The sequence below is a fragment of the Camellia sinensis genome, chromosome 15, assembly GCF_055761805.1.
Source record: "Camellia sinensis isolate YWXY chromosome 15, ASM5576180v1, whole genome shotgun sequence".
Taxonomy (NCBI): Eukaryota; Viridiplantae; Streptophyta; class Magnoliopsida; order Ericales; family Theaceae; genus Camellia; species Camellia sinensis.
In genome coordinates this window covers 131,247,293-131,319,381 of record NC_138975.1, presented here as the reverse complement: position 1 = coordinate 131,319,381, position 72,089 = coordinate 131,247,293, and the positions used below count along the sequence as shown (strand labels likewise).

General features: G+C 31.4%; 1 protein-coding gene and 1 pseudogene across 1 annotated transcript; both read left to right on the top strand.

The window, feature by feature from the left end:
- Positions 1-14,364: 14,364 nt before the first annotated feature.
- On the top strand, positions 14,365-23,279 carry LOC114309212 (uncharacterized). The gene is made up of 7 exons (XM_082909093.1): positions 14,365-14,500; positions 14,600-14,762; positions 15,697-15,790; positions 17,015-17,214; positions 17,464-17,576; positions 19,124-19,265; positions 22,926-23,279. Exons 1-5 carry the CDS (start codon positions 14,441-14,443, stop codon positions 17,562-17,564), a joined length of 618 nt encoding a protein of 205 aa, XP_082765219.1. The 5' UTR covers positions 14,365-14,440; the 3' UTR covers positions 17,565-17,576; positions 19,124-19,265; positions 22,926-23,279.
- Positions 23,280-27,479: 4,200 nt separating this feature from the next.
- On the top strand, positions 27,480-42,472 carry LOC145813292 (CASP-like protein 4D1; annotated as a pseudogene).
- The last annotated feature ends 29,617 nt before the right edge of the window (positions 42,473-72,089 follow it).

The window sequence follows — 72,089 nt, the reverse complement described above, 5'->3', positions numbered from 1 at the left end:
TTGCCACTCATGTATACACTCAATTAATAAAAGAGGAATCAATTATTTCCCATTATGGGTATTCCTTTGCTTTTTTGTTATAAAAAGAAAAATAAAAAATAAAAAAAATAAAGGAAAATGATTGAGACCCCCTCCAATCACCACCCCCACCACTCCACGCACACGTGGAGGGTGGTGATTGGAGGAGAAGGAAAAAAAGAAAAAGAAAAAAAGAAAAACTGACCAATCAGAGAGAGAGGGGGTCAAAGGGGTGCCTCCTTGAGGGGGTCCAACTCATTTTTTAAAAATAAAAAATAAACACATATAAAATGAGACCCACCTCATATGAGAGGGGTTGTATTCAGTTCTAAGTTTAGATTATGACTATGTAAGAAAACTCATTTGTTTCTTCCCATTATGAAATTCTTTCTTATGTTATATATTACTAATTTTTTTTTAAACTGTTTTATGTTACCAAATTATATGATATGATATTATTTGCTTATATTAATTGCTTAATAATTATCTCCAAATAAAATAACTGTATCTATATAGAAAATTATATAAAATTGTAATACAAAAAAACCGATGAGATATAGTATTTCTCATTATGCAATGGTTGTTGGCGTTAGATTTGCGATTTGTGTTATTGGACTTTTGTAATAGTGGATTATTCAATTTGATATAATTATAAATATAAATGTTCTCTTATTAGTTGTTAAATATATATATTTAAATAAATTAAAATAAAAAAATAAAAACCGTCGAGGAAGACATATGTATATATACAAAATCTATGCATGTGTGCAATTTGGAATGTTTTACATTCGTGAAGGTGCAAAACACCCACATGTGTTTACTTTTTTATAATATGTATACACATTTAATCTCCAAATATGAGTGTCATTACTTCTGCAAGATACAGAAGTGAATTTGTCATTAATCCCCGTTGACTATTTTCATCATCATCATCAACAACTCACTTTTTATTTTATAATATTGCTGTAAAAAATTAACTGGTGGTCTAAATTCCTCTTAAGTTTATTTGCTATGAACTCCAACCACATAAAAAGATTAATCAGAAATGATTATTCATGTAATCTTACTGTTTTTATTAGTACAATTAAAGCCCAAGCACAATTCAGCATGTATTGTATTATACTTATAGGACAGCTAAATGAATTAAGTTATTTAAGTTCAACTCATATTTGAATTGTTAAAAATTTATTCGAGATTGGTTCGTTATATAAATATGTCAAACTTGAACATAATTATGAGCTCGTTAAGTTTTTAAGTCGAGTTAAAACAATTTACAATTCAATTTGATAAACTTAAATATATATTATAAAAAAATCAAGCTAGTGGAGCTCGACTTTTGTTCGGCTTGTTAAAAACTTATTTTGAGATTGGGTAGTTGTGTAAACAAATTAAAATTAAACATATTTTAAAACTTGTTAGTCCAACTTAAACAATCCATTATTTCAGCTCGTTTACACCCTAATTACACTATTCCATACATTAAGATAGTCCCAGTAAATAATGAAACGGATACAATTGGTGACAATTTTACCAACACACGTCATTCATGTTTCATTTGTTTCTTCTTGTACACTTTAATTGGTAGGGGTAGGTCAAGTGGTCAATATTTGTCAAAGACAAAAATTATTATTATTTTTTTGAAAAACTTACGTGTATGTCTTAATAAATAGATTTATTATCCAACAGGTCTTATAATAGTTAATGATGTTTTTCATCAAATACTATTAAAAAAACGTCACTAATTCTTAATTTTCAGCGACAGTTTAAAAATTTTGTCACAAAAAAAGTCACTAATTATAAGTTTTAGCGACAGGTTAAAAAAATCATCACAAAAAAATCACTAATTTTTAACTTTCAACAGTTGTTTGAAAAATTCACCTCAAAAAAAACCACAATTGAGTTTTAGAGACAATTTGTAAAAATTGTGACAAAAAAAGTCATTAATTGTTGATTTTTAGTGACATGCAAAAATTCGTCACAAAAAATTACTTTCGGCGACAATTTTATTAGGACTTATTTTCAATAGAACTTGATGGAAATTAAGTCTAACTATTAGGACCTATTGATAATTTACCATTTTTTTTTATTTTTTATTATGGAGCTTTTGTTATATTGAGCTTTTTTATTTTATCAGCTTAAAATAATGAAAATAAATTATAAATTTATTTGGGGCAACTTTTGATAATATGTTAAAATTTGTTTAGTGAAATAAACTATTTTGTTATGCAAATGTCTAAAAAGCACACAAAAGTTATAACTAAAACAAAAGAGACACTTTTACACATACATATGTACCGGTTTCAAATAAGTCACAAAAAAGTTATAAACGTAACTTAAAAAAATCTCATGACCAAATAAATTATAATTTAAAATTACAATTAAATGTCATTAATAAAAAAAGTTAAACATATAATTCGACTTATAAGTTCTATCAAACAGGTCAATTGTACAATTTGATACAATTATCTTCATATGTGTAAATAATAATCTTCTATCAATCAACAGAAAAAAAAAAAAAAATTTGGTGTCACATAGGGCTGCCCTCATTCTAGTATTTTCCTAATTCCTTACTCCCTTATTGTACCCAAAGGGTGTTTTCTTTGGATAACCACAATTTGTTAGAGACTCATTTAATGTGGACAACTCACAGACAATCTACTTTTGTGTAATCTTTAAAGCTACACTTGACAACTCACTCTTCATTAAATTTAATTATTTTTTTGCTAGAGGCCAATTTAAGATTGAGTACTGATTAGGAGCTCGAATTTGAGCTCCCCCGAATGCCCTGAATTCCTTTTTTTTTTTTTTTTTTTTTTTTTTTTTTTTTTTTCAGCAGAAGAAGGAAGGAGGAGGAACTGGAAGGGGCCATAATCACAGGGGGAAGAGGAGGCGGAGGCTGGGCCAGAGGCGACGACGGAGCTGCTGCGACGAGCTGTTGTTGCGACGATCGGAGCTGGGCGACGGTGGCGACGGGCTGGGCGACGACGACGACGGGTTGGGCTCTCTTCTCTCTCTCTCTCTCTCTTTCTCTCTTCCCCTCTTCTTCTCTCTTTCTCTCCCTCTCCCTCTTCTGCGTTTCAAAGTCAAAAATGGAAGAAGAAGAAGAAAAAAAAAGAAGGCCAAAACGACGTCGTTTTGGCCATTAGGGGGATTCAGGGGAAAAAGTTTCGGGGAAAAAATCATTTCTGTTTAAGATTAGAAGATGCTGACAATAGCTTAAGTGATTTTAATGTCAGTGTAAGGTTTCAAATTTGAATTTATAAAGAGGTATTTGTTTGTGTTGTAATTTAACAACTAATTATTAATTCACTAATATTCTACTTGGTGCGCAAAAAAAAAAAAAAGAAAAAAAAAGGGTTGAGGTTAGAAATAATGTTTTCAACTTTCAAAGTGCTGCACATTGTGAGATGGACTAAGTGGACTTATTGGTGGTTGCGGTTCTGTTTTAGACGATTTGTGGATCGGTTTGAATCCGTTCGTATTTTTGCAGTTTGTAAAAAATTCAACCTACAACTGCTCGCAGTGTGGGCTACAATTTGTGCGGATAGAGTTCACAGATGTGCAGGCGGTTTGCGGATTAGACTTTTTTCTTTAAAAATTTATTTTGGAGCTTCTTTTTTTTTTTTTCATTTTGTAAATATTTATTTTGGATCATTTTCTCCCATTTTGTAAAATGCTCAAACATTAATAATTAATGAATTAGAACTTATAAAATTAAAAACACAAACAAATCATTCAAAATCCTAAACTTTTAAATCAAATCATAAACTAATATAAGCACATCTTTCAAAATTCTAAACTAGATGATCAATCTCATTCACTATCTACTACCTAACAATACAATTAAAGTAAAATAATTCAAAATCCTAAACTTACCTAAAAGTATTTCTTCATTAACTTTTACATCATCTAAAATGCAATAATAAAATAACAACAATTCAGGTTTTAAAAAAAAAAATATATATATATATATATATATCTAAGTGCGGGTGGGTTCTTATCGGTGCGGGTTAAACCCGTAATCATGCTATATTCTAAACTGCATCCACTCGTATTGTATCTACGAAATCACCCATTTATATATAAATCGGTTCGAATTGGATGGATTGGGCAGTTCGAATAACCTTATAGCCGTCCTAAGTAGAATTGATGCACTTGATATATATTGGATTGAGTAGGTTCTATAGATTTAGTGGAGTTAGGGAAAAATAAGGAATTTGGCATATGTTCATGGGATTGATCTGGTGTAATTCATATTACATTATACTTATATTGGGTGAATTATGCTAACAATTTTTATAATTTGATACTTGTATCACTTTGATTCTTAACTTTTAATTGTAACACATTTGACCTTATATTTTGAATCTTGTTTCAAATAAGGACAAATGAAGATATCATTACTTAATTTCAAGGGTAAAATCATTAATTTAATAAAACATAAACTAATTTGACAAAAATAAATGTTAAAAAAATATTTTTAAATTTTTAAAAATTATTTCTACGCCCCAAAGATAAAATTATGTAAAATTAATAAATCTCTAGACATTTTTTTTACCAAATTAATTTTTATTATGTGTTTGGATGATGATCATGTAATGGATGGTTGTTAAAATTTTAATGTATAATCGATATATTTAATATATTAAATGTTTTTAATTTTGGATTTTTTGATTGAATGAATTGGTATAATAATAATATTAAAATTGTCGCCATATTTGACTTTTGAAAAAATAGAAACTAATTTAATGAAAATAAAAACAACCACCCATTACATGATCATCATCCAAATACATAATAAAAATTAATTTAGTAAAAAATAAATAAATAAATGTCTAAAAGATTTATCAATTTTACATAATTTTATTTTTAGTTGGTAGAAATAATTTTTAAAAATTCAAAAATATTTTTTTGACATTTATTTTTGTCAAATTAGTTTATATTTTTATTAAATTGATGATTTTTCACTTGAAATTAAGCAATGGTATTTTCAATTGTCCTTATTTGGAACAAAATTTAAAATTTAGAGTCAAATGTGTCACAATTTAAAAGTCAGAGATCAAAATGACACAAACTCCAAACTGTAGAGACTGTTAGTATAATTCGCTCATTTATATTTATATTATATATTTAAATGTTGAGTATTTTTCTATAAATATTTTTCTTTGTGGTTTGCACCAAGTATATCAATACTAGCTTTACTCTATGCAATTCAATTTAAGAAATTGTTTTAGACATCTAAATTTGTCTTCAATGATGAAAATTGATACATGTTAGTTAATGATTTGTGTAGGAATCAATGAATTAAAAATCCAATCCCTTGCCAAAATAATTTTAAGAGTTTCGAGTATTACTCTTTAATTTAATTTGCTAATTTTTCAAAGTTATTTGTATTGCTTCTCAATGTACACAAGGTATTAGGATGGGCGCGGGTCGGTTGCGGTCACGGAACTTTCAATTCGTTATCCGTCCGCCGGATTGGTGGATTGGAGAAAACCAATCCGTATTCGTCTGCCAATTCAACGGATGTGGATTGAGCGGATCAACGGTTCAAAATTTTATAAATTTTCAATATAATTCAACTTGTGCACTTCCTTAAAAAAAAAAAAAAAGAAGAAGTATTACATTCAATTACTTAAAAAAATATTGCAATCACTGTATGCCTCATCCAAAAAAATAAAGTTTGAAATTTTAGAATATTACAATCACTGCATGCCTCATCCACATATTAGAATCACAGCATGTCTCATCCACATAAAGTATTACAATTTGTGGTTCTTAAAATATAAAAACAATTCAAACCACCATAATCATGAACAGAACAATAGTAGAGATTGTATGCCTCTATATTGTCACATCTATATCTATTTTTAAAAACAAAAACCAATCAACATATATCATATTTTTTATTTATTATTTTTAGAGTTAGATTTAAAAATTAAAAAACATAGATAAATAATACATTTATTTTTTTCAATTCAAAAAATATATTCAAGTTGAAAACTCTTTTTGAACAGAACACATTCAACAAAATATTTAAACTCTCTTTCAATTGAAGACACAAACAGAATATCTAAACAAAGGGGTGTTTGTGGTTTAGCGGTTCGGTTGCGACCAAAAGAAACTCAAATTCGCCATCCGTTCAAAACTAGGCAGATTGGAAAAAATCAATCTGTAACCATTCACTCGTCATCATGCATCAGTCCAAAATGTGGCGGATCGATTCGATTCAGTCGGTTTAGACGGATCGGTATATCCGCTACTCACCCTTATAAGATATACTTCAAAAATAGCTATTTGATGACACATCTCTAGCTGTCTATAATTTTATTGTTACATCAAGCATAAAATAGAATTCAATTTTGGTGTACTTGGTCCATCTTGTAGAATAAGAACACATCTAATGGGCTCATCTATATATGCATTTTTTAAAAATGTTAAAATGTGGTCAATTATAGCATTAATACTCAATAGAATTTGTTAATTCTTCTATTCCAGAGGAGCATCTTAAATTATTGAGTAATCTTATATATTAATAAATATTTTATATAATTTTTTTTATCATTAGACAATTAAGTAGCGGGGTTCACAATAATAAATATATGTGTTTTTGTATTTAGTGGTAAAAAAAAATCAAATAAAAAAGTATGTTTAGAGGGAGGAGGAGAGTTGAAGTTGTGACAATGGGACCAACTCCAATGGTTAGTGATTAGTACATTTTATATCATATAGTTTCTGCAAAAATAATTTCTTTCCTTTCTTCACTTTGGCTGACAATAATTTTTTAGGAATGGAAATGTTATTATTGGCTTTCATGATTCCAACCTTTGAAACGGACAGGAATAAGGAAATGGTTTATGATATCTAATTTATCATGAATTATATTCTCAAACTAAGTAAGAATTTGATTCCTCACTTTCTCATGGGATTCCCTATGAAAATCTCACATTTCTTGAGGTTTAAGAGTAAAAAATAATAACTAAACCTGCAATATTTAAAATTTGAGTAGTGCTACTCTAACTAAAAAATTAGATCCATTTTTTAAATTCAGTGATGTGGTAATCAATTAAAATATTTAAGACAGCTTTTTTTCTCATGTCTTCGTTAATCATTAGTTAATTATCTATTTTACACGCTACTGAATTAAGTTTATAAAATGAATTTATATATCATTTTTCTTAAAATTTTATTATTTTTCTCACGAAACCAAGTGCATAAATAGCTTTGACACATAAATTTTATTACTGGTACTTAGTATATGATTGTTCTAACCGTGAGATTGATTTTTTTTTTTTTTTAAGTGAAGTTGATTAATTACTTTCATTACTATATTATGGTCAATGGAAATTACAAGAATATCCTAGATATATACGACTCTTAGGCCCCGTTTGGGGACTTACCTTTTTAGCTAAAAAGTCAAAAAGTTATCTTTTTAGCCAAAAAGCCAACAACTCATACTAAAAAGTCAAAGATTTTCTTTTCTCTCTACTTTTTGCACATATTTTCGTAATTAGCCAAAAAGTCATCCTAAACATACAAATTTTTTTTACTTACTTTTTTAGCCAAATAATCAAAAAATTATTAAATTAGCCTGTTCTCAAACGAGGCCTTAAAATTTTAACAACTTAGAAGGGTTGGCTTGAAAATACAAGAAATATATCCCAACATTTGACGTTTGTATAAAACGTTAAAAAAAAATTATTGATGTGTCAAAACAAATGTCGCCTTAGTGGCAACTATGCTGACATCATCTATAGTAACAAAAACAAATGACGTCATTTTGATTTTCAATTTAAAATTAAAAATAAAAAAACTTTTTGCATGTGTTTATTAAACTCGTGGACAACATTGGGCCCAAACATTAAGGCATCCCCATATGGCCATGGGCTTGGTTTGGAAACTAGCCCACCTCAGTAGTGGGCTTTGAGCCCAACATGAATTGGGCTTACAAATCTATAACTAACATAACATTTTACACATTTGGAGCAAAATTATTTTCTTTTCAGTAGAGTCCTCTTTCTTAAAAGTGGTGTCAATAATAAAAACATGGGAAAACTTTTCCAAATTTTATCAACAAATAGTTACATCAATATGTGGGCTTTGCCTATTTAAAAAAAAAAAAACAAAGAAATTAAATAATAGGGTAAATTACAAACACACCCCCTAAGATTTACTTAAATTATAAATTATCCCTTGTGGTTCTAGAAATTACATTATGTCCCCTAAGGTTTCTAATTTCATAACAAATAGGTCCTTTTATTAATAAATCATCAAGTTAATTAACAGTATTTAATAATGTTAAAATTTTATTTCAATTAATAATTCAGATAATTCTATTATTGTATAGGTGAATAGTTAGAAATTTCACCTTTTCAATTAATTCTGTTAAATAAAAAATTGTGTCAGGGGGGTATTTGTAATTTTCCAAACCACAGGGAACAATTCGTATTTTAAGCAAACCTGAGGAGGTGAATTTGTAATTTATCCTAAATAATAATGAGCAGGACTAACATATAACACGGCTATTTTCTAATATATATATATAAACATAAAAATTGCATAATTTGTATATTGGATTATCTGGTTCCATTAGAATTTAACATTTTCAAACAAAGCGTCTATTTAAATGATAGTTAATTATAAAAATGTTATTGCCACATCATTCTGATGATAATTTTATATGAATAATATTTTCCTTTTTAATAAAATTTCAAAACAATTTTTCGAGTACTGGAGAGTTATTGTTCTTTATAAATTATACATGTTGGACTTTACTCGAATGCTCTTAAGCCCATAAGGCCACTGATCTAGACGTGCTTTGTTTTGGCCAAGAGTACTACTACAATCATCGAAACACTCAATCACTGAAATCACCAATTTCTCACATTTGTTTGCAACTATACAAACAAACAAGATATTCGCACTTATAGATTCAAACATTTGCAAAAGATTGGTAACTTGAGTGGGCCTTTATTTCAATACATTTCTTTCTCCTCTAGTCAATGTACTGAGATATTGACCCCAAACAACTTGACCGCGTGGCACTTTTCAATAGCTTCAAGTGTTGGCTCTATTGCTTCAACACTTGACTTGGTTTTGAGCTTGAAATCTATGTAGAGTCTCAAGTTTGGTTCTTGAGCGAAGAAAGCTAATCACATCCCCAACACTCAACCTCTTCTCCTTCACAAATTGGCTCCACTCCCTGGTTAGCACATAACCTTGATAGCTCCTCCAAAATGTCTATTTAAATGCCCATACCTTTCCACTGTTGTCCTCCATGCACATGCATCTCTCAAGCCCTTTCTAAACTGTTGAGAATATAAATGACAAATTTTTTTAATTTAACAATTTAAGTTTTTAAATAAGTTGATTGTTAATGATTTAACATGATATCTATGGAGACAATAAATTATATGCTCATAAACTATACTAAGGAAGGGTAAGGGTAAATTTTATATAGATTTTTAGATTTCTTTTTTTTTTTAATTTTAAGGGGGGAAATTACAAGCATACCCCCTGAAGTTCGCATAAGATACAGATTATCCGCTATGGTTTTGAAAATTATATCATGCCCTTTTAAGGTTTTAGTTGTATAACAAATGACCAATTTTATTAATATATTATTAAGTCAATTAACAGTGTTTAATAGAGAAAATTGGTATAAAGTCCATCCGTAAGAGTGTATAAGGCATTAGATTGCAGCTAGCGGCAGTGATCAGCAACCGACAGTAGCAGGTCGTGATAGTGAGGTAGAGAAATGTGTGATATTCAGCAGATAGGGTATTGAATGAAAGACGTGTGTCACATTTCAACATATTTCAATAGATAGAAAAAAAAAGTTTAGTGAATCTCAACAAATAGACAAATTAGGTAATTTCAAAAAATAGATAGAGAGGTTGATTTCAACAAATAGTGTTATTTTAGATAAATTGTGTCCTTTTAGTTCAAAGAGATTAGATCTTGGGCCTAATAGCCCAAAATATTAAAAAATGGATCTATGGCCTGATTACCTTTTTTTAATAATGTTATAAATGTAACCAACTAGGCCTAACCTAATTGGTCACCGTACCTTCCTTAAGGCTTAAGGAAGTCATGGGTTCAATTCTCTTTAGGGGGGTTGAATTAAGGGAGTGCAAGCACTTAGCTCCTTTGCCAAGGATGTGGAAATTTTCTTCCATAGGTGCTAATCTAACAGCTAACAACTAACATTTGCTGATAAAAAACATAATAATAATAATGTTATAAATGTAAACAATTCAAGTTATTTTATTGTTGTATAGGAGAATAGTTAGGAATTTTATTTTTTAAAATTAATTTTGTTAAATAAAAATTCTAACAAGGAGGTATTTGTAATTTCTAAAATTATATGGAGCAATCCGTATTTTTAGTAAACCTCAAGGGGTATATTCGTAATTTATGCTTCTTATATATATATATATTAGATTGGCTAGAATTTTAGATTTCAAAATGCTATTATTATATATATATATATATATATATATATATATATAAATACTCAAAATCTTGTTTGGTTGAGTTTTCAAAACTAATTTTCTAATTTTTTTTTTTTAAAAAAAAATTAGAATTAGTTTGACAAAAATAAAAACTTAAAAAAAACATTATTTTCAAAATTTTCAAAAATTATTTCCTACCTAAACAAGAGAAAATTAAGTGAAAATAATGACTTTTTATTTTTCATTCTTTTACCAAATTAGTTGTTGAAACTTGTTTCAAAAATATATTAAAAAGTCAACCAAACACGTGTCTGCCACTGGCTACTATCTTTTTGGAAGGATCAAAGTAAAATTATATAAATTTTAAAGGGGGTTCAAATGGCTACTATCTCTTGTAAATATTTAAAATTGTATTGAATTAAACAAGATTTTATGAAATTTGGGAGAGGCATGTCCCGTTTGTGCCTCTATGTGTCTGCCACTGCTCTTTACTTACTTCATAATTAAAACATGTTTAACTTGTTTATTAAAAGAGAGTCTGTTTACACCTGAAAGAATGCACCTGAAAGAATGCGTTGAGAAAAGATGTGTTGAGAATAAAAATAATAAAGGAATTGGTCAAATAACTTTCACCAACATCTCAATGTGACATTAGTCAGACTAATCTAATAGAGTAATTGACTTTGTCTGTTAGCACTTTTCTTCACACAAAATATGTTAAGCAACTCGAATGTTCTTATAATTAATTTGGCAATTGTCTCAAAGTTCATATCACTAAGTTCAGATTTAGTGCAACGTCATACGGAGTAAGAGGAAGAAGATGTGGTGGTTGTGACGGAGACACAAAAGAAAATAAAAAGAGATGAAAAAGTGACAAGAAGAACAAAAGAAGAGAAGTAGTCCGACTGCTGTGTGCTTAAAGGTGTGGTGGAGAGGGATAGAAAGACGTGAGTTGAAAGGGAAGATATGGTTTAGCTTTTCTCCGGTCCGTGACCTGACTGAAGGGTGTTGTTGGGCTTGTAGAGATTTATTATAGATCTCGTTTTAATAATTCAAATCGTGAAATATGTAGAACTCATTGAGTACTATATGTCTGTGAAAAATTACGTTGATCAGATATCGATAGTTATGTGATCAAATCAGATTTTTGTCAACCGTTTATTTTTTACCGCCAATTTTTTTTTTATATAAAACTAATTTGATCATGTAGCCATCGATACTCGATCAACATGATTTTTTATAAACATATAATACTCGACGAATTCTACACATTCAACAGTTCAAATTATCAAAATGGGACCCATGATGGGTCTCCACGGATCCAACAACACTTTCTAATCCGATTACAGATCGGAGAGAAAGGCAAACCCTTTTTTTAATTCTATTGGACCAGTCTAATTTTTGTGTAGCAATCTTTAGTTTTAATTAAAAATTTAAAAAGCCACTATAATTTGTCATATTATTTTTTTTTATTTTTTTATATATCTTTTTATAATAAAAAAAAATACTAAAATAATTTATTCTCAAACAAAATCTAAAGATGAAGAGAAGTAGAGAAACACGTGGATTGACAGAGAAAATATTTTTAATTCTATTAGACAAATGACAAATTTAATAATCAAATGACAAAGAGTAAGGATAGACAACCACAAGAGCGTATCTCAACCCTACAACTAATCTAATATCGTTTTTCTTTTTTTAATTTATTTGTTCTTAGGAATAGAAAATTAAAATTAATATGAAGATAAAACTTGACAAACTATTTAAAAATAATAATGAAACACAATTTAAAAAATGCTTCTAAATTAGTTTCTAAATTTTCAGAAGTTGCTTGCACAATAAATGTAAAAACAATAGTTTTATTTACTTTTTATAAATTTAACTTCTTAGATTATCTCCAATGGTTCACCAAATAATTTATCAAATTTAAATTTAATAAAAAAACTTAATTTTTGCTACTCCAATCCATTACCAAATCTTTTTATCAAAGTGAGAATGGATGTCTTTCATTAAATTACTGTTCATATCCGTTTGATTTTTACCACCGAATATCCTCTTGGATGTCTCCTGGATGATCATTTCAAGGTAAAATTTTGTGAAAAATTTACCTTGGCTAGTCGATCGGCTGGACATACGCTCAATCATCTGCCCGGTCAATTGGTGGTCAGATGTAAAGCTTTAAAAACCTCCGTTACAATACTTGATATCAAATAGCATTTAATTCAAATTTGATTAAACAAAAAAGATGAACAGCTTGACATGCCTTAAAAATGAACTTTAAAAAACATAAATAAATAATTGTTTTTGGTTTGTAATTCAAACCATGATTCCACAATTGTTATCAATCCTCTGTTTGCTTATAGTTTTCAAATCATGATTTTAAAACACATTTTGAAAACATGTTTGGTAAACCAAAAAGTTTGTAAATTTTTTGGTCTACCCGGTCGTCCCCCGGACATCTGCCTAGACAGTTTTTTAATTTTTGAGTCTACCCGATCATTCCCCGTACGCCAAGTCCGGGAACATTTTTTTTTAGCAAGTGGGACTTGTTATTTGGGAAAAAAAAAATTTATATTTGTTTGTGATATTTTTTAAATATAGAAAATATTTTTTTAAGACCAAAATGACAAATTATTTAGACATTTATTTAAAATTAACCAAAAAAATTTTGAAATAAAAATTAATTTGCCACAGTAATTTTTAGGAAAATCAAAAAAAAATATTTGGGTAAATTACAAATACACCTTCTGAGGTTTGCTTAAAATACGAATTGCCCTCTGTGGTTTGGAAAATTACAAATATCTCATTGTCAAAAAATTTTATTTAATAGAATTAATTGAAAAAGTGAAATTTCTAACTGTTCACTTATAGAATAATAAAATTATCTGAATTATTAATTGAAATAAAATTTTAACATTATTAAAAACTGTTAATTAACTTGATGATTTATTAATTAAAGGACCTATTTGTTATGAAATTAGAAACCTTAGGAGGTGTAATGTAATTTCTATAACTGCAGGGGTAATTTGTAATTTAAGTAAATCTTAAGGGGTGTGTTTGTAATTTATCCTAATATTTTTTGTTAATAATTATTTTTTTAAATTGAATTTTAAAAAGAGTTTGGTTATGAGCTTTTTAGAATTTTCAATAGAGTTTTAAATTATGTGTTTGGTTATAAGTTATAAGTTTTTAAATTAAGTTTTGAAAATTCTTTTCAAAACTTACAATAAAATAACTTTTTACAAACTCAACACTCATTTCAAAAATTCAACAATCAATTCAAATCATAATTCAAAACTCTTTTTAAAACTAAGATAATCAAACAAATTTTCTCTTTTCAAATCATAATTTTAAAACTTATAAACTCAAAATACAATTTTATACTCAAATCATAATTCTAAACACAGCGTTACGTTTTTGGTTTATGTTTACAAAAAGTTTATAAATTAATTTTTGTTTATTTTTAGAAAAACATAAATTACAAACGCGTTTGATTTGAATAAAACATTTTAAAAATTTTAAAAACATAAACAAAAAAATATGTTTATTCAGGTCTAAAATATTTATATTTATTTTTTATTATTTATGACAATGGGATCATACACATTATAATTGAAAAAAAAATTAATTAAAAACATTAATTGAAAAAAAAATTTGTTAATTAAATTTTTGTTTAAAAACCAACGTATACTTATTTTTTGAGTTTATATTTTTTTTCTCAAATTTATAAATTGAGATAATTATTTATAAACTAAAAAAATTATCAAATAAATTTTTATGATAATTTTTAAAATTTTTGTAAATATAAATAGAAAATGAGGACATAGAAAATGAGGCCTTACAAATTTTTTGGGTGTTTTAACCGTTGGAGGTGAAAGTTTGAAAGAGCGCGGCAAATTTGAAGAGAGAGAGAGAGAGAGTTGAGTGCAGTGAGAGAGAAGGCAGAGAGAGAGAGAGAGAGAGAGAGAATGGAGGATTCGGGAGCGATTCTCTGTCAGATCTCTTCTCTCAAGGATATGCTTGATCAGGTTCACCATATCCCTATCACAATACCTACATTTTGGGAATCTCAGATAAAAAATCTAGGGTTTCTACTAAAATTTTGCTTGAATTCCATTTCTTTTCAGGTGAATGAAGAAATCGACGCGGGAATTCAGATCACCAGAGAGATAGAGTCGGAAATCGTGAAGTGTTCCGAAGTCGAGAGCGCTTTGGCAGTGAGAGAATCGGAGCTGATGAAGATGGCCTATATGTTGGACTTTGAGATCAGTGGATTGATTGCAGTGACTGGTAAACCAAGTGTTTAAATGTTCTTCTTTTATACCATATGCTATAGAGTTCAAAAATTGTAATATATTTGACGGAGCCTATTTGGAAGATCAAGGGTTTGAACAATTAGGTTGATTTGATGATTTAGGCTCCTGTTTGGTAGGAGAGAAAAAGCAAAGGAAAATGAAAATGAAAATGAAAATGAAATTCATGTATAATTATTTTTAGTAGTAGGATGGTAGAATCCGATTAAGGATTGTAAAATTCTGTCCCCAAAAAAAAAAAAAAAAATTATAATAGATTTTAGGGTAAAACGCACTTAAAATATATAAGGGTAAATTAGACTCACCTCCCCTATGTTTAGAGAAAATATAGTTAATTTCATACTTTTGGCATAATTACATTAGCGTCCCTTGAGATTTTAGTTCATATAACAATTAGGTCATTTTTCATAATAATTTGTTAGTTGTATGAAAGAAAAAATAATATTATCATCTATTTTGAACTAAAATATATATATTTATTTTTGTTTATTTTAGCATCTATCTACCATTTGCATTAGTCGTTTTAATCATACTAAAAGGAAAGTTAGTATAATTATGTCAAAAGTGTAGGGCTAACCGTATTTCATTCAAACCTTTGGGGAGGTGAGTGTAATTTACCCAAAATATAATAAGCCCCACACGTTTGGAAAAATTATATCGACATCCTTTTTATTAAGGCTAAAGCAATCGGAGCTGATAGATAGTGTATAGACACATTGATAATCAATGCTAAATTTTATATTTAGTGTAAAAGAGATGAAAAATGAGACAAAATTTTATATGAATTGAAATTTTAAGGGAGCACAGTGAATTTCCTTGTGAATTATGGAAAACTTATGAGTTTCCCTCTCATAGTGCAGCATTATCATTTTCTTCATCCCCTAATTCTCTCTTGTCTTGTTTGTTCATAGCCGATTCAAGAACCTCAGTAAAACTCTTGGAGGAGGAGTTATGTTGTCTAAGGATGAAGCATGATGAGATCCTTCAAAGAATTAACAACATGCGGTACTGGTCAAAATCTATGTGAATGTGCATAAAAAAATAAATATAATACTACAGGTTATCTGAATCTCTTACTTTGCGCAGTTTGGCCAGTCTCAACATTGTTTGCACAGTTTGCACAATTGAAACAGATATATGGAGAGAGAGAGAGAGAGAGAGAGAGAGAGGTGTTTAGAGTGAGGAATTTATATGTACAATGGCTGTTTATGAATCCTTTGCTTAAAAGTTTCTAAACCTCTTTCTCAACTTACAAGTGTCTTTCATGAGCTAAATGGTTTACTGGTCATCATAATCAGCCATTACTGTACAAACTCCCTAATTTAGTACTCCATATCTTATCTACTATCAGGCAGTGATCAACTAAAGCTTATAGATCTAGAGATGCAGTTTCTCCAGCATTTGTGATGAAGTTGTCTCACAAATCATGTTAGTAAACTTGGATTATCCATAATCAAGTTCAAACAGTTATATTTGGATAACATAAAAGAGTAGTTTGTATATTCCCCTGTTTTTCAACTCTCTTGTTGAGATTTCTGGTCTGTTCTTACGTTGTCCGATTTAATCGATTTACATTTCAATGCAGGATTAAATTGTTCTATTGCAAAAGAGGTTGGCACTTTCACTTTCATAGTGTTCCACGCATAATTAGTACACTCATTGTTCTAGATAACAAATGTTGTCTGCATATTCTTTATGTTCTTTCACAAATAAGATTTGTTGCCTTTAATAATTTTGGATGCTACCAGCATGCTTGGTTTGGTTTTGTGAAGTCTTGTGTTAAGAAGTGTAAAAAAGCTAATTCTTTGATTCACTGTACTATTACTGTCTGTAGAGCTATAATTGTCGTTTGGAACATTCCCCCTACTGCTAGCAATTTTTTATAATGCTGTAGATTAGGAGAGAAACATGGGCGTAATGTGCTTGCCACAGATAAGCTGGTGTATATATTTCTGAAACCCATCCACATGTTGAGCAAATTAGTAATTCTTTCATGTCAAGTTTTATGGGTATTTCTCTCTATTTGACATTTGATGAGGTTTTGTGAAATTATTTAACAGCTATTGGAACGTCTAATACTATTCCATTACCTGGAATTTTGCAATCCTTTTTCCAAATAAAAATCTCTCAAAGGTGTGATAGTTCCCATAAAACTGATACCAGCACTATAGTTTTAGAATTTACTTTATCTGATTTCCTCGTATAACTGACTGAATTGTTTTGGCACAGGGAAGGGTTCACTACATCATGCCTAGATTTCCAGAGGAATATTGAAAAGGGACAAAATGACGTGCTGGGAGATTTATTATCAGAAAAACAGCTTCTTGAAAATGAATTTCATCTTTTGAATAAGAAAAACAATGCTTTGCAGAACTCAATGTCGGCATTTGTGGAGGAGATTCTTGAAGATCTTCATGGTTCCAATTATGGTAATGTTGATTTTCTCTTAATAGATCTTGGATGGTCTAATGGGCTTTCTTGTGCCACGATTGGTATTCCTCTTTTGTACCCAAAAGTCTTGTAACTGTTGTTATGTTACCTAATCCTAAAAATTTAGAACTTGAATGAAAATTTGTTATCTTGTTCAAAGCACTTGTTTTGATAAGGGGTACTAAAACCATCATTCATGTGTACCAAGATATTAGATGTAATCTTATGCAAATTGTTGTTGAATGCAGGTTTGCATTATGAGTTAGAGAACGGGAAGATTGAGAATGAGAAATTGCTCAAGGATATCAATGAGTTGAAGACCACACTGCTTTCATGTCTTTCAATTTGACAATGAACAATGGTATAACTTTATTATGCTTTCTGTCATTAATATTTTATCCTTAAGAACAATTTTTAAGTTGTAGTCAGTTTGTTCATGTTGTACCAAAACATGGAATTCTTACGTGATCTCATCTTTTATGGCTTGCTATTGGAATTATCTTTTCCATTTTTGACATGCAACAGAATTTTTTTGTCATATCCAAATGTAAATGCATAAATCTGAGAGTCAAACCAAATATTTTGAATGTTACTTTCACATTACAAGTAATAAAAAGAACACAAAAGTTTATCACGAGGGGGAGATTTTAAGGACACTATCCATAGAATCAAAATATGTAGAATTAATATCAAAATGTATTTTTATAGTATTGTTTGGTCATCCTACAAACTTTGGAAGGAAAAATGCCTCTAGAATGAGGATTGTTCAGACTGTAGGTATTAGGTTCTGCATTACACATGAAGATAAGCTAGTGTGACCACTGACTTCCTGTACTGTTGTTTCTGTTGAGATTTTGAAAGTGTACTTGGAAAGAGATTCTAATCTTGCTTTTATGATTGAGGATGTTAACTGATGTATTCGGACCACAGTCATATATACATTTTTTTTCCAAAATTGTCGAATTTGTTTTGGTAGAAAAGAATTTGATGTGAGCAACTTAATTGTATCATTGGTGTCATTAGGAAACATTTAGTTTATGGAACTATCCTTGTCCTAATGAACATATAATGGGAATTACAAATTATTTTCATTATAATACTAAAAACCAATAATATTAGGCAAGGAGAATGCAATAACTAGAGTCCTTGCATTATGAATGAGAGAATAATAGTGGTTCTAGTTTTTTTTTACAAGTAAATTATATCGTAAGCCTTTGAACTTCGAACCCTTTTTAATTAAGCTCCTAAATTAAATTTTCTTTCAAACAAACCCTCCAACTTTTTAATTTGGTCCAATAACTCTTGATGAACTTACATGATGTCCACTTTCGATAGTCAAGTATATATCTTCAAGGATCAACCTAAAGGATAAAGTGATAAAATCAATCCTAAAATCTTTCCTAATATTGAAAAAAAAGATCAATATCAACCTCATAAATCTATATTGGTGAAAGAAATGATGTTGGCTGGTTTTATGTTTTATTTATTTATATGAGGAAAATGAATTTATGATTAATTTTACTAAGGCAAATGCTAACAAGTGCCCCTTGTGCATTGTTTAATGTTAGGAAGTATGTAAAAAATGTTTTCAAATTATGTAAAACTATTAAAACGTGTGTTGATTTCAGTAAAGTGCATTGAATTTAGTGAAAAGTGTCTTGTGTTCTTCAAATTTTTTGTCTTTTACTTTGTGCCTTAGGAGCACTTGCTAGAAAGACCCTTCTACTAATTTACCCGTTAGTCATGTCCATTTAAATTATATTGTATGTAACGAAAAAAGGTGAATTAAATGTGAACCAATTCAAAATTTTGAAAACATTAATCCAAAAAAAAAAAATGTAAATGTCAAGGATTTTGTCACAACTAACTATTTCTTGCTTGCTTTCAAATTTATGCTTGATTTGATAGGGCAACAACTAGAGGACCTATGCACAACTAGAGGTGATGAATTCAACAAATAAAAAGAGAATGTGGTCTTGACAAGCAAGCAATTGGACTAGGTTGTCTTCCATCTCACAGACAGTGGCCATGAATATCAGGTGGCTATCAGGTGCACTCTTTGACCTTTATTTGTACATGCAGATGGGAATTTTTTTTCTTCTTTTTTTATAATCATACATTGAAATTGCAAACTCAGCATGGCCCCCCTGATTATCCATATTTGGAATCAATCAGTGAGTCCCCACTGCAGATTCACACCACGTGTATTGATTTGATCAGCACATTTAGGACATGACTTTTGTTAGCATAGGCCAAGCATCATTCCTCTTCTCTTTTATACTGTTTTTCCATTTGTAGTGGAAAAATAAGCATCAATTCATGTGCACTGTTTTATTGCGTCACTAAGTTCATTCAACTCTCTTAAAATTTTAAAAAATATATAATAAATTTTATAAATTTAGTGTAATTACATTTGAATTTCGTAAGTTTTTTATTTACCAACACTAAACGCTCTTTTCATTGATAAATTGTTAGTCATATTTATGAAAATATAATGTTGTCCTATTTTTTACATTGAAATATATATATTTTGTCTTGTTTATCTTTGTGTCTTTACACTATCTGTATTAGTTTCGGTTTCTTTAACCTTATTAAAACTGGGGTTGGTATAATTATACGTGGGATTTGTATTTTCTCCAAACCTAATGGAAGGGAATAAATTTATGATTTTTTTATTAATTGATGTGTCATTCAATAATAAAACTTTAGAAATTAAAACCCAAACCACTTTCATGATATAATAAATGTCACATAAATAAAGTTGTACTTAGTGCAAAAAGTTCCGCTCACAAGTTAGTATTAAGAGCGGATAACGCTTATCACTTTAGATCACGGCTTTTTCTTCAAGGCAATCACCAAGTATTAATTTTTTCCATTAATATTTATGTTATCTCGGTTAATAAATCGAAGAACACAATCAATTACAAAACTAACTATAGAAAATAATGGTGACATATCTTCACATATATATTAGATGGTGGGGTTGCCAACAAAAAGACTTTTTTTATCCTTTTTTTTTATTTTATTTTTGATAACTGGGTGTCCAGACTATCTTGCGCGCAATTCAACTAATTACAAGGTAATGATCGAACAAAGCCCTAGTGGGTCTTTAGGGCAGTGACTTGAACTCGAGATTTTGGATATTATTTTATGTGATTGGTCCTATATCTCTAGAGTTATTGCTATCTCACCTTCTTAGGATTGAGTATCCCTCATTTATGAGATTAGTGTCACATTCGGAAATGCTATCCCATCGTCAGATTATGAAACGAAATATGGGATAAATGAGTTCCACAAATAACTAATGCAGTCTTCCCTTATCCGGCAACCAAACGTGTGTTCGATTAGACGGACTGGATAAGGGTGAATTAGAATCCCTCGGACTTGAATCTTAGGACTGTAAATCCCTCGGACTATTTGGTTAGATTGGATGTGTATTCCGTGTTTGTTTTCTCATGGGATTAAATGTCTGGAAATGACTATTTTTAGTGAATCCAATGTTTGGTTGGACAGACTAGATAGGATAAATGAGTAAAAGACTATTTTACCATTTTTCAATTGTTTACTAAGTAATAGCAATATTAAACATATCTTTAATATTTTAATTATTTTTAGCTAGATTAAATAAAAATTTATTTTATTTTATTTTTTACACAATTAAATAAATTTATTTTTCAAAAATTAAATAAATAAATATCAATAAAAATATATTTTATTTTTTAATTAAAATTTTAAATAAATTTATTTTAAAAAATAATAATAATTAAATAATGAAATTAAATAAAACATCTATTAAAATTTAAATAATGAAATTAAATAAAATATAAACAAAATTTTAAAATAAAATATCAATAAATATCTATAAAAAATATTTTAAAAAATTAAATAAATAAAACATCAATAAAAATTTAAATAAAATTATTTTATTTTTAAATTGAGACATTTAAATCTTATTAAATTTTACTAAATATAATACATAATTAAATAGTAGAGGGTCAAAATAGTCATTTCATCATCTAATCCCATGAAAATTGTCCCACATCCCCCGGATAGTATAATCCCATATATGGGGGATAAGGAGTCCAACTGGACTCCATGTCCGATAAACTAAAAATAAATAAACGCCGGATAAAAACCTTCTTCCGAATTACAATCCGAATAGTAAATAATCCCCTCTAATCCCTCAATCAAATGCACCAGAGTATGCAATAATGAAACCAGTGTGACAGAAAATGATGAGCCCAAAGTGAGGTAAGAAAAATTGTGTACCCCCATGATGCCCCCACATCTGTCTCTTCACTTGATCACGCACCCTATTTTTTCTCCTATAAGAATGCCCATTCATTCCATTAAAATCCTTGCTACATTTAGAAGTACTCTTCCAAGGCGCAAAAAAAAATGTTCCACTCTTTTCCTTGCAAATAATCCAAGAAAATTTCATTCAAGGGAGAGAAAAAGGAGCACAAAGGCACATAGAAGGGGAGATGAAGATGACAAGTACTTCTATTGAAAGCTCTAAGAGAAGATTTCCATGTAAAGCCCTAGGAGAGAGCCTCAAAGAGCAAAGGGTTAGACTTTACATAATCAGAAGATGTATTGTTATGCTTCTTTGTTATCATGATTAGAATTGGGGGGCTTTGGGCTTATGACATGCACATGATAGTTAATTACTTGTTCTTCACCCTCTCTTCCTTCTTCATATTTTGTTACTTTTTTTTTCTTTTTTGTACTCTATTGTTAATAACTAATGTCTAACTATTCTTCTTTTCAAATTAACTTCCTAGGTTGGGCTTTTGATTTGTATAACTTTATATGCGGTTCTGCCTATATATGCTTGTTATTGGAATCCATTTGGTGCTGTTGTTCTAGACTTGGATATTAGAGGAAATTAAGGCTGCATTTGAATTTGGGGGTTTGAATGGATTTAGCATTAATAATCTGAGGAGTTCATTTCAATGTTAATGCTTTAGATATGGATTTCAACAATGGATTTGAATTTCCTCAAAAAAAATAAAAAATAAATAAATAAAAAACAAAAAAAGGATTGGATTTGAAAACTTTATATTGATATTTTTACCAAGTTATTAGAAATCATTCTATAAAAGATTAAATTTATATAAGAATGTTAATAAAATACATCTCATATCTCTATTCAATTCTCCACTTTAGAATTATCTATCTACCTTGGAAAGCTAATTTTCTTATAATTTTATAAAATTATACCTCAAATCTCTTCATTTGAAATCCATCCATCCAAAAGAAGCCCAAGTTTTACGAACTTTCAAAATGTAGGAGACCAAGGGTCAAGACCTTCCTTATTAGGTGCATGATGTCATAGTTCGAGTCTTATCGTTGCATAGTTCAACTTGCCTTTCGCTTATACAGTTATCCTCCTCCTACCGATTATTGAAAAAACTAGAAAGTAAAATGTAGTGGAGCTATTTTTCTTTTAAAAAATTACAATGCTAGGAATACAAAAAAAATGAACACAAGAAGAACGTATATGGACAAGGTTTGTTGGGATTGTTTCTCAAAAAATTTATCCACCTATTTATTTTTTTTGTCCGATTATGTGTTTGATTATTGTTTTTTTATAGGCTAATGGTTTAAAAAAAATATCAAAATACATTAATTTGTTTCTTATAGGATTTCCAAGAACAAATGAGAAAAAGCAATAAATTTTATTCCTTCATCTTATCTGTATTTGCAGAGAACATACATGAAGACTCATTAAAACCTGGCATATCTTGAGAGAGTGAGTATTTGAATTCAAAGCATTTTATGTGGAAAAGACCACTACCAATGAGTCTATAATGGAAAGAGATTGATAATACCCAATCCTCTCTTAGATTTTTTTTTGTTGATGGTGCATTTTGAAGATTGCCAGCAAATAATGCTTGTACTTTATGGTGTTTTTTTTTTTTTTTTTCTTTTTTTCGTATTATCTCTTAGGAACTGTTTGATTAATAAGATTAGTAGTGAGTAAATTAATAATTATTCAATTGAATTAGTAAGATAAATAATTCTCTTGTCCATGTTTGTTTTGTAATGAATATGAAAATATATAATTTCAATTAGATATTTATTTTATATGATTAGTTGAAGGTTATCCCAATTTTTTTAACAAAAGTGTGTGGCTCAAAACTAAATGCCACTGTAGATCTTAGAAATCATAATGTCATTTAAATGAAAATGGTTGTGATGTAGTGGCATCAAAGAATCAAATTGATTCAAGTTACAAATATCACATCATTGTTATTTGTTTCCACTAATATTGTTCATTGAGTTGCTATAAATCGTCTCTAAGGCTTCGTTTGGCAAAAGGCTATTTTAGTCAATTAGCCAAAAAGTTACTAAATTAGCCAAAAAGCCAACAATCCATACCAAAAAGTCAAAGATTCTCTTTTCTCTCTACTTTTTGCACATCTTTTCGTAATTAGCCAAAAAGTCATCCCAAACATACAAGTTTTTTTTACCTACCTTTTTAGCCAAATAACCAAAAAGTTACTAAATTAACCTATTCCCAAACGAGGCCTAAAATACGATGAAATCAGCCATGTGCACGTGTGTGGATCATACAAATATTGTTCTGATCAAATAATAATAATAAAAGATCAAGTTAAAACATGGGAGCCAGATGATCAAAACTGAAAGGCCAACATTTGTATGATCAAACTCAAGTAGTAGTCTTGTTAATTTGTTTCAAAGTGTTGTGAATTAAAAAATGAATGGTTCGAATATTGAGACGAGACTTGTGATAGGTTTTATGAGTTCAAACAAATAGACTGAAGATAAGTTGTGTCCCCTTTTATGATAAATGCACACTGAGCAATATGTGTTATATTTTTAAAAGTAAAATTATAAACTTGATTAATTTAATGATTTAACTTCAGCTAACTCAGTAATCATTTTTCGTTAAAAACCTTGAAAGTGATATTAATTAGACTAAATTTGACATAAAATCTAATTAATGATCAAAATTGAATCAATTGAAAACGTACATACCAAAATGATACAAGCGACAAAGTCTAAGGACTACCAAAGTGATTTCCATATATCTACATTTTAAAATGAGTACTTTTAGTGGTATTCTATAGTTTATCTCTTCTTATACGAAGTGTCTATTTCTCTATTAAAAAAAAATAGATAAAGGATGAGCATGAGACTTGAACATCAATTATTTTTATTTTATTTTTTTTAACGCATCAAACTTTTCGTTTATTAAAAAAAATTCTTAGTACTTAAATAACACACAATATATAATACGTATTTTTATTTTATTTAAATTACACATGTATCAACCGCTATATATATATATATATATGTGTGTGTGTGCTTGTTTTCTTTGTAATGATCAAAAGCGAAGATGAGCCCAATGGCTCTCTCTCTCTCTCTCTCTCTCTCTCTCTCTCATTTTCTTCTTAGTTTTGCTTTGCCATTCTCGTCCTCCTGCTTAGAGTGCTTCTTATTAGTTTTCTCCTCCTAACCTCTCGATGCATAATTTATAGCGGGCATAATTTAAATAAGTAAGAATAAAAAATAATAATAACAAAATTAATATTATAATATGTATTTAGTTTAAGTAGTATAAATTCTTCTATCATAAGGTCTCGTTTGGGGACTAGTCGGTTTAGCTAAAAAATCAAAAAATTATTAAAAAAGCCAACAACTTATACTAAAAAGTCAAAGATTCTGGGCTCGTTTGGTTTGATTTTCTGAAAAAAATTTGGGAAATTTTCTCTACAAATAAGTTTTCAAAAATAACCAAACCAAACAAATTTTCCCAAAAAAATTTCCCAAAACTTGTAAACCAAACAAGTTTTCCAAACAAATCTCTCTCTCACACACATCAAATCAATCACTTTTTCCAAAACTCTATCTCAAAATAATTTTCCAAAACATCTTTTAAAAAAAACCAAACCAAACATGTTTTCGTACTTTTTATCTCTAAAACACATCTCTCAAACACAAACCAAACATATTTTCTCTCTACTTTTTGCACATCTTTTCGTAAAAAGTTAAAATGCCATGCCAAACATACTAGTTTTTTTTAGCTCATATTTTAGCAAAATAGTCAAAAAGTTACTAAATTAGCCTGTTCTCATATAGTTATAAATTCAAGTTTTAGTCATCTCTTTACGTAATTTTTTTTAAAAAAAATAAAAAATGCTACCACGTGACATGAGGAGAGTAAAGGTTTTACTACACCAATAGAGATCTTCATTAATAATAGTACTATGGTCATGGGTTGAAATCTTGCCCATCTCGTTGTGTAACATTTTTAAAATAAAAAACAAAAAAACATTGCCACGTGGCATGAAGAGAGTAAGGTTTTACTACACTAATTGAGATTTTCACTTAATAATAATACTAGCAGGTATCACGCGATGCGTGCAATTAAAATAAGTAAAAATAATTTTTTTTTTACTATATATAAGTGGTAAGAGTTTTATTTATTAACTTAAGGTCCAAAGTTTGAGTCTTACTCTTATTTTAGCTATTTGATTTTTTATATTTTTTTTCAAATAAAAAAGTGAGGACATGTGACATAAGGAAAAGACATCAAGTGAGTTGTTCACTTTTATTAATAATATAGATAGGTATTATTTATACATATATCACCAACATATCACCATTTTATATATTATCACTGACGTGGATACTCGCAGTGGATTTTTTTGTGCAAATTCTATTAAAAAAATTGATAATTAAAATTTCAAAAATATTTTTATTGTTTTATTGTAATTTTTTTTATTCAAATTAAATTTTGATAAATATTTTGTCATAAAATTGAAGAATTTTTTAATTTCATATTCATTGTAAAATAAATATGGACAAAAAAATTATTTATTTCACTAATTTAGGTGGATAGCCAATGCTACAATATTCTCATTGTTATTAATGTGCTTTGGTGGCTATTATAAAATGTTAATAGTAAATAATATAGCTTTAAGCAGTGTATTAGCAATGTTGCTTCGATTTTTTTTTTCTTAGTTTTATTTTTATTTTTGTAAGAAATTAAATTTCAACTTCAGTGATTTAATAATTTAAAGATAAATGTGAATTATTATTTTTTATTCTTTTAATATAAAAAGGATTTTTTTTTTTTTTTCACTGGTATAAAATGATTTGTTTGCTGTTTTTTTTTTTGTTTTGTTTGCAACTTGCAAGTATGTGATTGCTAGAGTTATGATTGGGTTTGTTTACACAGAATTCCAATTATGCAACCATTGTCCAGCTAATCATATTTTATTTTTAAATGGTCTAATTTTTAAATTATATTTGTCATTTATGTTTTAAAGATAAATGTGATTCACATATATATATTTATTAGGGTACCTCTAGAGATTTAATTAAAATATGAGTCGTCTCTTATGGTTCTGGAAATTATATTCCACCCTTAAGTTTTTTAATTTCATAACAATTTGTCTCTTTTATTAATAAATCATTAAGTTAATTAACAGTTTTTAATGATATTAAAAATATGTTTTAATTAATAATATAGGTAATTTTATTATTGTATAGGAGAACAATTATGAATTTTATTTTTTTAATTAATTCTCTTAAATAAAAAATTCTAACAACGGGGTATTTATAATTTTTCAAACCACAGGATGCAATCTGTACTTTAAGCAAACCTCGGAAGTTGTATTTATAATTTACCCTAGTTATTAATATTTGATCAATTTAATTTTTATGCATTATATTTAAAATGCACTAAAAATTGAATAATTCAAATAATGGATCAAACTGGATTGGAGAGAAACTGCGTCCATTAAGTAATAGTAAGACCATCCCACACGGTGTGAAGGAATAGAATTAGATGAAATTGTTATCTCTCACTGATTTAATCATATAATTTCCACCACAATATTATTTCAAGTAATGATATAAAAATAGAAATTTTATACATAATTTTTTATGTAGAATGATTTGGCAAAAGACCTTTCATCCATTCACTTTAAAACAAAATATCCTTATACTACATCATTCTTGTAGCATTTTTTGTATGATAGAATTTTCTATAAAATTCCCATTAATTTAATGGTTATAACTTAGTATTTTTTTTTTAACACAACCACCTAAGATGCATGCAGCCAAAAACCTTTTGACATTAACGAGGGAGAGAGAGAGGGAGAGAGAGAAGGTGGTTGTTTGTTTTCCCTATAAATTAATGACCTTTCTTTGATCATCAATAAAGTATAAGCATTGTTACGGAGAGGGTGTGTAAGTAATCCAAACAGAGTTTTAGGGATTTGCAAAGATGGCAACTTCAAAGGAAAGAATAGCAAAATCAACCCTAGTATTGAGGATATTCACCCTCATCATTCTAGCTGCTTCTGTAGTGGTTATGGCTACAGAATTTCAAGCTCAGTAATGGCTCTAAAACTTCTTTTAAAGATATCATTGCTTACAGGTATTTTACTCATAATTTCCACTTCAAACTATATGTATCTATTTTTAAAAGATGGTATTTTGTGTAACAAATGACACTTTCACCAACTTTACAAAAAGACCATCACTGAGGACAGGAAAAAAGAACAAAAGAAAAAGCCAAAAACTTCTGCCCCAAAAAAGGCTTTTAAAATTGATTTTTCATTTTTAATGAGAAATTGTGTAAGCCCACACATCGGCTGATAAGTCAACACATGTGGAATGCGAACATGTCTTAGTCATGTCGATTATAAGGGCATGATTAATGAATTTATTTGATGAGAAAATAACTTATTGTTTTGAATAATAATTTTTTTCATTCTCCCTAGGGCCGAACAAGAATTCGTATAATCTGTAATTCGATCTGGTCCAATCCAATCCGGTAGGATTTGATTGGTTTTTTGAATCTGTGGTTTAGTTCTGGATTAGAAATTTAAAAATTCGTAGGTCATGGACCCGTTCCGGATTGAACCTCAAGGTTCTGGATTGAAACCGATCCGGACTGTATACATTTAGTCTATATTTATACCATATGCCCTCCCACATAATATCATTTCTTGTTTCATATAAAAGCTAAACACTAACCCTAATTCACTTCACACGCCGCTCAACTCACTCACTCAGTGTTGCCTCTCTCTCTCTTTCTCTCTCTCCTCTTTCTCATCCATCTTCGATCATCCATTTCAGATCTTCAACCTCACACGCCGCTTACTCACTCACTCACTGCCTATCACAATCTCATCTCTCTCTCTCTCTCTCTCTCTTCTCTTTCTCAAACACTCTCAGATCCTCCATCTTCGATCATCATCCATCTCAGATCAGTAACTGTAGCTTTCTTTCTCTCTCTCGGTGAGCTCCCTCCCCCCTCTCTCTCTCTCTATATATATATATACATATGTATATATAATATTTTATTTTTGTGGGAATCATGTTCTGTTTGCTGATTTTTCCAGTCCCAGATTTGTCACATTTGATGAATAAATCTGTTTGATGTCTTTGATGATCTGTTTGATGATTTTTCCATCTTGTGCTTTATGTCTTTGATAATGAATAACATTTTTGATCTGTTTGATTACTTTGTTTTTTAAGCCATATTATTATTTGATAACTCTTATATTTTGTTTTTGTGGGAATCATGTTCTATTTGCTGATTTTTCCGACCCCAGATTTGTCACATTTGATGAATGTTCTGTTCTATTTTGTTTTTAAGCCATATTATTATTTTGTCACATTTGATGAATGCTCTATTCTATCATGTTCTGTTCTATTTTGTCACATTTAATACAATCCAACACTCTGCTTTGTGTAATGCATATCCAGTTTTAGGAGAACTCTGCTATATGTTTCTTAGAAATTAAAATGTTATATATTTTTTTGTTATTTAAATATGTAAATCTATGATCCTAAATCGACCCAATTCGTGTTTAAACAGATTGGTTCGAATTGGTTCCACGATTTAAACGGATTGGATTGGTTTCAATTTTTCAGGAACCGTAGATAACGGATTGGTCCTGGTTTTATCCCAATCCGAACTAATCCGGACCACGCTTACCCCTAATTCCCATGGTTATGGATCATCAAAAAAGTCACCGATGTTGAAAGTGGTAGCCAATGGTGGTTGTTGTTGGTGATGGTAGGGATACAAATAGATAGGTGATATGGACAGAGATAAATGATAAGTAAGGATAATATGATCTTTTAAATTATTGTTGTCCTTATAGCTCCAAAAGATTAGAACTTGAGACAGTTGTCTCAACAGTATTAAAATTGAATTTATGGCCCAAATACCAATTATATTTTTTGGATTGAAATAATTTTTAAAAATTCATAAACATATTTTTTAGTGTTTCTTTTTTTCCTTCTCAAACTAGCTTTCTAATTTTTGAAAACAATTCAGAAAACAAAACTCAAGCAAGGAGAAACTTATTAAAATAAAATAAATATATAGTTGCTTTGCTTGTTTGTATATGATGATGATGATCTCTTTTTTTGTGTTACAAAATTGCAGGTCTGTGATAGCAACTAGTATGATTGGGTTTGTTTACACAACATTACAATTACCATTTGCTATATATTATGTCCGCACTGAAAAGAAATTGATACGCAACATTTGTCTACCTGAGTTTGACTTTTATGGAGACAGGGTCTAGTTATAATTTCTTTTTATGTTATCTATTTAAATTAATGATTCAAACACAGTCTTAGAGAATAAATTATTTTCAGTTGAGTTGTCTAGCTGGATCGTGCTATTAGGTTTTAGTGAGTCCATTGTTGGACCCATGTCAATAATTTAAATCGTTAATCGTTAATCGTTAATCTTATAAGGCTCTTTTACAAGATTATGATATGACTATGGAAAAAGAAAGCAATAATTGAAGAAATAGAAGAGAGAAAATGGAAAACTAAATTTGGAGTCAATTTGTCCCCTCTTTCCGAAAACTTGATTACAGTAATATCCTCCCCTTTTTCCCTCTCAACTGTAGGTATATACAGTTGGAATAACCCTATCCAATACTACCTAACTAACTAACCTCCTAACCAACTAACTAACCCTCTCCCTAACAATCAAACAACTCTCAACTAATTTCCTCTCTCAAATTGAATTTCAGCTGTCAAGTCTAAAACTTCCTAAATCATAACATTTTCCATCCCTTAAAAACTGCATTGACCTCAAGGCTGGAAGTGGGGATATTTGGTGATGATGTCCTGGTAGTCCACCTAAGTAGCATCCTCTGGAAATAAGTGAGACCACTGAATGAGGAGTAGAACCACAACCTTGTTGTTTATCTTAACCATACGTCTGTCCAGCACTGCTAAGGGCTCCATTTGGAAAGTACCATCAGGAGCGACTAGTGACAATGTAGGTTGTGCTATTATGTTCTGATCTGACCCAACTTTTTCTTTAACAAAGAAACATGAAACGCTAGATGGATGTGGATAGAAGTGAGTAGCTGTAACTGGTAAGTAACCTTTCCAAATCTTGCCACAACCTGAAATAGATCATAAAATTTAGGAGTAAGCTCCATATTCCTGTGTAATGCCAAAGTCGACTGCCTATAAGGTTGCAACCGCAAGTAAACCGAGTCATGTGATTCAAATTCTTGATCTGATCCATGAGTATTGACATAATGCTTTATTTTGTGTCAAGCTTGATGCAAATTGTCCTTTAACATTCTGAGAATTAAAGCTCTTTCCCTTGTCCAATTATCCACATCGGCCACAGTAGAGGGGTGCAATAAAGGTGTGGTTTGGTGGATCTTGGCCATAAACAGCATAATATGGAGTGGTTTTGATGGCTGAATGGTAGGAAGTGTTATACCACCATTCAGCTAAAGAAAGCCACTTAGCCCAGTTCCTAAGACAGTCACTTGTCACGCATCATAAGTAATTCTCCAAGCACTTGTTTAAGATCTCTGTTTGGCCATCAGTTTATAGATGATAAGAGGAACTTAAACACAATTTGTAACCTTGCAAAGTAAAAAGCTCATGCCAGAAATTGCTAGTGAATACTGCATCTGTATCGGATACGATGGATGAAGGCATTCCATGTAACTTGTAAACCTAATCAAGGAACACTTGAGTAACATCTTTGGTTATGTATGGATCTGAAAGTGCCATGAAATGGCCATACTTAGTCAACTTGTCTACAACTACAAATATAATAGATCTTCCTTGTGATGTAGGAAGTCCCTTAATAAAATCTATAGAGATATCAGATCAAACTCGATTGGGAATAGCAAAAGGTTGTAATAATTCAGGTGCTTTCACATTTTCACTCTTAAACCTTTGGCAAATGTCACATTCGAAAACCAACCTCGAAACATCTTTCTTCAAACCTTTCCAATACAAAGTTCTCTGAATTCTCTTTGTGGTTTTATCAATCCCTGAATGCCCACCTACTGCAGAGCAATGAAATTCCTCCATAATTTGGGTCTTGAATTGAGATATGTCCTTTACCACCAATATGCCTTTATAGGTCAGAATCCTTACTCTTAACGATAACCCGTATAGATATTAGGATCAAGAATCAAATCAGCAATAACCTGCTGCACCACTGGATCAGATATCCAGCTTTGCTTAATTTCAACTAAGCAACTAGTAGACACAAAAGTGATAGCATGCAAAGTAGTAGGGTTATCTACAGTATCCTCCTTAATGGACAAAGCATCTGTAACCCTATTCTCCTTTCCACATTTGTAAATGATCACATAATCATAACGCAACAGTTTAGTAATCCACTTCCGTTGGAATGGGGTGCCCACTCTTTGCTCCAATAGGTACTTTAAGCTTTGGTGATCTGTTCTGATAAGGAATTTCTTACCCAAAAGGTAATGCCTCCATTTGAGTACAGCTAAGACCATAACCATTAATTCCTTTTCATAGGTAGATAAAACTTGATCCTGTGCAGGTAAGCCTTTGCTCCAAAAAGTTATTAGATGTCCCTTTTGCATTAACACAGCCCCTAAGCCTTTTCCTGATGCATCTGATTCCACCATAAATTCCTTAGTATAATTAGGCAAAGCCAGAACTGGTATTGTGGTCATTGCTGCCTTAAGCTGTTCAAACATCGCTACAGCTTCTTTATTCCATTGGAAGGAATCCTTTTTTAGTATTGATTGAGTGGAGAACAAATTTTTCCATAACCCTAAACAAATCATCTATACCATTCTATACGGCCATGAAATCCTCTTAGTTCCTTCAAAGTAGCAGGTGTAGGCCAACCGATCATAGTTGTAATTTGGTTGGTTCAGTAGAAACCCCTTTTCCCGAAACCAAATGCCCTAAGTATTCTACCTCCTTCTTGCCAAACACACACTTTGTGATGTCCTGGGTTTTGGGCTTCAATGGTATTGTCTAGTAGGGTAGTATGCATTTCTTTCGGTGTTTTGTTCATCGTTTTGAGTCGTTGAAATTTCTTTCTACTCTTACTTAACATCTCGCAACTTTTTCAAGTTGTAAACTTTGAGTTTTGGGCATTAGAACTAGCCTTGGTTTGCAAAATCACTTTCTGAATTTTTGGGCAAAACTGTTCATGCGGAATTGAAAACCACCTGAGCGAATCCTCACAGAGTATTTCAAAATTTTCAGAGTTTTTTTGGGTAGAAAATCGCTCGAGCGGATTTTGGATGATTTTCTAGACAGCTCTCTAGAGCAATCCGCCCTTAAGGGAAAAAAATTTCACTAGTGCAGATTGGGAATTATGCTCGTGCGGAATTGAAACCACTCAGGCTCGGCGCGTTTATCTCAAAATTTGTGCTCTTTTCCTCAAAACTGATGCCAAAAGTATTTTTTTGCACAATTTTTTTTTTCTCTCTCTCTCTCTCTCTATATATATATATATATATATATATTCATCCACTTTCTCACTTCTCTCTTAAAACACGTCCAAATCTAACTTCTCTCTAAGATTTAGTTTCAATCTTTAAGAGTTTGAAGAGGCTTCTTACACCAAATCGAAAAGGGCGACGAAAGCTACGTTTATAACCGATTAGATTGTGTTTTTGTCAACGTTGATTTCTAGGATTTTCATCCTTTTTATTTTCCAAGCTTGAGATATGGATAATCTTTGAGTTATATATATATATATATTTTTGCAAGTTTATACATGTTTTGAGTATTTCATCGTGTTGTGAATTATGATTTTGGATTTTTGAACGCTAGATGATGTTAGAGGTGGATTTCATTTATTTTTCCCAAAAACTTTTGATAATATGAGTATGTTCTAAGGTGTGGGTGTTGTTTTTGGAAAAAAAAAAAATCAAAAATGGAATAAAAACCTTATTTTGGTGAAACCCTAGAATTTGAGGATTTTGGAAAAAAGTTGTGATATTGTGAAATTGATACTTGATTATTTGCCATGTGAGAAAATGATGGAAGAAATTCTATAGTTGTATTAAATGAAGAGTTTTCATAAGGAAATAAGAAATTGTAGAATTGAAAAGCTTGAGCAATAGCTTGTTGTTGTTATTGTGGAAAGACCAAACGCTAAAAATGGTGTTTAACATTAGGGATGGCAATGGATAACCTATCCTGTGGGTATCCATGGAGATCCAACCCAAATACATGGGTTTTCTCCTCTTTTTCTTATCCATTGGGTAGGGTAAGTGATATTCTTTAAATATCCACAGGGGATGGGTACCCACTAATTTCCCATATGTTTTTTTTTTTTTTAAGATTCACAACCAAAACTAAATATACATTCAATCTTTTTTCTTTTATTTATTTATTTATTTTTTTAGGTTCACAACCAATTTTTTTTTTTTTTTTTTTTTTTTTTTTTTTTTTTTTTTAAGATCCACAACCAAAGCTAAATACACCTCCAATCTTTTTTTTTTTTATTTTTAAGGTTCACAACCATTTTTTTTTTTAATTTTTAAGATTCATAACCAAAGCTAAATAAACATTTAATCTTTTTTCTTTTGTTTTTTGTTTTTTTTTTTTTGTTTTTAAGATTCACAACTGTACGGGGAGCAAATATTCCGGCAAGCCCGTATTCCTTTCTTCTGAGCTCCGTCGATGTCCGATTTCCTGCGAGCAAGTAATGGTGAGCTACTCGGCGGTGTGTGGCCGGAAAAACCCTCTGACGGTCAAGTTAGCACACACCTTAGGATGGATAGAGAGAAGGGAGAGAGTGTTTGAGTGTAAGAAGTCCTTACAGAGATGTTCGTGTGTCTGCATATGGGGGCGCAGACATGCCTATATACCTTCTGAGCCCCTTACCCACTCCCAGTCATCTCCTGACACGTGGCTCTGCTATCCCATCTGTCAGCATAGACCTTGCTGAACATCACCTAATCTCAACTGCCTGACTTCACAACTGGAGCTCGGCAGCCGAGCTGCTCTACCACGGCCATGCCATGCTTCATACCCATGCGCCTAATCGGACAAACACATAGAGGACCGGGCTAGGCGGCATCCCGGCAAAGCCTAGCCCGGGTACCTCCTTTGGTCGGCCTTCCTGCCGGTCAATCAACTACCTCGGCTGACCACGCCTTTCCGGGCGCCGGTCACTCGGTCTGTCCGGCTTCAACCATCCTCGGACCGAGCATCCTGGTCCGACCGGGCACTTCTTGGCCGAGCAGTTTCTGTACGGTCCGGGGTGGCACAAACTCTGCCCGGCCCAAGTTCTGGCAGCCCATTTCCGGGCGGATAGTTGATCAGCTCGGCCCCATGCACCGTTGGGCCCTCAACCTGCTCGGCCGTTACCTCGGCCCAACTCCAGATCATAAATTACCCTCTCAACAACCAAAGCTAAATATACATTCAATCTTATTTTATTTTATTTGGCTCAACAATAAAATCAAATACACATTAATTAACATTGTCACATTATTCTTGTCAAATTTTATGCATATCTAGAATTTTTTAAATTTATTTAAAAAAATTAAGGACACTGTCTAGTGTAGGTTTCGGTTTACTTTTCTATGTTATTTTATTTTGTTATGTATTGTAATTTTCAGAATGGTTTGCTTGTTCTGAAATTTCAATTAACGAGTATGAATCTATTTGTTTTATGTTATCACACAATTTATACAACATATATATATATATATATATGAATGCATTTGAAAATAAGAAAATTGTAGAGAATCAAAACAAGCATGAGTCGTGATTGGTTAGAAATGATGGGTACAAAGATTTATTTGCTAGAAAAACAAAAAGGGAATACAAAGTCTTACTAAATAATTTTTTTTTAAATTAAAAGAATTTTTCTTAGTTATGAACAGATTTAACTGAAATCAGCTTGTTTCCCAATGTTATGCTTCATTAATTTAGATAGAAAATATTTTTTAATGAAAAATATTTTTTATAAAAAAAATTAAAAATATATTTTTTTATATTTGGTGGTGGTGATGGTGATGGAACGAAAGTGAAAGTAGAGATTGTTACATAGTGGTGGGATGATGGCGGCAGTGATGATGGTAGTGGCTATGGTGATGGTAGTGTGACAATGAAAGTGAGAATAGTGGTGATGGTGTTGTGAAATTAGTAAAAATTTAATTGAAAAAACGTTTTTTGTTTTTTAAAAGTAACAAATAACAAAATTCGTGGGGGACTAAAGGAAGAAGATGGAGGATGGATTGGGTGTGGTAATGTATAGATATCTTAAAATGAGTAGTTCAGATTTGTTAAAGGTATAATTAGATTTTGGATAAATTAAAATGAATGGTTCAAATTTGCTAAGAGAAAGATGGTTTAATGTCTAAAATATCCGTGGCTAAGAGATCAACAAACAATTCCTTATTTATGCCCTGATACAATTTAATATGGGTCTTATAACACTTTCTTAAAACAGGTTCTTTCACATTTTATTTCTTCAAACAGGCTCTTATAACATTGTAATCAGGTTCTTGTAACATGTAGGGGGAGAGAGTGAGAGTGAGAGAGAGAGATGGTTGTAATTTTTTTTTAATCTTCCACGTTCTTCATAATTTTTTTTTCAATTACTAAAACTTATTTGATTGTCTCAAAATTATATATTTGATTATTATAAAACAATTTTTTTAATTAATTAATTAATGTGTATTTGATTTTGTTGTTGAACCAAATAAAATAAAATAAGATTGAATGTATATTTAGCTTTTGTTGTGAACCTTAAAAAAATAAAAAATAAATAAATAAATAAGTTGTTAACATTAAATATATTAAAAAAGAAAGAAAAAAGATTGAAGGTATATTTAGCTAAAACCTTTATAAAAAAAAAGTGTTTGTTAACATTAAATATAAAAAATAAAAATGGGGATTAAAGTGGGTAGGGGAAAATCCATATCCATTAAGAAATGGGGAGGGTGGTACCCATGGGGAATGGGGAATGGGGAATAGGGAAAATTTATTATAGGGGAATGGGATGGGGAATTAATATCCACCCCATTGCCCCCCATTGCCATCCCTATTTAACATGTGGAGAATACATGAATGTTGATATTGTCATATTGTCTCTTAGAAAATCTACTATGATATTATATTGTTAAGAGATGTGGAAATTTGATCACAATGCAGAATTGTGTGGATGAGTTGAGAAGTTTCAAGGCATTGATATAAAATATGTTGTATTGGCACTTGATTTAATTATCATCATCTTTCAAATTGGTATTGTTGAGATGTTTTAAATAGGATTTTATTATTGCATTAGACATTTGCATCACCATTCCATTTTATCATCGATGCAATTGATTTTGAATATTGCATTAGAAAAAAGTATTGCTTTGAGAAAGGAAATTGTTTTGTGAAATAAGATCATATTGATTTGTTTTGGGGTTAATACATTAGTAAGTTCGGATAAGAGATATAGTTAGTATTGGTTAAGTTGGCCTGAATGTCTATGATGAAAGACTGAAAACACGCTTGGAGAAGGTACCACGTGCCTTCCAGTTAGTTACTGATAAAGTGGGGATTGGTAGTGTTTGTCATGCCTACTTGCAGACACCAACCTAGGGATTACTTGTGTCATATTTACCGCCCCTTTGAACTATATTGGAATTATTGAATTGTTAAATTCTCATGATTTCATTTTTCACAAAAGTTTCAAAAGGTAGAGATATATGTTTTTGAACATGGCATGATTTATGCATTCATCCCATGAAATTGTATAAAATGTATATACTTTGTAAAGATTTTTCCTATTGGGCTTTGTGCTCACCCTTATGGGATTTTGTGTAGGAAAGGATATGGTGATCCCGCCGAGTTAGAAGCGTGGAATATGTTTTGAGAGCATAAGGCTCTTTTCTTTTATTGTAATTATTTTGACAAGCCAAGGGTTTTACATGTATGGGTTCGAAGAACCATTTTTGTGTAACCGGGCTTAAACCTTGAAATTTGTAGCCCTTGAGGGCATTTATTTGTACTTGACTTATTATGCCATATGCTATAGATTCATCTACTAGGGATGTTGAATGTATGCTCACATGTGGAATCTCCTTTGTAAATCTCTTGATGGTTAATGAATACATATGTTGGGGATTTGAGAATGATGTCAATATTGAGATTTGGTTTCCGTTTACATTAAACAATGGAAAATTTTTATTGTATAAATTTTCGGGATGTGACACACTTGGATCTTTTGGAAAACAATTAATAAACGCGCAGCAACTGTAAAGTAAATGATGCAAATGATTAGTCCATGAACTATTGTAAACTAAAATGTCATAAAAAAAATACTAAGATGAATTTCCTTAAATGAGGCATGAAAACTTCATTCATCAAGCTTTGAAAAGTAGATGGCACATTTGTTAACCTAAATGGCATTACCATGAACTCATAATGTTTATCATGGGTTCTAAATGCAGTTTTGTAAATGTCTACAGGAGTTACCCTTATCTGGTGATAACCAGATCTCAGATCCAGCTTAGAGAAATACTTAGGACCCCATAATTCATTAAGGAGTTCATCTATAGCAACAATAGGAAATTTATCCGTCACAATAGCTTTATTTAGGACTCGATAATCAACACACATTCTCTAACTCCCATCCTTTTTCTTAACTAAGAGCACAGGTGAAGAATAAAAACTAACACTGGTTCTAATAATTCCTGAAATTAACATCTCGCTAACCTGTTTTTCAATCACTGTCTTTTGGAAATAGAGGTATTTGTAGGGCCTGATATTGGTAGGTTTTGTCCCTGGTTTCAATGGTATGCAAAGGTCATGAGCTCTGGTTAGAGGAAGGGCCTTAGGTTCCTGGAAAATATCTTCATAATCAACCAACAATGCTTCCAAGTCTAGTGGCAATGTATCTTCTAGTTCATTACACTCAGCTTGAAGAGAATACACCTGAGCTACAACTTCCTGTGCTTGTTTCTGAAATATCTTTTTCATCTTATTAGCCCCAATGACTGTCAATTTTTCTTTATTTCCCCCTTTAGCACATGCCTTCTGTCATTCAACTAAAATTCCATGCTAAGAATCTTGAAATCTCATTTCACTAGACCTAATGTTGCTAACCACTAAATCCCAAAACCATGCCATAGCACTTGAGTTGCAAAATCCTCATGTTAGCTTGAAATTCGATACCCTGCATTTCCCACCAAAATCCTTTGCATATTACTGTGCTCATCAGTTTGGTTCCATCAGCAACTGAAACTGGTAATGGGTCTGTCTTTGAGGTCGTTATCCCAACTCTCTTGATTACTTCTGGACTTAAAAAGTTATGAGTACTTCCCGAGTCTATTAGGATCATGATTAACTTTTTCTTGACATTGCCTTTTACCCTCATAGTTCTATAGGAAATAGAGCCATACAAGGCATTAATAGAGATATGTAATTCCTCTTCTGGAATTTGGTCTGCATCCACCTCTTCACCCTCATCTTCCACTTGTTCATGATTTTCTTATTCAATCTCCAGAGCATATAATTGTTTCTTTTTGCATATATGCCCCCTTGTGTACTTCTTATTGCATTTGAAACATAATCCTTTGGCTTTTTTTTCTTCCAAGTCCTTTGGTAGTTCTTTCTTCACAGGATTCATAAATGGATTTGGTTTGGGCTGATGGAAAAAAGTAGATTATCCCACTCTATTCCCTTGCCTTGCTTTTCTTGTTATGGCTTCAATGCTATTCTCTTGCATTTTAGCCAATCCAATGGCCTGAACTATAGTAGTAGGCCTGAACTTTAACACTCATGCCTTAATGTCTTCTCTTAACCCACTGATGAAACAACTAATGAAAAAAGCTTCTAGTAAATCACTGGTTTTATTTGCCAGAATCTCAAATTGTTCATGATATTCCTTCACAGTGGTTGTTTGCCTTAATTTGGTTAGATCACCCATTGCATCTTCATAAGAATTGGGCCCAAATCTAGAAATAATTCCTTATTTGAATAGATCCCAATTAATAAGGCGATGGCATTTCTCAAACCATTGATACCATTGAAGGGCCTTATCCTCTAAATGCAAAGTGGCTAGTTTCACCTTATTTGATCGAACCTGAGAAGTTTCCATGATTTTTGGATGATTTCCAAAAACTCCATTCGCCATTTGATCATACTTGACATTCATGGCAAAAAAATCAATTCCTTGATTTCGTTCATATCCTTCAATGAATTTCTAATCTCTCTAATGTCCTGTGCTTGGTTATCACTGTTGTTTTTAAGAGTTTGTATTGCTTCATCAATCCTTTTTTATTCTTGTGCCCTATTCTCATCTACTATTTACGTGGAATCTCTTTTGCAGTCCAAGAATAGTCTTGCTCTAATACCAATTGATATGACTATGAAAGAAGAAAGTAGTAACTGAAGAAATAGAAGAGAGAAAATGGGAAACTAAATTTGGATTCAATTTTTCCCTTTTTTTAGAAAACTTGATAATAGTAATATCCTCCCCATTTCCCTCCTCAACTGTAGCCATATACAACTGGAATAACCCTATCCAACTAACCTCCTAACCAACTAACTAACCCCCCAACAATCAAACAATTCTCAACTAATTCTCCCTCTCAAACTGAATTTCAGCTGCCAACTGAGCTAATTAAATCTAAAACTTCCTAAATCATGACGGATTATTCATGTAGAAAATCATGTCAATCGAATTACCGTAGTTACATAATTAAATCACATTTGTTTTTAAAAATAACGAACAACTTATTCTCAAAATTTATATTGAGTTAATTACTTAAAAGTCATATTTACAAATGTTACGATAACTCGGGTCCTATCTAATATTTTTTGAACCAATAAGTTATATTTAGTAAAACTGAGAATATTATCATTTTTTCTCAATTTTTAAAAATAAGAATATTATCAATTTGCATAGTAGTGTTCCAAATCATTGTTTCACTAACTGCTGGGGAAAAAGAAAACAAAGCATGAGATTAAACGTTTTTGCCTTTCTACTTATTGGTTTGATTTAACTATCTAATAAATGGAGAATATTATCAGTTTTTTCCAGTTTTAAAACTAAGAACATTATCAATTTTTTCATTTTTCATTTTTTTTTTTAAGTTTTGCACATCAATTTTCCATCATCATGCTCCTTTATAGACACAAAATTTTCAGGGCTCGTTTGGTTTGATTTTCTGAAAAAAATTTGGGAAATTTTCTCTACAAATAAGTTTTCAAAAATAACCAAACCAAACAAATTTTCCCAAAAAAATTTCCCAAAACTTGTAAACCAAACAAGTTTTCCAAACAAATCTCTCTCTCACACACATCAAATCAATCACTTTTTCCAAAACTCTATCTCAAAATAATTTTCCAAAACATCTTTTAAAAAAAACCAAACCAAACATGTTTTCGTACTTTTTATCTCTAAAACACATCTCTCAAACACAAACCAAACATACCCTAATTTTTCGCAAAAAAAATAATTCTATTTTTTCAATTTTTTCAAAAATAAAATTAGTTTTTTTTGCACATAAATTTTTTTTTTTTCAATTTGAAAGTTGATATTTTAAAGTTATGAAAATTAAAATAAATATCAAATTATCATATTCCTTTATAAATAATCATTATTTGAATGGTAACTCTGACTATTAAAATTTAATAAAACTTAAAGATCAAAAAACTCTTAGTTAGGACACAATGGAGTATAAGTTCATAAATTAAGATTTGTGTATAAATGTCTCAATTATATTTATTGTCTATCTTTTTGAAAATAAATAAGAATACGTGGTTACGATTTTCTGATAAACTAAATTTTTTGTAATGAATTATTGACTGTTCGAATTGTCAATATGAACCCTAAAATGAGCTCACTAAGACCCGCCAATACGATCCACTTAAAAATCCCAACGGGAGACCAGCATATTCCTTTCTTTTACACTTTCACATCCAAAATCTTCAAAAACCGCATGATTTCCATCCCCTTCTGAATCGCATTTTTTTTTTTTTTTTAAACATCAGATGCCACAATTTAGATTAATGCTTTCAAAAACAAAAACAAAAAAAATTAAATTTCATAACTTGACTCTGCACATTTGTTTTTCTTAAAAATTATGCTTTGGAACCTATATGACAACACCTATAAAATAATTTTCAATATAAAATTTTGAAAAATAAAACAAAAAAATTTCACAATAGAAGCTATGCAATTTTTTTTTAAAAGAAAGAATGAAATTTTGCAATTTCTCAAACACATATAAAGGATGAAATTTTTGCAATTTTTTTTAAAAAAAATTTAAGATTTATGGAACTATGAAATTTCACAGTTTATCATGCACGAAAATTATGAAATTATAAATTTCATAGTTTCTAAAACTGTAAATTTTGTGCTAGAAAAATTAAAGAATTTTGTTTTTTTCACATATTTTCATATCCAATATTGATCTTGTTTTATAAATCTTGGCTAGTAAAAATAAAAAGGCTGTGTACAGTTGTATAGTGAAAATTATGACATTCTAAATTTATTTTTTATTTTCGTCTTTGTTGAGCTTATTTATTTGTCTTTAAGTTTTGGTTGTCCAAAAAATGAAAATTTGAAATAAGTAAAAAACACTTTTGAGAATGGATATCTTGTGGATTCACAAAAGCCACTACCTAGTAGCATCTTTTTTTGAAGAACTATTCATTCATTCTAATTTCTACTGGCAAAAAAATGTATTCTTGGATATTATCAATCAATTTAATATGAGATTTTGATTTAAAAATTTCGCAGATTATCAGCTTCCTTTTGGCAGTTGGAGTTGGCTTTGCTGTCACACATGAGCTAAAGAGAATTATCAAACCGCTTTTGATGATTTCAGAGGACTTGATGAGCAAGAATCAAAGTCGATTTCATTCCTTAACAGAGGTTACATAGGTACTGGGATTCAATTTGCAGGTTTCATTTGCATGGCTATACTCTCAGTACCTTCATCAATCAGCCGTTATGAAGGAAAAGGCTTTTTCAGATGAAGTTTATGCATTACCCCCCAAAAAAAGTTTATAAGGTTTTTGGGGGACACAAATAAGTGTCTTGTTGATGTTAATTGTGTTCAATTTCTTTCTTATTTTATTTGATTCAACTATGTATTCTCTTCTCTTCATTTTTTTTTTTTTTTGATTTATGGGAGGAAAAAAGAAGAGTTGAATCGTTGACTTGAGGTACACGAGTTCTGACCATTTAAATAATCCCGTGATTCAACTATGTATTCTCGGCAATGAATGGAGTTAAACACAAAAGCATCAATAAGTGGATTACTTTGAATTTCCTTTGTAAGGATTAAAGTTGAAGTGAAGATTTTATTAGTGAAATGTTAAATATGCTATTAACAATTTTAAGCCATAATAAAGTATACTTGTTAAAGCCCGGGGCTACATTTGATTGACACTACTATTATGTCTCTTGTTGAGATCTTGAGTTTGACTTTCTTTAAATTATTAATTGATACGTACTTACCACGTATACTATCCACAATCCATAGTGACAAATGAAATTCCAATGAAAACTCAATTTCCATGTAAAAGATCAAATTCTTGAAGTGAAGTGTAAATTCATAAAATATGCACATGTGAGTTCCAATTTCTCAAAATTCATGAAGTTCCCTCCTCAATTCTCAAGAACCATGCAAGAAGGTAAACATATGAAGAAGATTTCCATGAAAACATGCCATGCATGTGAAGATTATGAGCTCACTACTTGAACTCTTGCCTTAAATGATCATATAGGGTCATTATATCTTCATTCGCTATAAAACTTCTCAATTATACATGATTTCATCCTAATTCAACTCAAATTCCAAAGGATTATAAATATAACATCTCAATTTCATGAAATTAGAGAAGAATTCTTACCTTAGTTGGTTGAATTGTGAAGACTTGGCTTAGTTCTCCTTCTTCCTCTTCTTTCCTTTCTCTTCTTCAGCCCTCTAGAGCTCTCTCTCTTTCTCTCAAGTGTTTGACTCCAACAATATGCACTAACTCTCTCTCTTACTCCTCGCTTTCTTTTATTAAGTTGATAAGTGATTAAGCAATGTACTTAATCTCTAATTTCCTAAGCTTGATTAATTATAAGGTTTAATCATAAGGTTAAATTTCCAGTTAAAAAAAAAAAAAAATCATAAGGTTAAATTAAATGGGATCAAATTCACTTAATTTTAACCTAATTTAAGCTCAACTGAACTAAACTTAATTATATCAATATGGATTAGGCTCTAATTAGCAATCCCAACATTTAATTTTAATGCATATAAATTACTAATTTAGATAGGTTCAATTCATATCTTAACCATATCTGTTTATAATAACACAATTCAATCATCAATTGGCACATAATAAAACATAAATACACAATCAATGCAAGTCATAGACGTAACGCATAATTTCATTTAAGTACTTGCTTAACATGCTTAATTATAGATTAATAGTTAATTACGGATCGGGATTGTCACAGCTTAATATGCACAATGAAGCTGTTTTTGTTCTGGGTTCAGTTTTGTATCTAGTTCTGTTAGATAGCTAGGAGGGGTGATGAGCTTCAAAACCACGATTGGTGTGGTTGTCATGACCGGTCTTGTGATTTTGACATTGTCTAGAACTAAGAGAAAGTATTTTTATGTAATAGGTATGAGAGGTGGTCGAGATGGGAAAGTATTCAGTGTGTTTAGTTTTAATTTTTCGAATTCAATTCTTTGAAAATTGAGTTTTTTTATTTTTTATTTTTTTTTTGTTTTTAGTGAATATTTTAAAAATTTTAAGCAATTGTTTTACTTTTTTTGATACACCTTACGTAGATGTATCTAAACAGTAAAATATTTGTGAAAAAATATTTTTAAAAAATAATAAATACACAAAAATATGAAAAATATACTAAATTTTTCTCCTTTTTTTTGTATTTTTGATATTTTGTGAATTTTTTAAAGAGTTTTTTTTTCACAAAAATTATACTTTTTAAGTGTATATATGTTAGGTGTGTCTAAACATTAAAACAAATTCTTAAAATATTAAAAAAATTCAATGAAAACAAAAAATATATGGAAAACAAAAAAGTAGAATTTTTTTAAAAGTGAATTTATGGAAACCAAAACCAAGTGTCTCATAACTTGTTTTATTTTATTTTTTATTTTTTGAATAATTAAAAATAATACCAAAAATATATATTTTTGCCCCATGAAGAGAAAATCATATGAAAATAATTAGCATTTTTCATTTTTGGGTAAATTACACTAACACCCCCTAAGGTTTCTATTTAATACAGATCCCCCTTCACATTTGAAAAATTACACTTACCCTCCTGTAAGATTAAAATGACATATTTACCCTTTAGCATTTATTCATATAAAATAATAAAATAATACATACATTTTATTTATGTCATTTCGAGGGAAATAACAATCATTTTCTTCGGTTTAACTCACACAAAAAATTGAATTTTTTTATTTTTTGTGTTTTTTTTTTATTTTTACTAAATTTTTTCTAATGTTTTTAAATATTTTATTTTATTCTTTAGATATACCTAATCTAGATATACTTAAAAAGTATAATATTTTGAGATTTTTTTTAATTCACCAAATACAAAAAAAAAATTAAAAATACAAAAATTCAATACATTATCTTATTTTGTTATATTCGATGAATTTTTTTAAAGTTTTTTGTACAAAATTTATACTTTTTAAATATATTTAGATTAAATTGATATAATCTAGATATAATGGGGAAATAAAAATGAAACATTATATTCATATATAAAATTTTATACAAAAAAGTCATAAAAAAAGGTAAGATGGTCATTTAAAAAAATTTATAAGATATGACATCAGCAATCTAGGTGGTAATTTGTAATGAGATTAAAAAGCTCAGGGAGATAAATGTAATTTTTCAAATATGAGGAGGAAATCTATAATAAATAGAAATCTCAAAAAACAAATTATAAAAACTAAATCAAGTAGAGAGGTGTTTGGATGTGTATGAACATTGGTCGTGGTATAAGGTAGGATGATGAAAGAAGAAGACAAAGAGGGGTGATGGAGGTAGAGATGTGGTGTGGAAGTTGTGGTAAGGGGGAGTCTGAAGAACCAATAGAATTTTGGGGGTAAATTTTAAGAGAAGAAAGAGATAGGGGTTAGAATTTGAGTGTGGATTTTGAGTTTTGGGTCTTGAAATTGGGCAAAAAGTTTACAAAAATTAATGTTGGGAGTAAATTAGGAAAAATTGCAAATATTTAGAGGCAAAGTGAGAAATTATGAAACTCAAATGGTGTGTAATTTATCCATTTTGCCATGTGGCACTTTTTCGTTCAAAATTAGATGGGAGTGAGTTTGAGAATAAATTCAAAAAAATTACAGACATTAAGGACCAAAAATGAGAAACAAACACATTAAGGCCCCGGGGGGGCAGCCTAATTTACACCCAAAAAAATTTCTACATTTCTTCTTTTTTTTTAAAAAAAAGAAAATTACAAATATATCCTTGAGATTTATTTAAAATACGAATAACCCCTTGTGAATCTGAAAATTACAAATACTCCATTACCAAAAAAAATTTATTTAACAAATAAAATTCCTAATTACACTCTTATATAACAATAAAATTATATGAATTATTAATTGTAATATATTTCTGACATCATAAAAAATTATTAATTAACTTAATGATTTATTAATAAAAGAAATTCTTTGTTATGCAATTAGAAATTTAAAAGAGTATGATATAATTTTTATAATCACAAGAGACCATTAATATTTTAAACAAATATTAAGAAATATATTTGTAATTAGACAATTTTTTAATTTGTATAAGATGATTTGTTGGTGTTGTTTGCAGGTATGTGGTTGCTACTGCAATGATCGGGTTTATTTACACGACATTACAATTACCATTTGCCAAAAAGAGGATGATAAGAGACGACTATCTACCAAAGTTTGACTTCTACGGCGATTAAATTTTTAGTCGTCAAGAGTCTATTTTTAATCGTCAAAAGTCGACTTTTCACTTTCTCCGACTAAATATTTTAGTCGTCGGTTTTGTCACGAATAAATGGTCGCCGGAGGTATTGGCGACTAAAAAAGTTTTAGTCGGCAAAAAATAGGTCTTTAGCAACCAAAGCTTTTGTCGCCAATAGTCAATTACATTTTTGAAAACTATACATTTAGCGACTAATTTTTTAGTCGCCAATAGTGAATTATTTTTTTTATTATTTATACATTTGCCGACTATTTTTTTCGTCGCCAATAGTCAATGTTCCCAAGTTTCGAACCACCAACCTCCCACATTCTAAACCTTTAGCAATACACTCTCCCTACTATGCCACTACAACATTACATTAATATAAATGCAACATATATTATTTATATAGTATATTGACCGGTATTAATACAAAACTATATATATATAAATAATTATTTTATTTAATATAATTTATGTAAAAAATAAATTATTTACTAAAAAAAATAGGAGACCACTTTTGGCGACTAAAGCTATTTTTTAGTCGCCAATTCTATACCTTTTGGCTACTAATTACTTTTTTGTCGCTAAAAGAATTAATTCCCACCTAAAACCTCCACTTTTGGCTACTAAACTGAATTTTAGTCGCCAATTGTTGACTTTTAGTTACTAAATATTTTTTAGTAGCCAAAAAGTTTCACTTTTGGCTACGAAATTTTTTTTGTCGGTAAAACACGTATAATCGGCGACCAAACTATTTTTTAGTCGCCAAAACCAAGGAGGAGGATTGTCTTTTAACCGATCAAACAGGGGTTGACAAGTTTTCCTAAGGTCTTTGTAAAATTCAGCAATATAATTCAGCGATCCTAAAAAACGTTGCAGCTGAGTTTTATCTAAGATTTCATCAAGGAATTTAGACGCAAATTCAATGGAACGACTAATAGGTAAAATAGTATTCTGGTGAATATCATAACCTAAAAATCTGACTTTGGTTTGAAACAATCTAATCTTAGGAGCAGAAATGACTAGGCCATGACTCTTAATGGTATAAAAGAATGCAATAAGATGTTTCCAGTGTTTACTAATTGATTTTGAAAAAATAAGAATATCATCTATATAAACTATGGAAAAATGACTAAATGGATTGAAAATATCATTCATTATATTTTGAAATTCACTAAGAGCATTTTTTAACCCAAATGGCATGACATTCCATTTATAGTGACCAAAAGGTGTAGTAAAAGCAGTTTTATATCTATCTTGAGGATGAATTTGTATTTGCCAAAAACCACTTTTTAAATCAAATTTACTAAAAATAACAGCTTGTCTAAGTCTTTTAATCAAATTTTTTTTATTAGGAATAGGATATCGAATCCATTCTAAAACTTTATTTAATGGTTTATAATTGATGACTAAGCGAGAGACACCTCGTTCTAATTCAGCATTTTTATTTACATAAAAAGCAGGACATGACCAAGGTGATTTACTTGGACTAATTATTCGATTTTTTAATAGTTCATTGATTTCTTTTTTACACATTTTAAGTAATTCATGATTCATTTGAACATGTCTAGATTTAGTAGGAATTTGACTTTCATGAAAATTCTTAATATATGGTAATGTGACTACATGTTTTTTCCTATGCCAAAATGCAGTAGGTAAAGTAGAACAAACGGTAGTTTCTAATTTTAATTTAAATTCATTAATTTGAGAAATAATAACTGGATTATTTAATTGCTGATTAATTCTTTTGTAATTAATTTCTTCTCTAAGATATCTTAAATGACGAGTTAATCGATTAATCGTTTGAGAAATAGAACAATCTTTTAATTGATTTAATTCTAATATTTCAGGAGGAGATAAGAATTTAAAAGTAACAGGTTGCCCTAAAACATGAGTAGTTATTCCTTCACTAGAGGTGGTAAATGGGTATAGTAAAAATATAAATGGTGTTCCTAAGATAACTTTATCAGTCATATTTTTAACCAAAACAAAGGAAGTTTTAAAGCAAACATTATTTTGACATATATGAACTTTAGGTATTTTATATTTAATATGCATTTTACTATCATTAGCAGAAGTTAATTTTTCACGACATTTTTCAGAATATTTAGTAGGGAGTAATCCTTCTTGAATACAATTAAGATCGGCACCAGTATCAATTAAAGCGATAACATCTAATTCAAAATTACTAATAACTATTTTAATTTTAGAATACCATTTTTGAATATGGATTTTATTAAGGAGATTTAATCTATTATCTTCATTATTATGAGATTGAGATTAATGTGATCGATTATCAAATAAAAGATTATCAGGGTTAGTAGGTTCATCAGATTCATGTTCAGATTCATTAGGAGAAACATTATTGGTTTTGAAATTATCTAAATTTTTATTAAGTTTTAATGTAATAATTTCATCTTCTACATGTTGATCTTTATTTTGTAAGTCTTTAATGGTTTGTTTAATCTGATTAATTTCTTGTTGTAAATCTTGTAAGGTAACTTCTTTGTGTTTATTTTTAAATCTTTCTAAGGTTTTAGATAGACTAATAATAGGCTTATCAAACTTAGGTTTATGATTAGAATTGATTAACAAAGATTTTAATTTATCAGTATATTTCTTTTTTAATTCAGAATCTTCAAGTCTACTAATTAATTCAATAAGAGCAGTATCTTCTTGATTTTGTTTAGTAAGAACAGTAATTTGTTTAACAGGTTTACAACAAACATCATTACATCCTAATTCTATATTATTATCAGAATCTTCACTAGGTGAATTGTAATTAGATGAAGTATTAGAATTATCAGGAGAGGAATTGCTAACAGATTGATTTTGAAAGATTTCAAATAATTGGTTTTTTGATTCATCATTAATTTGAAGGTGATTAACTTTATCTTTTAATTTATGTTTTTCTTTACATTTATTAAAATAATGACCTTTTTGACCACAGTTGTAACAAGTAATATCTTTATTAGATTTAGCTTTTGGATGTGATTTCTTGTAATATTTCTTTTTAGGTTTAGTATAGAATTTATCATTTGATTTAGAAGGTAAATAATTCTTTTTATACTTGTTTGAATATTTGTAATGGGATTTACTATGTTTTTTATGTGTTTTCCTACGGGAAGGTGCAACAGGAGGTAAACCATATTGTTCACAAAAATTACCTAATTCATATTTAGCCTTATGTTTATCTTTAGTAGCTTTGTGACTGAGTTTAAGATCAATACACATTTTTAATCATTCTTTTTGAATAGTGCTAATGATATCACCATAAGTTAAAGTGTCATATTCAATGATACTAGTAGGTTGACTAAGAACATCTCTAATTTTGTGAGCAAACAAACTAGGTAATCCGTTAATAAATTTTTCTTTCCAAAAAGATTTAGTACAATCTTCTCTTAACATAACTCTAGAGGTAAATACATCTTTATACCATCTAAAATCACTTAATTTTGGACAAGTAAGGTTACTAAGTTGATCATGTATGCGAGAATATACATTAGTAGGAGTACCTATGAAATGTCTAACTATGGTATAGATTAATGTGTTAACACCATCAGGTTTGTAATAGCCAATAGTTTCATCAAAGATTGGCAAATCATTTTCATCTTTTTGATTAGCATGTAAGATTGATTCTCTTTAATCTTCAGTAAGGTATTTCTCCCACCAAGATTTGAGCATACCGGTAAACCGGAGGTAATTAAAGAAGTAATTTCAGGTTGAGAGTAATCAGGATAGTTAGTAAGATAACTATTTGCAACCATAGATAAGTGATTTAATTTTTGAAGTATTTGATCTTCACTAAGACCATCAATATTCCATTCGTATAATTTTTTAGCAGATACAGAAAATTGATTAGAAAGATTAGTTTCTTCATATTGGAGGTCAGGTGGAGTAGGTCGAGAATACCAATTTTTAGTAAGAGTAGTCGGTTGAGGTTTAGGATAGTGGAGTTTATTAAGATGAGAAGATTGAAATTGTTGAGCTAATTGATCAATTTCATTATCAGTTGTATCAGTTTCTGATTGAGTAGAAGTCTTGTCTAAAGGTTGGTTTAGGACAGTAAGACCTTTTTCCTTAGATGGGATCTGCTGAGTGACAATCTTGGTTCAGAACTGGGCTTTGCTGTCTCGGATTTAATCTTTGATTTGGATGACTTGGGCTTAGAAGAACTGGATAATGGGCTTCCAAGATTGACTGGAGGAAGTTGGCTTCCTTGAGTGACTGGAGCAATTGGGATCTGCTGAGCTTTAACCATGGCAGGTGTAGGAGCATGAATGTTAATCGGGAACTCAGTTTGAACAATTTTAACAATTCGTTGAATCTTGAAGTTATCCCACCATTTAACCTTATGTAGCCGCGCCAAAACCTATACTTTTGGCTACTAAATATTTTTAGTCGCCAAAAACCTTGACTTTTGACTACTAAAATTTTTTTAGTCACTAAAACCCATATAATCGGCGACTAAATTGATTTTTAGTCGCCAATAACTATACATTTGGCTACTAAACTGCTTTAGTTGCCAAAAGCCTTCACTTTTGGCTACTAATTCCATTTTAGTTGTCGAAAGTGCTACTTTCAGCGACGAAAATTTTTTTTTAGTCGCCATTTGTGATTTTTGTTGTAGTGAATATAAGTGGAAAAATGGAGCAATGAGCAGAGAAGCAAGGAGCAACAAAGTGTCAAAGAACAACAATAGAGAATATGGAGGATAGATACCTGTTTTTCGGAAGAAACAATGAAGGAGTATAGGAAATACGAGCATTCATACATTATTTATGGACAATCTTCTAGAGTTTATGGATCCAAAAGGTCTTTATAACATGTTCACAAAGTTCGGTGTGGTCAAAGATGTGTTCATCTCACTTAAGAGAAGAAAAACAATAAGATCAAGATTTGGTTTCGTCCGTTACAATTGTCATATCGCAGCTAATATGGCTATACATAAGGCAAATGGAGTTTGGTGTGATAACACATCTCTGGTAGTTAAGAGTGTTGTATTTAAAAGAGATCAGAAAGGTGAGGTACAGAATATAAGTAAGCAAAATATACAAGGCAAAAAGAATGATGCGGGTTGGGTGAATAGAAGACCATCATTTGCAAGGTGGTAAGAAGATGGGAGCAACAAAAAGAATCGGAAGATGTAGTTATAATAGAGGAATATGGAAATAGGTGGCTACGTGAGAGTGCTGTAGCTAGACTCAGGAATATTTGTTAGTTTTCAGACTTTAGGAAGGAATTTTGTAAATCAAAGTATAACGTAGCGGGTAAAAAATATCAGATCATACCTTTATGACAGAACCTGAAGCGAAGAATCTGGTGAGTAAATCACGTGCTTCAAGAATGCGAACAACGAACTCCCAACAGTGGAGTGATACTACAATATGAGTATCACCCACACAAGTCACAGTGCAGAGGCTGGATCGTTCTCATATGGGAGAGCGTTAGAGAGAGAGTCTGGGAAAAAAGGTTATGGGTGAAAACCACATAACGTATCTGATATATCAATATATTATCTAAAATATATAATCAGATATATAACCATATAATCTATCTATCCATATCTATTGATATGATAGATATAGACATCCTGAATGGTTATCCAAATAAATTTTGAATTCAAATTCAAACTTACATGGATAAAGTTCAAAAAGTTCAGGTTCAAAAGGTTCAAAGGGTCATGCCACATGGGCGCCCAATTTCTAACATCTCCCACTCGCACATGAGTTGGCATGACACTACCACATCTCTATCTCAATCTCCCCAAAAATTAAACAATCGCATACTAGCTAATGAACCGTGCGACCGCTGAGAAACACCTGCATGTGGGAGCTCTATACTAGAAACTCAAAATGAGCCAGCATAGAGACATCAATCCAAAAAATAGAAATAGTGTCTCATATACCCTGGACCCATCTAATTATGCCGGTCTAAAAAACATCTCTAATCCCTCAAAAAGAGCATGTTTGACCCTCTCAATTCTTGCAATATATTCACACTCAATCCGCCTCTCATACAGAGCGATGTGAGTTGCTGACAATGAATATACAACAGTGGTGTAATACTAGATGATCTTCCCTTTGCCCTCATGCCATTTAGTTTAGGATTGACCGCTTTCCTAGTGATGTCCCTTAAGGCCGAATCATACATGACCGCATGCAACATACCAAAGTAGCAAAACATCAACCCCTTACCTTATGACATAGTCAAAAGTCACAAAAGGGTACATAAATGAAAGTCATATCAATAATGGCACGTAAGACTCACAAGGTGAGGAAACAGGGATTCATTCTCTCACCTCATTACTCAGTTGCCAAGCACATATAGTATGCATACATGTTACGATGGAGTAACTCTTCCAAAAGAGTGACGTCATCCTCAATACACCGTACAGATATTAGTCTAGTCGCTTTCTAGCGCCTAACCCGAATTCTCTATTTGCTCGCCTTCTAGGCGCCAAATGAGATCTCGCGTCTGGCTAATCATAACAGGCACAACATGAAAAGTAGGTACTAACATCCATGTTTGGTTCTTAACACGACCTCATCTTGGTTGTTACCAAGGCGACATAGTGGATAATTTAAGCCTCTCTTGGCTCCAAATAAAAAATAAACCACTAGTCTCATCCTTGCTCGCTATCAAGCGCCAAGGGCGATTGCTCGTGTAAGTAAGCTAATCTTGCCTACTGACATCATCATCTGCTAATCATTATGACATAAACCATAATAGTGTCAACAACCCATCATCTCATAACAATTAAGTGATCGATTTTTTAAAAACACAACCACAGTTTGCGCAATTCTAGATTCCAAGCATAAGTCTTATCAGCACCTCTTAGGTTAAGCATATACAACAGAATCCACCATGTGCGCCTCACATGAAGTGATTCAAGATCACTACCTCTTGCGCAATAACCTCTCTAAAGATATTTTGGTGACCAATCTGTGTTCATTCAAGATGCACCCAACTAGCGCATTGAATCGTACAAGGAGCAAATTAATATATTACTTAGTAAAGCATTCTATCCACAATCTAATGAGCAATGTCAATGTCTAAACAACTCAGTTGACCATTTACCAAAGATAACACTTATCATGCCGAATACGCCCATATAGCGTACTTTAGGCTCCTACGACAAAGAAAAGATCAAGGAATATAGGTCATCTGTTTCTCCCAAAAATAATCTAAGGATTCACTTAATAGCAAACGCTCTGACTTTTACCGATAGGTAAGTCAATGGGTTTGCAATTTTGCATCTAGAATCATTCTATAATATTCCTTATGTAAGTCATCAAAGACAAACTGTGAATTCTCCCAAAACAATCCCTAAGGATCATACATCCGAGCATATAAATTACATCACCCATGTCCATTATATCTAAAACAGAGCCCACCCTAGGTGGCACAACCTTATAAATTCCTGGCTCATAATGACTAAGTAAGGAAAAACTTCTTTTGGACCATTGATCATGCCTCAGTGGTCTTTATCGATCATCGTTGGCCTATCATGGCTTGACGAAATCTAAGAACCACTATTTGGATAACTGTTTTAGGCTGTAAAAGATTTATTGGAACTAGCAACCTTTTTTGTGTTCCTAACTTTTCACCATAAAAGTAGAAGGTAAATCCCTACGGATCTACTTATCCAATTCTCCAACGAGAAGTTGGGTCACAACGTCCACAAATCAATGTTCTAAACTTATGTCAAGCATAGCCTAAGTCGAAATAACCTCACTCCCCAGGAGGAAGTCTTCTCATGGTCTACACTTTTCTCAATGGTGCGACTTTTCGGTATCTAGCGAGCCTTATGCCTCAACAATGACAATCCAAATCACGCATAACTTTAGAATAGTTTTGCGTTATAATGAAAAGTCAACCAAATCATAGAAATGGTTAATCCTCAAAGACTTTGTCTTAAACTGCGCAACATTGATCCACTTTCTAAAAACAGGGGACTAGAGCCTTTGGAATTATCCTAGGCTCTTTATCATCTTGCGGAGCAATCATGAATGTTTCCTTTTCAATCACCTAGTGATGACGTGGAAAATTTTCACATTCGCTACCACGCAACTAAGAATGCAGAGTATTCTTCTCTAATGGATAATTCATTAGTAGGCACATCGCTCCCACTGTCCCTAGGATATTGAAAATTTCTATCCATTCTCAACTAGGCTACACAAAGTGCTATGCTTAGAATTCTCTATCTTATAGAGTTCCAAAACTCTATTCACGTCACCTTTACTAAGAAAACTTTATGTGACTTAGTTACACTCCCACAAAGCTGCTTACCTATATGCACATGACCCGAAGGGTTTATATGACAGCATATAATAATGTGCCACATGACCCTATGTGTTTACAAGGCATCATACAATAATGCGCTATAGAACCCTAGGTCTTAACTTCGCAACCTTATGAGAAGTAAAATAAAGATAAGCTGCTTAACGGTTACAGATCGCCCATAGATGGCTCTTTGCTAACCCATTACTCAAATGGAGTGTAAAATCTGATATGGAGGGCATTTAGTCAGGGATATAGGCAACAAACTAAAGTGCAATTCCCAATTGGGAAACATTTTGCGCCATCATCTACCTAACAATACTTAATTCCTTATCTTTACTACACTCTTGTGTTGCTGAGTACTAGGAATAATCAATTTTCTAAGCATCCATTTCTCTTCACAGAGCTTTCTAAAAAATAACTCAAACAGATACTCGCCACCTTGGTCAAAACTAAAAGCACGAAAGCTCTTATCTAATTGATCTCGACCTCATATGTGCAATATCAAAAATTATTTCAAAACTTTTTGACTTATGGGAGATCAAATAGTCTTGACTAAGATGCATATCGTAATCTATAAATGTGTCGAGATTTGGGGCTAACTATCATGCCCTTACACATATCCAGTCACAAATATCATAGTGGACTAAATGCGCCAATACAAATGACCTTCTATGGCTTTCCTACTTACTTGTGCGCAACCATTGCGAACAAAGTTATACATTCACATAAAAGTAGGATGTCCCAAGCAAGTGGGCCTGAGAGGGCCTACTCAAACCATTCTGTCATCATCTCATTAATGTGATTAAGTATAATAAGCCACCAGTTCATGACCAATGTCATAAACTAATTCCAATCATCCTAATGTGTGAGTTCTCGAAGACAAGTTTTAAAGGTTTAGGCCCAACTAGGTAATGACTCACAGCTAATTCATATTCACTAGATCATAAAAGGATGTCATGGAGATATCAAGTGCGCCTAAGTCGCAAATTTAACTAGTAAGTGCTAATCCCCTGCACCTTCAAGTCAATTTTATTCTCTATACACTTTACTACATCTAGTTGAAAGATGACGATACTCCTTTTGCCATTTCTATTTCTCGCTTCATAGTTACTTGCAATTAATTCTACTATCCACAAGAATGAGAGAATAAGCTATCAATCTATGACAGCTCCTGAAGTAACTTAAAAGCGAATTAGGATAAAGAGTCTTATTCAACACAATGCTTTCACAAGTGATGCGTCAAATTCTTAGAGTCATAACAACCTTGTCGGCCTTGACATTTTCATTACTATGCTGCAACGTTTGCGCTTAATGGTAAACGTTATTAAAAAAAAACGTTAGCCTAACTAAGGAATCATACAAAGAAGCACCTCAACATGTCTCACACTCAAGTGTGGAAACAGTAAGTGTCCAAACTTAGACAAGTTGGCAATGCTAATAGATTTTGCAGTCACTTGGCGCTAATCTTTTCACTTAGTGTTAATAGATTTTGCTGCTACTAAGCGCTAATCTTTTAACTTCAAGTGATACTTTAATGCAAACTATTGTAGTGTGTGAAATTTTGCTCCATCCACTCCCAATAGTTGGGTAAAGAGCAAAACACTGCTCATACTAGCTACTCATCTTACACTTAATGACTAACTCATTAAAGCTCGCATTTCTTGGATGACGTGACTCTTGAATGTTACTTCATCCAATGATGCAACATCATTACAAGTCAAATTACAAAGTCAATCCGCGCAGCTCAATAGTTAAGATCATATAGAGATCTATTGAGGGCTTACTAATTTCATAACTCAAAAACTAGCCAACCAAAACTACGTAGCATGCCGCTAACCATAGCGCACACATTAGTTTTTATTATGCCAAACAAGGCAACAAAACCACGACGACTTTGAGTCATGTTTCCTTACTTTGACTCAATTAAGGTCTAACCTAAAGTCTCCAAGACTTTTGCTCATCTAAAGAATAGGATTACATTATTCACATTTGAACATCTCTACTAAGTCTAGGTCAACCAAATTAACTTCCATAAACTAAATCAATTTAGAGAGAAATTCGCATTGGGATTAATTTGATTAGCATAATATAATTTTGCCGCAAAAAATCTAAATTAAATAGTGACAATATTACACAAGTCGCAAGATCGAAAATCCGCTATGCTCGTAATCATCTCTTGCGCCACAGGTGACAATTATCCAAAAAATTAATTTAATTCATGAGCAAAATATTAATTTTCAAGAGTAAATCTACAAAGATTTCTCTCAACTGAATAACCTCCCACTAACTATGGCATGTCTAAAGCATGATAAATATTTAAATCCACATGATAATATCTCAATGTATTTCATAAAAGAATATATGTTAGAATATTTAATCATGGAATTAAAATTCATTAAGATATAAATAAATCATGCTATGACAATACACTATAAGTTCTAATCATTTAAAAGAACTTAACATGTTGTATACAATATTTAAATAATGCCATAACATATTTTTATAATTTCTACAATTTTCTGAAATTTTCTAAAATTACAAGTAATTAATAATTACACAGAAAACCAGAAATAAATATTACACAATTTGCAAAAATACAAAAATTATTTTAGTAAATAAGATCACATAACAGTGGTCTACTGTAAAAATTTCAAGTCCAGAATCCAAGTCATGCTCCCCCAAGAGCAATTTAACGTAAAAATATTGAATTTTTCATTAATGAAAAATATTTTATTTTTTAATAAAATTCTAAAACATTAATATCTTGTATAAAATTTAATTAAAAACCCAACGGTATAAGTCATGGTTCAATTAAAATTATAACGAATAATTTAGAAGCAATTAACGTAATTTTAAAATTAAAACAAAACAAACAGTGTCTTAATGCAGCTACCTTTCGCAGCTTGGCTCAGTCGGCGGCTTCTGTGGCATGATGACATCAGCGCGCGTCACGCTGACATCAGCGCCCAGCAATTTTGTCTTCTTCTCTGTTTTGTTCAAGTCTCGCCTCAAATTAGGGTTTGAGTTTTCTCCTCAATCGTAAGTCGGAATCAGGCCCATAATATACCGTTTCAAACGTATCAAAAACAAAGATTCCAAATATGTAATTTTCATAACATAAAAACAAAGCATGTAAGACCAGAATGCAGCAAAAGTTACGAAAAATTAAAAATAAATCTCCATTTTTTTCAAAATCTGACCGTTGGACTTTTATAAAACTTGGCAGATATATTCTACATGAAATATACTACAATATATACAAATTTCAGATTGATCGGAGAAAGTTCAGATAAATATTAATTTTTCATGCATATACCGTGTATATATTTATATAAAAATTATACACCTATTTTAATGCATAAAAATAAGCATGAAAATACCCATTAGAGCTCTGATACCAATGTAAATCAAAGTATAACGCAGCGGGTAAAAAATATCAGATCATACCTTTATGACAGAACCTGAAGCGAAGAATCTGGTGAGTAAATCACGTGCTTCAAGAATGCGAACAACGAACTCCCAACAGTGGAGTGATACTACAATATGAGTTTTTCCCACACAAGTCACAGTATAGAGGCTGGATTGTTCTCATATAGGAGAGAGTTAGAGAGAGAGTCTGGGAAAAAAGGTTATGGGTAAAAACCACATAACGTATCTGATATACGTATCTGATATATCAATATACTAGCGTATGCCCATGTCTAAAGGTGCGGTGTAAATAATATTAAGATTAAAATATAGTTATAAAAATATATTTAACAGACTATACTCTACGACAATTGTTTAAAGCCCTTTAGCGACAATTGTTTAAAGCTAAATTCAAGTTATTAATTTAGAAAATAAACACACATGTTTCAAGTTGTACGCATATGAATACGTTGATTGAGTCGATTATATGGTTTTTTATATATTAAGTTCAATATCTATCCGAGATAAGAATTAAATTCATCAATCTCAACCACAGCCGAGTGGTCGAAACCACCTCCATCGTATTCTGCTGATCAGGTCGGTTCTTCAAGTAATCCCAACACTATTTAAATTTATTTTTTAATTTGATAAAATTACAAATTTAATATAAAATTTAAGGAAAATGAGTGGGAGCACTAATTAATGCTACCACTAATGATGTGGCAGTGAATGGGACCCACTGCCACAATGTTTTTGAAAAAATGTTTGAGAGCACTAAAAAGGGATCACTAGAGGGAGCACTAATGATGTGGCAGAGGGTCCCGCCCACTTTCTATGTCTTGTTTTTATTTTTTTATTATTTTTTTTGCCATTTTTGTGCCTTGTTTTTTTTTTTTTTTTTTTAAAAGTGGGTGCCAACTCATTAGTGGTGCTTTAGAGCACCACTTTTAGTGGGATGTAGCATTGCTGAAAATTTAATCCCAACACTATGTAAATTTAAATTTAAATTTAATCCCAACACTATTTAAATTTAAATTTATTCCCAACACTATTTAAATTTAAATTTAATCCCAACACTGTTTAAATTTAAATTTAATCCCAATACTGTTTAAATTTAAATTTAACCCCAACACTATTTAAATTTATTTTTTAATCCCAACACTATTTAAATTTATTCCCAACACTATTTAAATTTAAATTTATTCCCAACACTATTTAAGGATAAAATCGACATGAGATCTGGAAAAAAGGTATATATTTTCTTCTTTGTTATATATTTTTCTAGGATAGTATATGACCCCAATATGTAACATAGAACAAATAATTTTCCTAGCCGTTTAGTTGTGTTTCTGTTTTTGGTTTTTTTGAAAAGCGAAGACAATGAAAAATTCTAAAAATGGCCATAATTTTAATATTTATGATTATATATACATATGAATACTCGAATGTTTTCATTTTCTGTCATCTGTTTTTCATGTGACATAAAACTGGATAATTTTCCTATATAGCCCTGTTTGGTTATGCTTTTGTTTTCTTTGTTTTTCATGCTTTCAAAAAAAAAAAAAGGGAACAATGAAATGTTAAAATAAAAAATAAAAAATAAAAAGTGAATTTTTTAATTGCTAAGCAAAAATGGTTTACGAAAATTTGAAAAATAATTCCTAAAAAGTGGGTTTTGTTCATTACAAAAATTTAATTAAATCAAAAATAGTTCACCAACCAACCTTTTTATGTTTGTTCAAAAAACAAAACACCAACCTTTTTACCTGTTTTTTGAAAACAAAAATAGAAAATGAAAACAGAAACAGGCCTAACTAAAGCTTTCATAATTGGAAGAAATGAACTCAAGTCAAGAAAGGAACAAAACATAATGTCGGTACTCAAGTACAAATAGAAAACTCAATACACTGGCCTATTGTGGATTATAAAAAGACCCAAGTGCAAATACTTTAGTAAAATTAAAAGCAGAGGACCTACATATTTTGTTGCATTCCTACATTGCACTGGTTTGTATTGGTTTTACTATTAACAAAAAGAAAATGCAATAAAGGAAGAAAAATGGGTGTGAAATGGCACTTGCAGTTGACTAATAAAGGTTTAAGTAAGATTCCACCTAAGAAAGGAACATAAGCCCATTTGTCATCTTCTTCCAATGAAAACAGAAGCCCAATTGACCTACATATTTTCTATTTTTTGTTTTATATTTCAAATTCACGGCATTTAACTGTTAAGTAACACAATCAGCTAGAGTATTAAGATGGTAAATAGTATAACAATCTACCTGCTGTCCCCTATGAAGTCAGTGGAGACCACATCGTCTTCAATGAACCCCAAAATACCCTTGAGTTTGCCCTCAGATTTCTCCCTGAAATTAACCAAGAAAGAATAAAAGACCTCGTCACATGCTAATCAAGAGTTGGCAGCCAAAGAAATTTCATACAACTATGCAAATCTCAATTTGCCAATCTAATATACTGCATAATGAGGTGAATTTGAAGGAAATCTGAATACTCACTTGATAGCATCTTTGATTTGCTGGTATGTAGCTGCCTTCTCAAGCCTCGCAGTGAGGTCCACAACTGAAACATCCACAGTTGGAACTCGGAAGGCTATTCCGGTCAACTGAAGCAATTTTTGACAGCATGTTTGGTTCTTGAACCTGTGAAGAGGATCATGTGGGAATCATTTAGTGATTTTAAAAATAACTGTTTGGTTCTTGACAGCATGTTTGGTTCATGAACCTGTTTTCAAAAATAACTCGAACAATGATCATTAGGCGAATCATTTAGTGATTTTAAAATTTGAGTAATGAGAAATACTCAAAAACTGTGATCTAAGACTCAAATGTTGATCAGCAGATTTATAAAGAATCCCAAAGATGAAACCAGAAACGATGATAAACAGAAATGAACCCAAGTCAAGGATTTCAAAGCAAACTCAAACTTCAACCCGACTAAGCAAGATGTACAAAAATCAACAACACTGATAGAGATAGTGTTACATTCAACTCAAACTTCAATGATCATTGTACACAGACAACTAAATCAACCCGATAACAATGATAGAGAATAGTGTTATATTCAATTCAAACTTTGATCACTGATCTTTGAATGCAGACAACCAAATCAACACATTTATAAAATCTAACCGATGCATAAAAATCAACAACAATGACAGAGACAATAGTATTATATTCGATTCAAACTTTGATCACAGATCGATGATGCAGACAACTAAATCAACCCAATTATACATATCAAAAAACATTTCCATCAGAACAAAAAAATATTTAAAAAAACAAAAAAACAAATAGGAAATTAAATCAAGCCTTCAAGTGGGCAGCAGCCTTTTCCTTATCAGTGAAAACTCCAGTAGACTCCACAACGAAATCGGCTCCGGTTTCGCCCCATGGGATTTCATCAGGGTTCCTAAAAATACACAAAAAAAAATTAAAACTTTTCATTTAAATATACTCTGATTCAAAAAAATTGCAACGGAATTGAGAGAATAAAGGGCATAATTACCTGACTCCAAAAACAGCGACTTGTTTCTCGCCAAAAAGAAGGTGTTTTTGAGTCCTTGACCTTGACATCGTGATGCTTCCATTGTCCATGAACACTGTCGTACTTGAACATGTATGTCTTCACAACACATCACAGATTCACAATGATTAGTTTCAAACCCAAAAAACAAAGACTCAATAATAAACCAACAAAATCTCACAAACCTCACATCTCTCAAAACATTGAATAAACAGTCAAAAACCCAAAAATCGCATATTCACAAATACAAACCTGAAAATTATACAATTGAGTGGTCTAACTTTTTTTTCTTCTAACATTGGACTTGAATTGCAGGAATTGTTAACTTCTGTGGGGTCCCTGGAGTTCTCTGGGGGCAGAGCAGAAATAGCAGAAGTATCATAATGCGTAAGCGATGTAAGTTCTCATAAAATTGATCTGTAGTGGTAGCGTTATGCATCTAAGCTTCATGAATTTCTGTCGTGTAGTTCGTCTAATAAATGTGCTCATTACATTTTGAAGATTTAACCATTAATTTTGTCCCATATATGTTGTTCTTTCATTTTCTTACTCTTGATTGGTGGCTCTAAGAATAGGACCCGAACCCTATAAACCTTTTTTATATGCCATGGAAGCGCTTCTATCATGTGCTGTGATAGTGTTTGCTTCATTTTATCTGCCTGCTTACTTTCAGATTTGATTATTAGATGGAAATGCACAAAATGGCAAACTAAATTTTAAAACAAAATGAAATGAAATAGCATGGCTGAAGAAAAGAAAATAATATCTGGTATTGAATGCTTTTATTTAGTATTCATGCTCGTAAAATTTTGGATACAATGTCTTGTACTTAATTGTATTCGTACTTCATCAAGGTTAAGTTTGCAATAACACTATGTTCTGGGTTTCTAAGCCTTTTGTGGAAGTTTTCCTATCTATTGTCTATTGTCACATGTCATTGAGTTTTATTTGGTTGTGTTATACCATTGCACTTTGGTATTTGACAGGAGGCTTTGGTATTTTAGAACTGCCCCTTTTCTTGTTATCATGTTCTTCATTTTTCTCTTCCACATCAGAGAAATTTAACCTCTAAAAAAAGTATATATAAAAAAAAGTTAAGTAAAAAAAGTTAGGATTGCATTTTAATCTCAATTGTATATATAAAAAAAGTTAGACCACTCAATTGTATAATTCCCAAGAGTATTTTCATAATTGTAATGTTGAAAATAATATTGAAAATCATGAACACCTAATACTCTTGAAATCCCAAGAGTATTACAATTCTATTAAGTATCATGAACACGTAATCATGAACACCTAATCCCCAATCATCCCAAAAGTATCCCAAGAGTAGCTGAATAGATTAAGTAAAAATTGTAATGAACACCTAATACTCTTGAAAATCATCCATTACAATTCTAAAATTTCAACACACTGAAAATTCATCAACAAAAGAACCAAAAACAAAACAATTAATGATAATAGGCAAAACTCATGAAGCCGTAACCTGATAAATACCTGATATTGCCAAATCTTCTCGTACTCAGCTCCAACAAAGATTAGAGAAAGAAAAATAAATCAATTGAATTGAATTGGGTCTTCTAAATTTCAGCTTCAATTCTTCTATTTTTGCCTAAAATTGCAACACACATTGAAAATTCATCAACAAAAAAACCAAAAACAAAACAATTAATGATAACAGAAAAAACCCATGAATGATCTCTTCTATCAATCGCTACCTCTTCGTCTCCAAGGGCTTCAACGGCGATCTTGCCATCTCTGGATCCAAGAAAACAATCGCCTCACCATCCACGGCGATCTCACGATCTCGCCATCTCCGCCAGCCGATCTCACCATCCACGGCGTCGACGGCGTACAGGACCCTAACTTTGTGTCCAAGTGCATGTTTCCTGATCAAACGCTTCTGATAAAATCTGGAGGAGTCGATCTATCTCCATCTCAATCTCAATCGCCTCTTGATCATACGATTAAGGCTTTGAGCAAGAGAGGAGTGCTCGCTATTTCACACACCATAGATGAACTCAAACATTCTTCAGCTAGGGGTCCGATTTCGAAAGGGAGAGATAGATAAAAAGGGAATGGCGAGACGTGAGAGCAGAGAGGGAGAGAGAGATAGAGAGGGAAGGTGGGGAGACGTGGGTTGGTGAAAAACTCAGGAGAAATGTTTGGGCGGGACTATAATTGATATGAACCGTTAATATAAATGTAAGATTCATCTTAACTGTTCAAACTAAATGTATCTCTTATACATTTTATACATTTTCAAAAACCCTTCTATCTTATTATATAGATTATCTAAAATATATAATCAGATATATAACCATATAATCTATCTATCCATCTATCTATATCTATTAATATGATAGATATAGATATCCTAAATGGTTATCCAAATAAGTTTTGAATTCAAATTCAAACTTACATGGATAAGGTTCAAAAAGTTCATGTTCAAAAGGTTCAAAGGGTCATGCCACATGGGCGCCCAATTTCTAACAAATTTTTAAAAAGAGGTCTGAAAAATGTATGAATTCGAGAAGGTAAAGGAAGGTTGGCAATACTATCATTTGATTCGGTAGAGGCATTAAGGAACATGAGAGAGGCTTTAGGAGACTAGATCAACGAATGGTGTGAAAACGTAGTAGAATGGATGGAAGGTCTTGTGTTTGAACAAGAAAGGGAGGTATGGTTACAATGCTATGGTATAACATTTAATTTATTGAATAATACAAACTTTACAAAAATTAGGGAATTATGGGAAGAGGTATTAGAGGTTGAAGAAGTTACTATGTCCAAGTCGTCCTTGGCATATAGTAAACTTAGAATCTTGACGAAGTCTATGGAGACCATTAACAAGTGTGTTAAGTTGATAAATAAAGGCTTCGTAAGCAAATTCAGGGTGCGTGAAAAGTTATGTTTATGTCAAGGGCAGCAGAGGGAAGACAATTCATCAAATTTCCAATTCAGTGAAGCTCAATGTGCAGAAATAGAAGATGGAAATGAGGAAGATGATGATGACGTGGATGAATCAGAGGATGAAGTAGATGGCAATGATGATGTGGCACATGACCACAACAAATGGAAGGGTATGACAAATAAGGGCAGTAACAGCAGTGCATTTGTTGTGTCAATAGTAAATGAGACGTGCTATAAAGTGGAAGACCCAAGAATAGCTGGGACAGGTCTGGAAAAAGAGGAAGGCATGTACAAGGCATTGATTCAAAACAATAATAGGGGAAGTAGAAGAGTTACAGGGAGTGGGCCTTCAGTGGGTTTTATAAAGAGCATAAGCAATTCTGATCCACATAGGCCCAGCATTAACTTAAATGTGGTGTTGAACCAGGCCCAGTTCAACAGATTAATTAGAGGTCTGAACCAAAGAGGAATGGAATGGAAACAGGATGAAGCCCAAATCACAAGATATCAATCACCAGCCCAGTTATCCATTGAGGAGATTGTAGGCCCAATGGGATCAAATGAGCAACCGAATCAAGATGAGACAGAAATACAACAAAGAAGAGTAATCAATAGAAACCAAGCACTGATGAGTAGAAGCAGTGGTGAACATCAGCTGAGTAGTGAGTCAAAAAGGAAAAGAAGAACGGGGCAAAATAAGGCATGGTCAAGGTATGGTTTTCAAAGAGAGGCAATTTTTAGGGAAGTAGCAGTGGCTCTCTCATCATCAGTGCCACAAACTAGAGATCATAACAGAAAAAGGAAAGAAAGAGATCAACAGTATTTGCTAAATGAAGCTCAAGCTATAATCCATATTAGAAAAGCTCTGGGTGTGGATTTTGAAGATAAGAAAAGAGAGGTGACAGTGAAAATTATCACTATGGAAACAAATGATAGGATTCAAGCTCCAAAGAGGACTGAGGAGGTGTGTGCTTGAATGAGCAATTTTGCAGAAGTAGGAGTAAAAATATTTTGTAATGAAGATAGTATCTTGGAATATAAGAGGGTTAGGTAGGATTAAGAAGAGAAGGAGAATAAAAGAGTTCATAAGGCAAAGAAAGGTTGACATGGTTCTGTTTCAAGAAACAAAAGATCATAAATGTTGGAGTTATTTGTCAAATCACTATGGCCAGAAGAGTTGGTTGGTTTCATGGCAGTGGATGCTAATGGAATTGCTAAAGGATTGCTTTGCTTATAGAGGCCTGAGGTATTTGATCTGAGCGACTGCTACAGTAACATAAATTGTATCATCCTCTCAGGTAAAATGCATCATTTAATTGAATGTGTGGTTATAAATGTTTATGCACCCAATGATAGGAGTAAGAGAAGGAATTTATGAGAAATTTTGGGTAATCTAAAGCCTAAGTTCTCCAAACAATGGTGCATTGCGGGAGATTTTAATAAGGTTAGAACAGTGGCTGAAAGAAAAGGTTGTATTAGGAGGGATGGTGGAATAAATGAGTTCAATGATTTTATAAATACATTGGAGTTAGTGGATGTTCCAATGATTGGGATGAAGTATACGTGGTGCAACTCACAGGAATGGAAGATGTGGAGTAGATTTGATAGATTTTTAGTCAGTCCAGAATGGTTAGAATGATTTAGTTTCAAATTGTGGGGGTCATCTAGGTCATTATCTAACCACTACCCAATATTATTAATGGAGGATGAGAGAAATTGGGGGCCTAAACCATTTAAATTTCTAAATGCTTGGGTTTTCTACCCCACATTCATGAATAAGGTAAAATCAGTATGGGTCAATACTCAGGTGGATGGATAGGCTAGGTACAGACTAAAGATTAAACTAAAATCCTTGAAGGAAGCACTAAAAGTATGGAACAATGAAGTGTTAAAGAGGCAAAGGATGCAGTGCATGCATTAGACTTGGCTACTGAGGTTAGGCCTTTGAATGATATTGAATTCTTAAGAAAAAGAGAGGTTAAAGGGGAGATTTGGAAGTTGAGAAAAATGAAGGAATGGATTTGGGTAATGAAGGAATGGATTTGGGTGCAGAAATCCAGAGTAAACTGGGCTTTAAAAGGAGATAGAAATACTTGGCATTTCCATATCACAGCTACAAAGAGGCTGAGTAGAAATCTGATGGATTCCATCATAATCAAGAATACTTCTTACAACAAACCTTCATAAATGAAACAGGAAATTGCAAGGTATTTTGGAGAGGCATTTGCAGAAAATTAGAAGTTTAGACCAAAGATTGGTGGAGCTTTTAGGTCAATTGAACCCTATCAAGCTGAGTTGATGGTGAAGGAGTTTTTTGAATCAAAAGTATGGGCTGCAATTAAGGGGTGTGATGGGAATAAAGCCTCTGCGCCTGATGGATTTAATTTGATTTGCATTCAAAATGGGTGGAAGATAATAAAGGATGATATTCTCAAATTTATGGCAGAGTTTCATGGGAATAGGAGGTTGGTGAAGGGCCTGAATGCTTCCTTTGTATCATTAATTCCTAAAAAGGAAAACCCAACAAGTATCCAAGATTTTAGGCTAATCAGTCTCATAAATTCCATGTACAAGATTCTATTAAAAGTCTTAGCTAGTGGATTAAAAAAAGTGCTACCAAGTATCATTAGCTCCACACAGTCTGCATTCTTGAGTGGGAGAAGTATACTGGATGGGATATTAGCAGCAAATGAAGTGGTAGACTGGTGGAAAAGATCCAAGAAAAGTGGGCTAATTTTAAAACTTGATTTTGAAAAAGCTTATGATACAGTAAATTGGAGCTTTCTGTTTGATATGTTGGGCAAGTTTGGGTTTGAGACAAAATAGGTGGAATGGATGAGGTCTTGTTTAGGTTAAATTAGAGTATTATTCCTAGTTAATAGCTCTCCATCTAAGAAAGTGTGTCCCCAAAAAGAGTTGAGGCAAGGGGATCTAATCTCACCATTTTTTGTTCATTATCATAGCTGAAAGGCTGAATATGTTATTATCAAGAACCAGAGAACTAGGATTGATAAAAGGGGTCATTATTAATGATGAAGAATTGAAGTTATCTCATCTATACTTTGCTAATGACATAGTCTTATTTTGTAAGGCAGATTGGGTGGAGGTTTCAAATGTGAAGAGAATTCTAAGATGTTTTGAAGTAGTTTCTGGCCTAAAGATTAATTATTATAAGAGTGCTGTCAGTGGAGTGGGAATTAATGAGGCTACAGTTGCTGATTTTACTTCAAGATTAAATTGCACAAGTCAAAAACTTCCTTTTAAGTACTTGGGTATGCCTTTAGGGACTAATCCTAGAATAAGGCAAATTTGGAAACCCGTGGTGGACAAGTTTACGGCAAAATTAGCTTGAGGGAAGAGAAAAGTGGTCTCATTTGCTAGTAGAGTGACTCTAATTAAGTCTATGCTCTCCAACCTGCCAGTTTATTACATGTCCTTATTTAAGATGCCTCAAGGAATATCAAATGAGATTGATAAGATACAATCAACATTCTTATGGGGTGACACTGATCTGAAGAGGAAATTACACTTAGTAAAGTGGAAGGAAGCCATAGTGAGTAAATATCTTGGAGGATTGGATATTAGGGACATTAAAGCAGTAAATGATAGTCTATTGGCCAAATGGTGGTGGAGGTTTGGGGCTGAAGATGATGCACTATGGAAAATTATAATTTGTAGAGGGTATGGAGTTGAAGATGAGAGATGGTTTCCTTTTCATATGGTTGATTGTAATACCTCAAGGATCTGGAGTGATATACTATCAGTAGCACATTCCAATCCTAGGCTCTTTAATTTTTTTATGGAAAATGTGGAAATCAGAGTTGGGAGTGGGAGTAGGATTAAGTTCTGGGATGATGCTTGGCTAGACAGGTTCTGTTTAAATAAATATCCAAGACTTTTTAGCATTTTTACTGATAAAGGGGTATCACTGAAAGAAATGATGGACGAAAAAGGTAATTATGATGAACAGATGTTCAATTTTAGAAGATTTTTACTGGCGTAGGAGGAGAAGGATTTAAGAAATTTGAAAGAGGAATTAGGCTTAGGACCAAGACTATGCATGGAAAACTTGGATAACATTGGACGAAATGCTGATAGTTCTGGTTGTTTCAGTGTAAAGTCAGCTTTCAACTGGTGTGAGCTAATTCATGGATCTAGAAAAAGGTTATCTGGTTTAATTTGGAACAATGAAGCAGCTCCAAAAACACAGTTCTTTGCTTGGTTGGTATGGAAAGGGAAAATAAAAACAATGGATTTCCTACATAAGATTGGGGTTGTTGACACAAGAGTGGGATTATTCTGTGCTCTTTGTAGAATAGAGGAGGAGTTATTAAATCATATAATGTTACACTATCATTTTGTGTGAAATATATGGCCTAGCATAATTAAATGGTAGGGAATGCAATGGAAAGCACCTGATACAGTGGAAGGTCTGCTTCAGTGGTGAAGTGGCAAAAAGTTTAAAAATGAGAATAACAGATATAGAAAGCAATACTAGTAACAATTTTGTGGTCTGTTTGGAAGCACATAAATGATGTTATTTTCAATGAGGTACAACCCAATAGTGAAGAGCTGTGTGAGTTTATCAAGGTTAGGGTGGCCATATGGTTGAAGTTAAATATGGTGGGAAGAGATTATTCAATTAATCAGTTTGTTTTAAACTTGCAACAGATCAAGAGATGTATCAAGTGAGGTGTGATGGGGATATTGATGGGTGCTGGTGTATAAAGTGAACTTCTGGGGTAAAGCAGAGGAGGTGTTAATCTGAGAATGGCTATTGGTCAGTTACTTGAGGTAAATGGTGAACTTCTAGTGTTTTGTTGGTATTTCTGCTCTGTTACTAGTTGGTCTGTTGTGTAGCATTGCTTGTCTGCTCTATTGCTAGTTTGTCTGTTGCTGATCTGTTCATGTGTGTTGTTGCTGTGTGATGGTTGTTTTACTTTGTTTTGTTGGAGTGTTCCTGGATGGTGTCTGGTTGGTGCCTTATCAACCTCGATTTTGTGCTAGCATATGATTGAGCTCATGTGTGAGTGCCAACCTAGTTAGGATGTATCATTTTGTATAAATCTGTTTTACTTCGTGATTATCAATAAAGATTTTTTGGTAATCAAAAAAAAAAAAAAAGAGTTTGACTTCTACGGAGACAAAGTCTTCTCAACTTTCTCTTACCTAAAACCATTTCCATATTAATATTAGGGGTATTAAATGTTTTGTTAACATTTCTACTAAATATTTATAGAAGTGTGAGATTTATATTTATGTGAGTGATTTAGTAGAAATTTTGGTAATACATTTGGTGTTTTAACATTTTTGTTCCATATTTATTACTTGGGTAAATTATATAGAACTCCCCTCAATTTTATAAGTTTGGTATAATTACATTAGGTTCTATTAAAAGGGTTTAATTCACATAACATTTATACTTTGTTTGTTTAGGTAGAAAATATTTTTTGAAAAAAACATTTTTTTATATTTGGTGGTGGTGGTGGTGGCAACAATAACAGCGATGGTGGTGTGGTGGTAGAGGTAAGAGTGGTAGTGATAGTGTAGTGACATTGGTAAGACTTTAATCTGCCCTTTCAAAATGTAAAAGAGTACCCCAAATCCCACACCCCATATGAAACATTTGGTAAAAATTTTGGTAAATCTTTTGGGGTGTCTAGTATTTTCCAATGTAAAATATTTTCTACCCAAATAGATTTATTTTTTGTTGACCATAAAAAAAATTTGCCATTGACTTTTGTTTTCCATTGTACCAAATATTTTCCAAAAATTTTTTTTGCCCAAACAAACAGAACATTAATCTCATTTTTATTAGTAATTCATTAATCATATGGGTGGAAAAAATAATGCCATCACTTTTACAATAAAATTTATATTTTACTGTATTTATCTTTGAGTTTTTACACCATCTGCATTAATTTATTTAATTTATCCTTACTAAAAGAGATGTCAATATAATTATGTAAAAATTATAAAATTTAATATATTTTCTCCAAACCTCAAAAACAGTTACTGTAATTTATCCTCCCCTCTCCTTCTTCTTTTCTTTTTTTTTTTTTGTTGTTGTTGTATCGAACATCTTTATATGAGAATGATAATTTTTGATTGCAGCAATATTCAGAACCATCACCTGTGTAAAGATTCTAACTAAAATTTAGTCATAGTAGTTAACCCATTCACAAATTTCATGCTTCATCTCAGCTCTTTTTGATGTACGTAACTTTTACTAGACATACCTTCTTCTATTTTTAGAATTCTAATCTTACAATGTGAATTTATAGTAGATTAGTCGCACAAAAAATTCCTTAATCTGTTGAGTTCCACACGTCAACCAATGACCAAAACATTCATATCTTGTTAAAAAGTCAAATGCTCATAACAAGCTGATTGGCCTACCTAAGCAGTTACATTTTTTGGTTTCAAAATTTTTAAATTTAATAAATTTCACTCTACACAATTTTTTTTAAAAATTATATTTTGAAACCTATACAATAACAATAGTTTCAATATAAAATTTTGAAAAATAAAACTACAAAAATTACAGTAACTAGAATTTTTTGTATTTTTAAAAATCAAGAAATTTATTCATTTTCACAAATATTCATAGCTTTTGTTTAGAAACTGTGAAAGTTGGCATTTTGTGAAAATTTCTAGTTTCACCACTCAAACACAAAAATTGTGAAATTTCACTGTGCAGAAACTGTGAATCTAAATTGAAAAATTTCACAATATACAAACTAAGAAATTTGACTATCACCAACCACAAAAATTGCAAAGTTTTAACTTTCATAATTTTTGAAGCTATAAAATTTCACAGCTTTTTGTGTGCTTGAGAAACTGGGGAATTTTGGCTAACCTCGGATGCGGATATTGATTCTCATTTGTTTAGCTATTTCTCTACCCTCTTCAAGAGTGATTAGGCAAGGGATTTGGCTCCTTCTCTTTTAGTAGTGGGGCATCTAGTCACTGAAGATATGAACCGGCGGTTAACCAAACCAGTCACTGACTCGGAAATCAAAGCTGCTGCCTTCCAACTTGGTTCCTTAAAGGCCCTGGGGCCTAATGGCTATTCGGGAGTTTTCTATCACAAATATTGGGATGTGGTGGGTGTAAATGTCTGTGAGGCAATCAAAACCTTTTTTACCACTGGTCACCTCCTCAAGGAGTGGAATCACACCAATTTAGTGCTAATTCCAAAGGTCCAAAATCTCGAGACACTTTCACAGTTTTGGCCAATCAGTTTGTGCAACTTCAAGCTCAAAATTGTGTCTTAAATTCTTGCCAACAGACTCAAACCAGTGCTTCAGAATATCATTTCGCCTCAACAGTCGGCCTTTGTTCCCTGTAGATTGATTCAAGACAATATCATTGTGGCCCATGAAGCTTTTCATCACTTGAAGCTGAAGAAAAGAAGTGTTGTGCATGAAATGGCGGTCAAAATTGATTTCAACAAGGCCTATGATCGTGTTCAATGGGACTTTTTGCAAGCTATAATG

What these genes read in the sequence shown, in the direction of transcription:
- LOC114309212 (XM_082909093.1), top strand. Translation starts at nt 14,441, where the DNA reads ATGGAGGATTCGGGAGCGATTCTCTGTCAGATCTCTTCTCTCAAGGAT. An exon ending in TGGATTGATTGCAGTGACTG is followed by an intron (nt 14,763 to 15,696) that starts GTAAACCAAGTG and finishes GTTTGTTCATAG; the next exon opens with CCGATTCAAGAACCTCAGTA. An exon ending in CAAAGAATTAACAACATGCG is followed by an intron (nt 15,791 to 17,014) that starts GTACTGGTCAAA and finishes GTTTTGGCACAG; the next exon opens with GGAAGGGTTCACTACATCAT.